The following is a 72,089-nucleotide window of genomic DNA, read 5'->3' as shown; positions in this document are numbered from 1 at the left end:
AATCTCTATTATATGAGCCCCAAGCTAAGCCAATTGTGGGAGGTTAGAGAAGTCTTCTTGACATGTTGGCCTGGGCACAGCATGGTAGCTCTTAATTTGTTTTTATGGTGTGTGCCGTTTCTAATAGGTTTTGTTATCTCCATGCTTTGTGTTGAATTTCTCAGAGGTGTGGAGAAATTGAGGCAAGAGTAAAAATTATATCATGAATTTAATCATGAAAGAGCAGGATCTTGGTAAGAGAGCAAAGGAAGGAGGTGGAACAATAGGTTATCTACAAGCCATTCCCTCCTACTACTCTTTCACTGAAACCATGAAGAATGAGTCCAAGCTTAACACCCTTTCATGTCCTCTATCTTGTATTTGTGCACATGGCATTTGGGGGTTATAAAGGTGTTGTCATTGAGTTCACCATTGTTCCCTTAGAACTCTTAGTGCAATTCTATTAAGTCCTGATTTAACTCATGAAACAGCACCATAGATTAGGAACAATTTGCCTTCCTGGTATTACTGGGGCAGACTTTACTCAGATTAAAAATGGTTAAAGTTCCAAGGGAACCACTAATTCTCTTTTGATGGGAAAAGCCCTCTTAATCTGACATTTCCTCACATTCCACCCATACTTTATGCTGGGGGAACTAGGAGATTTCCGGGTCTATGATATATGACTTAATGATTTGTGGAAGGCAAGAATGTTAACTTAGTTGATTACTCAAAAGTGACTGATAAGGTATCAGACAGGTTAATTTGCTGCTTTTCTAACCTCTCCCAGAGGACTTGAGCCAAAGCCTCCTTCTCCGTAGTTCATCTTTATTGCGCTCCGCATGGAAGGTTATGCACTTAGGAAGGGGACAAGCATTGTGTTCCTTGTGTTTTCATTTGCTCCATCCTTTCATTCTAGGGCGATAAGCCTTTATTGGTGATAACCTAATCCTCTCCTCAGCAACCAATGGTGATGTCACAATTGGAATATTTTTGCTTCATAGAAAAAGAACCCTGTTTACATTGAGCAATAGGGTTTAGCAATAGGAGTAAAGAGTAAGGCATTCTACATTCTAGACTTCATTCCAATACCAACTGTTATCAGGGAGATAAACATCCAGGGATCTGTGATCTAAAGGTTGCTTTTGCCTCATGACCTTTAGCTCTTTACAGCCATTTCCTCTATTGAATTCTAGAACCCCAGACCTAGAAGTATCCCGAAAGGAGCAGCTGGCCATTCCTTTTGCCTGCAGAGGTTTAGAAATATCCTGCTTAGCCTAGTCTGGAAAGCCTGTCTTATATGTATTCTTAAGAAGGTGATAACTCTTTGAAATGAGCCAATGAGGAGTTAATCCTTTATAAACACTTATTTCAAGAAATGATAAGGTTAAAATAAAAAAATTCAAAAGTGAATTATAAATGGAGATGGTCTCAATTGCATCCTCGACTATTTGGCATTTAATATTCCAAAGGATGTTTCTAAATAATAAAATATCCTTTGGGAGGACATATAAAATTCCACAATATGATTCAATCTCATATTGGATTTTTTAAAAATATACCAACAATAAGATATAAATACATCTTATATTTATAGTAGCATATACATTTATAGAAGATATACATTCAAGAGTATTTTAACTTAGACCCTCCATGAATGTTCATACAATTAAAAATGACCTACATTTTCATCTCCTTTGTGCAGGTTTGATTACTATTTATTACTATTAAACCACAAGTCCACCTGCATGCTTTTACTTTTCTATTAGGAACACAGGGTATTTTTTATTTACTTAAATGAGTGAGATACTTATGACAAGTGAATAGAGGCTTCACATGTGGATTGAGTAGGAAGTAAAATTTATTTAAGTGTTATCACCTAAAACATTATGTTATTAATATTACAACAGGTACAACAATGCCTTCACATTGAAGACCAGGGAAAAGTTGGGCAGAGTTTGGAAACAGTGGTGGTCCTAAAAAAAAAAGACATGACAAATATTTAGCATCAAGTTGTGTAGACTTCAGTAAGAATTGTATTGTAATTCTGTACATTAAGCAAATATTATTCAATTTAGCTATAACCTATGGACACAGACAATAGTGTGGTGAAGGCCTCAGGGGAAGGTCGGGGGTGGGGAGGAGGTCAATGGGGGAAATAGTAGGGGGACATCTGTAAATAATAATTTATATTTCAACAATAAAGATAAATTTTAAAAGAAAAAAATTATAATCATCAGATAATTCCTTGATTAAGTCTTTGTAACCTAGTTTCCTTCTAGTTTCAGAGTCTACAAGCAGTCTATACAGACAAGACAGCCTCTGGAGATGTGTGTGCGTTAAGTATACCATCCACATGTCACCAAGTAAAGGAGACTTTCATTCCTCTTGCCTTATACATGCACCGAGGACTTTCCAACAGGGTGACATATGCAGGGCTTCTAACTCACTTAGTAGAATTGCCCTTGGTCCAAGCTGCAGAATTATCCTACAGTACAATTTTGCTATTGACAAAGGTAGAGAAGAAATGGTCAATAAAAGTACATTTCCAACTATCCCAAACTGCATTATCGTGAGAATGACCCACAGAATGCCTTGCTTCTGTAGAGTCCTAATTTTCTAAGGCAAATAGTGTTAAGTATTAGCATTTCACTATTCAATGATTATTAAGAAATGAATTCTCTCAACCCTTGGGCTTCTTGGAAGCAATCACTCTGCAGTGTAGATTAGATAGAGAGCTATAGAACAGAACGCCACTGACATCATAATATTTACGGTGCCCTGACATGGGTGGAGGGAGGAGGGAGCGTGGAGGAGGGTGCTCAAGCTGCAGAGGCAAGTCAGGCTAAGGAAAAACATTGCAGAGGAGTAGGGAAGGAGAGACCAGCAGTAGGAAAGAGCAGCCAGGGGATGGAAGGGCAGTGAATGTGGTACTCAGGGGATGGATTTCTCAGCCAGCCTAGCTAAGGTTCAAAAACTAGCTCTGCAACCTCCTGGTTATGTGACTTCAGTATGTTACTTAACCTTTCTGATTCTCAACTCTCACCTTTAAAAAATTTGATAATAGTATTGCTTTCAGAGTCCTAAAGATTTAATGGCATAATGTGTGAATCATTTAGCATAGCACCTAAGACAAACTCAATAAACAACAGGTGTTATGTCAAAAACTGTATTATTAATATTATTATTATTATTATCTTTAAAAGCTGCCCCTGTGATAAAATGCATATATGCCCCCAAAAGAGTTCTATGAAATGAAGCTATTTTGATCCAAGGTGACATATATGACACTATGTTCATTTTAAGAGTAATTCCTGTTTACTCACTTATTTAACTAGTATCAATTTCTCAACCATATTATTACAGGCACTGTTCCAGTCATTTGGAATATAAAAATAAAGTAAGAATTCTAGTCCTCAAGGAGCACCCAGTCCAAAAGGGAGACAGCCACATAGATAATTACAATAAAATATAGGAAGGCAAGTAAGTTTGCTATGGCAACTCTAAGGTAGGGTTGGCAACTTGAAAGCAATGTGACTAACTTAGACTGTGGGAGTCATGAAAGCCTGCCTGGAGGCAGCACCCAATTTGGGTCTTGTAAGATTAGTGGAAGTTTTCCAGACTGCCAAACAATGAAAGAATATTCCAGTTAACAGGACAGCATCAGCAAAATGACCAAGGTATGACTCTGCCTAGTGTTTCATGAATGTGGGGCAAGAAACTGAGAGATGAGGCTGGAGAATTACATATAACAAGTTGCAGACCTGGGAAAAGGAGGGTGGAGGGAAGCAGAATGTGAAGATGAAGAATAGATGGAAGTAATTGATGTGAGCCTGGAGGAAATTCAATGATGAGCAGAGAAGAACTGATCAGCGCAAAAGTGATTGTGTCTTGCCTTAACAGAAGGAGAAATACCTCATCATGTAAGAATGCGGAGGAAGGAGGAAGTAAAGATGGGTGTGGATGAAGATAAGCTTATAAGATACTGGAAGATAGAAGGAGTTCACCTAGGAGAGCTGCTCTAATTTTAATGTAGTAGTTGCAGATTGTCTATTGAGGTTTAAAATGTGGACTGGATTGAACTGGAGATTTGAGGAGGGGGTAAAAGTCTAGAGTGGCTCAAGGAACTGATCAACTGTAAATGAATGAATTGTTGAATTGTGCAAGGGCCCAGTGGAGGTTAATACAAGGTCTGTGTGGTAGCATCAGTTTGCATGACTGTGTTACTCTCTTTGGTCATGTGCAGCTTTCCAGGTTTAGGAAGAATAAGGGCAAATGATGCAGTAATTTATGGAAAGAAAGAAAAAAAAGGAGCACAAGGGATGTATTTGTAAGAGAAGAGTTGGAATGATCATATAGAAGATCCAGGCTACATACACAAAGACAAGAGGTCAGGAGACAGTGGAGACATCAAGGATGGAGGCATTAAAAGATCAAGGATCGGCACAGATAGAACAGAGAGACTTGGAAGGACAGGAAGTCAGGAAATAGGAGATTAGGACTTAACATCTCTGATATATAGCAGTTCTGGGTAGTGGCCAAGTCTAGGGTGTGGATCTTGGAGTGGTTACCTGTAGTGGAATGGAAGTAAAGTTCATTTTTATTTTTTTTTTAAATAGGTAAGAAAATTGGGAAGGCAGGTATTGGATAGGCTGGCTATATGGATATTATAGACCCATGGTCCGCAAACTGCGGCTCGTGAGCCACATGCGGCTCTTTGGCCCCTTGAGTGTGGCTCTTCCTAAGCCTTAGGAGTACCCTAATTAGGTTAATAACAATGTACCTACCTATATATTTTAAGTTTAAAAAATTTGGCTCTCAAAAGAAATTTCAATCGTTGTACTGTTGATATTTGGCTCTGTTGACTAATGAGTTTGCTGACCACTGTTATAGACTGATCACAAGAGGCAGATTGGTGATGATGGTTATAATTCAAATGCCATCTCTACCAAATGATGGGATAGACTTGATCACAAATGACAATGACAAGGGCAGGGAGATAGAGATAGAGTCAGACTTCAAAGGGATGCGCTATTTTTGGGCAAGGGTGAGAAGTAGTTTTGGAGCCATGAAAAGGCTACCCATCATGATGACATAGCACAAGGCATCTGGAAAATGGGACACAACTCTGGGAAGTTTAAATGGAGAGTGGAGAGAAGAGGAGTACTGGCCAGAGGAGACAGTCTGGATGTGGTGGGGAAGGAAACAGCTGGGGGCTAGAGAGTTGAAGACCAGCAGATCAACATCGCCTGGTGCTTGTTAGAAATGCAGGATCTCAGGCCCCATCCCAGACCCACTGAATCAAAATCAGCATACTAATAAGGTAATCTGTGTACCAATTAAAATTCTAGAAGCACTCCCCTAAAAATAGACATGATGATTACAGATGGGAAAGGGAAGAGTGACTATAAATTGTTTCCAATGATCCCAACTCTCTGTCCATGCTCACATGAGAAATTAAGCTTTTTCAAGGATAAGAAAATGGTCCTCTCAACTCAGGATGTCAAAGTACCATAAATATATCAGTTTTAATTCCCTGTAGGCTTAATGAACCAGTTCCTATCTTATATTCATTTATGCAAGGTGAAAGAGTGTCGGCAACCAATGGATTTCTTACCTTAATTTCAGAGAGAGAAAGAGAGAACAACAAAAAGCAATTGCCTATGGTTACATTGCTTTCAGACATGAAGTTGGTGGAGGAGCCAGGAGACAGAGCCAGGGCTCAGACTTCTCCACCACTGTGTGTTCTAAGCATCGAACCACACTTCCTCCTCAGCGGGTCTCTCCTGGCCAGAAAGCCAAGAAGAAATGATGCCAGGGAACCGGTAATTGTATAGCTTTTCCAGTGGACTGCTCCAGATACACATAACGGACATGTCAAAGCCTGCTCTCCCCTCCGAACATTCAGCAGTGACCAAAGGGGCTGGAGGAAGTGGGAGAAATACCATGAAAAATCCTGGGCTGCACCTCAGAGGCTAATAAATAATTACTAATGGGAAAGAAAACAGAGGAAAGAGAAAAAGCAAAGTAGCAGGCAAGACAAGCAGAGTGGATTCTGGCCCACAAGAGAGGAACAAACTGGAGGTTAAATGCAATCGAAAAAATATCCAACCCACCAAGTGAAGTGACCCAAAGACAGCAAAAGACAGAGAGTAAAGCTCGTCAGGGAAACTTTCTGTTCTCACATTTGATCCCTCTGCTCACAACATTTCAATGACTTATTGAAGCTTAGAATTCGACTGCTAAATCATTCAGCATGTGAGATTTGTCCCAAGTTAAATGGATCGCTTTCCCTTGTAGGTTTTTGGATACTGGCTATTTTTAAGGAGAGACTTGGTGGGTTTTTGTTAAATTATTGATGCGAGGGAGACTTAACCTGGGCCATAGGAATGACCGAATGGAGAAGCATGTGCAGGTGCCATACTGTAATTTGTCCACCTCTTAAATTATGTAGCATATGTATCACAATATATTGAATTTAAAACCTGAAGTATGACATTCAGTAAATAATTCATACTGGCTCTTTCATTAAGTGTGAGCTAAGGCTTAGGATAATGATATCCAATTTACTGAGGCATCATTTAAATACAGATATGAAAAAGGGAATTTCTTTAGCTCTTTTGCAGATGACATGCATGGCTGTGCAAAGAACTGGAACTGAATTACACACACACACACACACACACACACACACACACACGCGCCTTCCTCAGAAATAACTCAAGATAAAAATTAAATGCATTACCTTTTTAAAAAATATGTGTTTGTTCACCCTTCTCCTATCTACCAATTTGTTTAAGATACATAACAGAAAGATGATTATCTCACTAAGAATACTATTTTCTCCTCACAGAAGACTTTGATACTGAGAAACATGCCTGGGATTTTAGGGATAACTCTGATTCATACAGTAAATATATATAAAGCCCCTTCTCTAGGTCCTAATTCTCTAAGTCCTATAGGGAACCCACAGCACAGAGATAAATCTCTGTTCCCAGGCCACTTGTGATCCAGTTTTGGGAGACTTTGCATGCATATTTGAAAGTTGAAACAACCGTGCAAAACAACCATCCATGCAAACGTTTCAGGCAACATGCATCTTGGCTTCCAGTGGCTGGTACTGCCAAAACATGTCTTATGATTTTGCAGAAAAGAAGGAACTTGGGCTAATGTGACTACAAACATTTGAGCTAGAAAACTTGCGCAGAAGTTATTGCCCCTTCTCACTGCTTCTTACATCTACTGTTAAATTGTTTCTTCTAACATTTTTTATTTTATAAGCTGAAAAGCCATTATTTCAAACCCATACTACTTTTAAAATTTTGTGGAACTTATGGAGAGTATGATCAATAGGCGTAATTCCCTCTGCTCCCTAGTCCCTCCCATATCATGTTTGAAATGATAAAGATATAAGCAAGGTCAATTGATGTTACTTTTAATAAGATTGAGTAGGAAAAAGATGACCATTAGTCTGTAAAGCCCCAAGGTAAGCTGGTGTGTGTGTGTGTGTGTGTGTGTGTTAAAATATATGTTTATTTATTTCAAGGAGGAAGGTAGAGGGAGAGAGAGCTAGAAAAATCAATAATGAGAGAGAAACATCAATAATAAACATCATTGATATGCTGCCTCCTGCACGCCTCCCACTGGGAATTGAGCTGCAACGCAGACATGTGCCATGACCAAGAATCAAACCATGACCTCCTGGCTCATAGGTCGAAGCTCAACCACTGAGCCACGCCAGTCAGATAAGGTACACTGTTTTTAAATTTAAAGTACCCATATACATGATTTTTTTACCTTGATCTTTATTAATGTTTTCATTTAATACATGTTTATAGATAGAATATAAAATGGACACAGGAGTGCTCCAGTCTTATAGTAGGAAATGAATCCCTCAGCTAAATACCCATTGTGCATGAGCCTGTGCAAGGTGAGGTGTCAATTGAATGCAATGGTAGGGGCTAAAAGACAAAAAAGACCACTTCTGGTTGGAGTTATTAAGGAAGGTATATGGAAGATAAGTGTTTTAAATAAGATACAGTTTTATTAGTTAGACATTGGGAGAGGGAGATGACATGCACAAAGACACAAAATCTTGAAAGATGTGGAATATCTGGGAACATAAAGGTAGAAGATGGATTTTGTACAAAGCAATGGATATGTAGGTAGAGCTTGGTCTTCTGGAACTTGTAAGTCAGACTGAGGAGGTAAAAGGTATTGGGTGAGCAGTGGGAAACCTAGGAAAGGTGTGAATTGCATAAAGATGTATTCAAGTGAACATTCAGAAGATTACTCTAATGTAGAGTGTAGAATTTGTTGAGTTGGGAGGAACGGTAATTAGGTGAGCCTGTTAGGAGGCTAACATCATGCATTTCAAGTACAAGATAAAAGTACTAACATGGTGATAATGGGAGCTTGCCATCTCTACCTTCTTGCCTCTAAGTCAATTCTCAGCCTACTGATAGCTGGCTTACTATACTCCATATCCCAAACAGAATTTATTGCCTTCCTCACAAACCTGCTTCTACCTTTACAGTCTATATCTCACTTATGACACCACTTACAGTGCCAGCCAAACCAGAAACTTCCAAGTTCTGCCTGACTTCTTCCTCTTCCTCCTTCATCCAATCAACCTCAAGTTCTCCTTATCTAATCACATAAAAACATACTAACTTAAATCCTTGTGACATCCACACTATCCCTACCTAGGTCATCTAATATTTTGCAGTCCCCTTCTAACTGGTCTCTCTATGTCCAGCTATAACGAATAGTGTAGTAGTTCAGCATTTAATTTGATGCCAAATTTTCTGGGCTCACACTTCTTAGCTATATGGCCAGGGACACATTTCTTTATTTCTTTCTGCCTTCCTTACTTCATATGTAAAATGGTAAATCATAGTAGCTCATATCTACTAAGGCTGTTAGAATAATTAAATGTGCTCATGTTTGCATAGCACTTAGAATGGAAGGTAATAGGTGCTCTAGAGTGTTTCCTGTTTTAATTAAAATAAAAAATACTCTATCCTCCTACTGACCACTCCTTTCTTTGGTGGGTTGAACTTTAAGCTTGTGACATGCTGTGCAAACTTTTCCATGGCCTAGACCCTGCTTAATTCTCCCAGCTCATCTCCTACCACCCCTAACCTCACAAATTCAGCCTAGATAACACTGAACCACATGATACTCCTAAAATACACCACACTCAATCATGCTTCCGGGTTATTCTCAAAATAGTCTATCTGATTGCCATGTCCCCATCCCCCTTTCCTCCATACTGCTTACTCATTCCTGAAATGCTAACTCAGGCATCATTTCCCCCAGGCAGCCTTCCGTGATTGCCCAGGTTGGGCTAAGAGCCTCTCCTTTTTACAAACAAGATAATTTTATCACAGCATGAATTGTATAGTGTTGAAGTCATCTTTATGATCCTATTCCCAGACCAGAATAAAGACTTCTTGAGGGCAGGGGCTGTGTCTTATTCATCTTTAAATCCTATAAGTCCTCCAGAGACAAGGACCATGATATATCTGTAGTAGGTTTTCATAAACATTTATTGAAATGAAGGGGGGCGGGGGGGGGGAGATTAACAGGCTTGGTAATTAACTAAATGTGAAAGTAGTGAGAAAGAGAGAGATTAGAAGCTGATTCCAAGGTTTGAAGTCCAAGTTACTATGAAGATCAAGGTCATATTTATAGAAATAGGGAAGTCAGAAGGAGGAACTTTGAGGGGAAAGAAAATAAAAGCAAAACCTGATGAGTTAATTTTTAAGCAAACTAGATTTGAGATGCCAACAAACCATACAATTAGAAATATAGATTGTGTGGTACTACAAAGAAGCCATGGTAGATTTTAGAATGAGTGTGTTTGTCATATTTCACTACATTATGCTGTGTAACAAATATCCCCCCAAATTCAGTGGTTTCTAACTACAAAAGTCTATTGTTGTTCATCTAACATGTCATCTATAAGTCAACTTCAGCTCTGATTCTGCCGTTCTGTTCCAGGTCACATGTGGACCTGGTACATACTGTCCTCATAGTGAAAGGTCAGAGTAAGAGGGGACACAGAACCAAACACACAATCATATTTAAAGCCTATTCTCAAATATGACATACATATAATTCACTCATATTCCACTGGCCAAAGCAAGTCACATGGCCAAACCTGAATTCAATAGTGTCAGGAAGCATGGCAAGGGCATGAGAGAAAATAAGATATAAACAAGTAATGCACTCTACCACAGTGGGAATAGTTGGGATTAGGTATGTGTATCAGAAAATGCCCTCAATTTCCAATTGGAGGGGAAAGAGAAAAGAAAAGGAAAAAAAAGAAATGAAGTAGCTTGAAAAGACTCAGAGAGGTAAAGAGGAGAACCAGAATGGTCAGTTATAATGCAAGTCAAAGGAGAAGACAGCCCAAGGGGAGGTGGACACATTGTCCAATACTGCAGTTGTCAACAAACATGAGAATGCCACATGACTATAAGGAGGAAAATGGAGATGTTTGAGAGAATAGATGTATTACCTATGCCAAGCACATTTATGCACAGATTTCTGGCCAGGTTATACTTGCCTGATCTAGGTGAATGGTGACATTCATAGGCTGTTGCTTAAAATGGTTTCGAACTCTAAGTCCCATAGCAGCTGAGTTGCATGGACAAGATGTTAAGAAACTGGGAGCACATAACACAGTACTCCTAATCCTCACCAAATATTAGGGATATTGTCATGAGGTGGTGGGGTGAGACCTCCAGGCCCAGGGTTAGTTTAGAGAGCAAGATTTCTCATGGTTGTTATGTGATTCTAGGAGGTAGGATTTTGTTCAATTAAGAAAATAATCTTCTACAGCCTAGAAAATTCAACAACGGGATGGTAGCCTTCATGAAACACCAATTGTCAGCACCATTGAAGTTTCCAAGCAGAATCTAAATGACCATATAGCAAATATGCTGTGGAAAAGTATATGCACTGGATCATGATCATCATATGTATTATGTCCACCATTTACTTTTTTAGCTCTACAACTCCTTGCGAAAATGCTCAGCTTTCTTTTTCCTATTTAATAGGTGTTTTCAGGTATCTAAACACTATGGTTTGAATTGTGTGCTTCACAATGTTATGTTGAAACCCTAATCCCCAATACCTCAGAATTTGACCTTATTTGGAAATAAGGTTTTTGCAGAGGTAGTTAAGATGAGGTCATATGGAAATAACATTGGTAGTTTGGAATTACCACACCGAGTGACCAATATGACTTCTGTTCTTACAAGAAGAGAAGGGACACACAAAGAGAATGCAACGGGATGATGTGTCAGGATGGCCGAGTGGTCTAAGGAGCCAGACTCAAGAATGCAACGGGATGATGGAGGCAGAGCTTAAAATGCTGCAGGTATAAACCAAGGATTGTGGGCAGCTCCCAGAAGCTAGGGGAGAAACAAAGAATTCTGCCCTACAGGTTTCAGAGAGACCACAGCCTTGCCAACATCTTGATTTTGGACTTGTAGCTCCAGAACTGTGAGAGAATACATTTCTGTTGTTTTAAAGATTTGAGCTCCAATTTGAGGTCAATATTTCTAGAAATTCTCTGGAAACTTCCTTGAGATGTTCAGTGGTTGTAACTACTTGAAGGAAAGAGGGAAAATACAGATTATCATTTAACTAAATAAAATACTTCTGCCCGTTGTGTTAATTGCAGGTGCAGTGAAAACTTTATACAGCAATTCTGCCTTATCTGAGGTTTCACTTTCCATGGTTTCAGTTACCCACCATCAACTGTGATCAAAAATATTAGATGGAAAATTCCAGAAATAAATAATTTATATGTTTTAAATTGTGTGCTGTTCTGAGCAGCATGATGAAATCTTGCACTGTCCTCCTTCATCCTTCCTAGGATATGAATCATCCCTTTGTCTAGCATATCCACACTGTATTTGCTACCCACCCATTGGTCATTTAGTAGCTGACTTGGTTATCAGATCAACTGTTATACTATCTCAGTGCTTGTGTTAAAATAACCTTTATTTTACTTAGAAATGATCCCCAAAGTGCAAGAGTAGTGATACTGGTAATTCAGATATGCTAAAGAGAAGCTGTAAACTTTATTATAGGAGTGTATGTATAGCAAAAAACAAGTATATGTGAGGTTCAGGATTACCTGAGGTTTTAGGCATCTGCTGGGGGGGTCTTGGAACTTATCCCCCATGGATAAGGGGGAGAGGGGCTACTGTATTCCATTATTTGCATTTTTCTGCAAAGTGCTTGGCTTCTGGAGGTTACAAAACAAAGGACATTGGGCTTTCAATCTAAATGAAAGGGCATGTCTTCAAGAAAGGTGATCTGTGCTACAGAAAGTGTACTTGACTCTGTGGTGGAAGGCTCATCCAAGTATATGTGTGGGCACAGACACAAAGACCGTGGTACAGACGTCTCTGGAAACAAAGGAACGTTTGCAGCCATTGATGCCCAGTACCTGTATTTTACAGGAAAGGCCCAGAGCTGTGCCCAAAGCCAGCCCAACCAAGCATGGACTAGATCTAAATTCTACTAAACTTGGCAAGTGCTTTCTAAACATCCACTATGTGCATCTCTTGGCCACAGTATCCTGGAGGCTACGCATGATGGTATATTTCATAGTATTTGAGTCCATAGGTTTTTTTCTCACTAATTTCTAGATAAGACAAGCAATTCCAAGACAGGCACTGTTACCTTTCCAGTGTCTTGTAACAAATCAATAGCAGAAGGGGCTCTGAGGCTCAAGTCTCTTCCTTCCTAATTACTTACACTTATCCTATAATAAAAAATATAAACACCATGGTTTATTTTCATATATGTTTATGTAAAAGACACATCAATTTGCACAACTTATACCCCCTCACTCTCAACAGGAATAATCTTCAATCCTAACTCTAGTGTGCTGGAAATGTGTCATCAACAGTTTTATTTTCTTTTAAGCCAGGACTTTTCTTCAACTTTGAAATGCCACCACTAAACTATATGATTAAAAGGAAAATCCATTCCAGTTCAACTGTTGTTATAAAACCTTAATCACCTTGGCAAGTGGCCATTTCCAAACTGCCTACATCTTGCATCAATACTTCCTTTAGGAATATACCAAGACCTGTATATCGATAGAGAATACAGAAATTTGCAAACATTTTGAGAGTTTGGAGGTAAATCAATGTAGAGTCATAAGAAAGTGTTATTTGCTAGCGTGGTGCCAAGGATTCTGCCTATATTATTATTGCTATATCTTGGTACTGTGGCTGGAAGATTTGGTTGGTGGGATTCCTCCATTGCTAGTGGGAGTGAGGTTCTTATGATATCTTTAAAAAGTGAATTTTCTAAGATTCACACAGGAGAAAGAGTGATTTTTATTGGCGTGGAATTATATTTCTCAGTTTTCAAAGTCCCATGTCCCTTAAATCAGTTCTTGAAGATGTGTGGCTGGTGCTCCAGCAGAGCCAAAAGTAGGGCCAGTGTCCAGTTTCCATTCCATGGAGGAGTGAGGTCCATGTAGCATCAAGCTAGATTTGACCCATCAGTGTATTGTGTGGGTTTCACATGGTCATGAGCCACATGGGTGAATGCGGAACGTGCAAACTTTGAAAGCCAGGAGTCAGGCTGGAATAACAAGAGAGAGAGAGGGGGAACTTCCTTTGTTCAGGAGTTTAAATATCAAATCTCCCCTCGTTGGCTGTGGCCACACCTATTCTGGCCACTGACTTGTTCCCAGGTGTAACTGATAGGTAACCATCTTCCCGTATCTCCCAGACCTTATTGGACATGTATCTATTGTCTAGTCTCTTCCCCCAGAGATCTGCAGGGTACATACTTGGAGATCGTTAATGCAGCTTCCTAGCAGAGTTGTATAAATGGCATGCCTATATTATTCGTCTCTCCTTTTCTCCTTTCCTGTTATTTAATAGCCAGGTTAGTATAATGGTATCAGTACCATGAAGATCCGTGACTTCCCTTGAATCTTTAGTTCTGCTCAGGAACCCAGTTCAAGAACCAAGAACCCACATGGGTTTATGGTCGGTCATGAGAGTACCCTAAAGGGAAGTTTTTGTCTGGGAAGAGGCCAAGATTAGAACTAACTGGCTAAAGATACAATAAAAAGAATAAATATAAAAGTTACTGGATGTCGCCGAAACTGGTTTGGCTCAGTGGATAGAGCGTCGGCCTGCGGACTGAGGGGTCCCAGGTTCGATTCCGGTCAAGGGCATGTACTTGGTTGCGGGCACATCCCCGGTGGGGGATGTGCAAGAGGCAGCTGATCGATGTTTCTCTCTCATCGATGTTTCTAACTCTCTATCCCTCTCTCTTCCTCTCTGTAAAAAATCAATAAAATATATATATATTAAAAAAAAAAAAGTTACTGGATGTGGACACCCATTATATGCCAGGAACATTCTATACTTTATTGTTGCAATACCACACAAATTAGTGATGCTTATCAACATTTTCCATAAATTGATGTTGTGAGTTTTATAACTTCCTCAAAGTCACCCAGCTAGAAAGTGAAAAAGCTGAGACTGACAGAGAGGAATGCCCAATTCTAAAATTCTATGCTTCATTTTTTAATACTATGTTGCTGCTTTGTAAAAGCCTGCTTCCATGTATTGAGATTTAACATAAGAGAAAGTGTTCAACACTGTCCTTGTAGCACCGGGCTCACAGCCTTCCTGCTCACAGGCAGGCATCATCATTTTGCAAATGGAGACCCAGGCTGAAGAGGTTGTTTTCATGGTAGTGAGGATGCTAGCATTCAGAGCCAAGTCTCCAGGCCACAAATCCTGGCCTTCCTCCCCTTTTAGCCAGGCCATTTCTCAGTGGAACCATGGAAGGGGTGCTACCGGCACTAAGGACTGAAATTTCAGTAGCTAGGGTTCAGCTAGTGGCCTGGAATAATGATATGCCCTTATAAGATGCAGATTCCCTTTAAACATGCCCTCTTTCCACTCTGACTTCCCTGAGCCCCACAAGAATGGGTGTTGACGTCCACAACTCGGCTCTGTCAGTGGATTTCCTACAAAGCCATGGAGACCAGTGCCCTGAGAAATCATTCACATCCGAGACAGTTCTTCTGGATATACAACTAGTAAATATTAATAAAGTGATACACATTTCATGCTTGGCATATGAAGGCTAATAATTATTCATCCTCCAACTCACAGCACCATTTCTGCATAGAATTGCCTACTGCCGTGTCAAATAGTATTGTTTTCTCTCACCTCTTTTTTTAAGAGTGCTAGCTGGTCAGTGCTTAAAGTTAACACCAGTAATAAGGCATCATCATAATGTACTCTCTGACGTGATGCCTTGAGGAGGGCCCAACATCATATTTTTGGTTTTCTTGACAAATGTTCATAACTTCAATCTAATTATGAGAAAAAAAAATCAGACAAACCCAAATGGAGAGACATTGTACAAAATAACTGAGTGGTACTCTTCAAAAGTTAAAATATTATGAAAGACAAGGTAAGACTGAAGAAGTATCACAAATTGGGGGAAAGTAAGGAGACATAACAATTAAATGCAATGTGGAAACCTATATTAGACCCTGGAAGATAAAGGGGGATTATTGTAAAAATGAGTGAAATTCAAAAACATCTGTAGTTGAGTTAATATTGTACCATGTTAATTCCCTTGTTTTTGTCATTGTATCATGGTCAAGTTTGGTGTCATTGGAATAAGGTGTGGGAATGTTGGCTGGTTATAACTGGTGATTCTTTTTAAAAATGAGTCACATTTTTATAAATGAAAAGCCTTAACCGAAATGAATCGATCTATAATAGTGCTATTCCAGACAGTATTGGGGAAGATATTTTAAGGAATGAATACTTTGTATTATACTTCATATTGCTCCATTTGGCTTTCAAACATGACTGCAAACTCTTCGTTAGCTCTCCTGACCCCCTCAATTAACTTTCTGGAAAACCAAGACTAATGACCAACAGGTATGAGGAATTAGTGGAGACCATGAGCTGATGGGTACAATTTGCCAGATCTCCTTTTTCATGATGCTAAAATGAGGCGCAGAACCCTCATGGATACTTCTGAAGATTTATCTGATTTTATGATACGTGATTATTCAGTTATCATTGGTATCTCCACTCACAAATAGGTCTGATGCCTTTCCTAGCACACCTCAATTTGTGGCACAATTATTTTGGCCTCCCTGACAGGGACTTGGACTGCTAGGCACCTGCTCTTGCCCCATGGCCCCATTTTATGAATCACAATTGGCAGCATGCTTGACCAACAATTTCTCAGTTCTGTGATTTGTACGCTCGTGTGTGTGTGTGTGTGTGTGTGTGTGTGTGAAAGAGTAAATGGCAGTGGAAGTTTGGGAACATAAAAGTTTTCCTGCTCTTTGTTGAATAACACACAGAAAAAGTGCACAAATTATTAATTGCATATGTCAATGAATTTTTACAAACTGAACATACCTGAGTTCAGTTATTGAGTCAATAAACAAAACTGTCAGTGCTATGGAAGCTGCTGGTGTACTTTCTTGTTGTCACTACTCCACCAAGGGCAACCACCATCCTAACTTAACACAATAGAAGAGTTTTTGCAATGTATATGAATGGATTGTATGGTATATACTCTTTTTCATATGGCTTCTTATGCTCAACATAATGTTTATGAAATACCCATATTTTAATGTATGTGTTATTATATGCATAATGTTCACTCTCATTGCTCTGTAGTAGTCTATGATGTAAACATACTACAATTTATTTATCCATCCTACTACCAATGGATATTTAGATGACTTCCTGTTTGGGGTTATTATGAATAGCATTGCTATGAGCATTTTAGGACATGTTCCTTGGTGCACATATGTATGTGTTTCTATTGTGCATGAACCTAGGAATGGAATTAGCAGATCACAGGTTTGTATTATGTTTTGGTTCAGAGTGCCAAGCAGTTTTCAAAAATGACGGTATCAATTTATAATATGCTAAGCACAGCATGAAAATTTTGTTTGCACTACATCCTTGCCAACACTAGGTATTATCAGTGTTTTTCATTTCAGTCCTTCTGGTGAGGATGTGAACGTAACTCATTTTAGCTTCAATTTGCAGATGTCAGATTTTTGTATGTTGTCTTTGTGACGTGCAAATTTGTCTTTTGCCCATATTTCTATAACTGTTTTACCCTCCCTTTCTGACTTCTCTACCCTCTTCATTCCTTGTAAGACTGTATCTTATTTCCATTAAAAATAAACAAATATCCAACAGCATATAAATGGATAAATACACTGTGGCATACTTCATACACTGGAGCACTGCCCAGAAATAAAAATAAATTATATCCGGATACCCATAACATCAATGAAATTCAACAACATTGTCCTAAGCAAGAGAAGCCTAATGCTGAAGAGAAGCCTAAAGAGCACATACTGCTATGATTCCGTTTGTATGACATTCAACAAGAGACAAACTCATCTATAGTGACAGAAAGCAGATCGGCGGGTTCCTGGGGTTGGAAGGCAGTATTACAAGGTGCATGAGGGAAGATTTTAGGGTGATGAAAATGTCCTATCGTGATTTCAGTAGTGGTTCCATGGATGCGTACATTTTTCAAAACTCTTTGAACTGCACACACAAAATAGGTGAGTTCATGCCATTAAATTATACTTCAATAAGAATGATTAGAAGTAAAACTTGTACTGAGCCCTACCATGTGTAGCCCATGGAATATGATCAAATTAGGGCTTTTCTTCAACTCTGGTCCAGTGATCAGTCCAGATGCCCAAAGATCCACGTGTGCTCCACTGGAGGGAAGGAAATGCAGGGCCGCCAACCTCTTTTGAAATAACTGTTTTGATTGAAGACATCACAAAAGCCTGGTTCTGGCTACTTTGGCCACCTCGTACCCCACAAATGGTTTAGTTTCCGCTCACTGACGGCTCTCTGCCAGTCACTCAACTAGCCAGCCAGCACACTTCACAGGCTGGCTCATCACCACGTTCAAAATATACAAGGAGAACGCAGGCATGTCCAACCCTGGGCCGGGAGAGAAACCTCCCCGTTAGTTTTCCCAACACTTAACCTTACAGGAGCCAAACTGCAGTCGTGTTTTTTTTTTCCCCTTTGACTCTCAAGGGCAACCTGACGGGGACCATGTTTCAGAAAGCTCCTCTCCCATTCGGCACCAGAGCTGTGGTATTTTAACAGCCTCTCTCAGACCCTCCCCTGGGAACATATTATTATGCCATCATTAGTGATGGGCAAACCTCACTGGGTTTCCAGGTTTGAGTCTGTGCCAGAGTGGAGAGTTTCCCTTTTCTAACAACTCCAAATCTCCCCCATTTCCCCTTATTTGTTGTTTGTTTTTGTCTTCTTGACTTGGTTCCTTCTTATTGACCTGGGCATGTTCTCCAACTCTTTACCTACTACTAACCCTAGAAAGAAGAAAGGGAAGAAGGTGGGACAGGAAGCATGAATTGCCATCTCTCTATGTTGATGTGCCCTGTGCCAACAGAAGTGTAATCAGGCCCCAATTATTGATGTAGCCAGGAAAGAATGACTGGACATTCACTGTGTGCCCACGACACTTCCAGGAGCGCCCAGTGAATTTGTGGGTGAGTAGAGATGAGGCCTTTCGGAAGGGCAATAGGTGTAATTCACAGGCATGCGAACATCACTGACAATAGTGCCCTTAGGACTAAGTATTCAAGGCTATCGGAAAGCTTTAAGAAGCTGTGAAACATGTATGCACATTCATCATTTGAGGCAACAATTTCTGTTTCTAGAATATAAGAATAATCCATTAAATTCACTATATCTCTGCTCAAGTGCTTCTATCAAAGATTCCTCTCTATGTTTTTCTTCTTTAGGAGGCAGGAGTGTTAATATTTATTCCATGAACTACTTTGTCAGTTAAGAAGCTGAGTGGCGTACTGAATTTATAAATTAGGGATACTATTTCATTCAAAACCATACAGCCTTCATTTCAGGGCTGGAAGTCAAAGCCTGCATTTGTAAACTGGATCCACCAGCCAGGGACTCATGGGGTCATGAGGTCAGTGGGGACATGTGGTTTCAAGCCCTTCCCATCTTCCATTAGAAGAATCCCAGAATACAGCATGTCCTGTGACCTTGTAGAAGGCTGGGAATGTCCAGGTCAGAGGCAGCAGCTGGCCTAGGAGGGCTGCCAGAATTTCCAGGACACTGATGCATTCAGAATAAGAGAAAAGGGAACATTGGAGGGGGTGCCTGGCAGGGGGGAGAGGGGAAGGAAAGCATAGGGAGCCCTGAACTGATAAATTCAGATTTGTGTATTTCAGTATGAAAACACTGATGAGTCACTTATGCTAAAATGTGTTTTCTCTTTAACACATTTTCTCCAGTTGGTCTGAAACTATACTGTCTACTATGAGTAATCTCACAGTCACAACACAAAATTTGGTTTTCTGCCCAAAGAACAGTCACTTTTTTTTGGACCAGATCCCCCCAATGAGTAGCTAAATCTGGGAGAGCATTTCTGCCATAGTTTAAACCTTTCCACTGCTTTCTGTGAAACTTCAGTAAAAGTACCTGCTTGTTTAGGAATTTTTCTAACAGACTGAGGAGATCTGTTCCCTATTATTTTCTTTTTTAAAAAAATATATATTTTATTGATTTTTTACAGAGAGGAAGGGAGAGAGATAGATAGTTAGAAACATCGATGGGAGAGAAACATCGATCAGCTGCCTCCTGCACATCTCCCACTGGGGATGTGCCCGCAACTCAGGTACATGCCCTTGATGGGAATCGAACCTGGGACCTTTCAGTCCACAGGCCGACGCTCTATCCACTGAGCCAAACCGGTTTCGGCCCCTATTATTTTCTTGATTCTCTTTAAGCAGTAGTTTTGATTCTCCCTGAGCCTTTGTTTATCATGTTGTATTACCATCTTTAGACAATAGCAGGTCAAAATAATGGAATGTGTATTCAGAGCATTATCTGTTTTCCAGTTTGTCCATTTATGATTGCATGGATTTTTAAAGTGGCTTTATAAGTTCTCAGAAGGTAGAATGAAGATAGAACAAACGATGTCAGAAACGCACAAACTCTCTAGGTAAAGCAAAGTAACTAGTTGCCATCTCAGGTGCTGACTTCATTGAATAGGGGCTACTGCTAGCAGTGTTGTCCTAAGAAGGAACTGAGGCCACTTCCTGGCTGAGCAGGAAAGGGGGCCTGGTGTTGATTAGTAATGTCTGTTATGGCAGTGTCTTCATAGTAAGTTGGGAAGGGAATGAGCGGTGAGTGTCAGCATAGACATTATGTATTTGCCTTTTCTGGTCTTAGTGAACTATTCATTCAAGCAACTCACATGTCAAGTGGAGTGCTATAGTAACTGATTAAATTCAATAGAGACTTGAGCATTTCAATTTAAGTGTGTAGCTGTATCAAAATATAACCCAGGGCACTTCTAACCCAAAGATTCCTTATTTATGTAACTCTACTTTTATTCCAACAAAGAAAAAAAAGGACTTGAAGACTGTCTTATAGTTTTAGGCATACAGAGTGGAAGCACATTTATAATTAGTTTCAGGAATTGCAAGTCCCTTTAGCATAAACACATCCAACATACTACCTACCCTCCCGCACCGTTCAGCATTCTTTCTAGTTCCATGTTTCTTGCATGTTCCATACTGAAGTTGTATGGCTGGTGTGCAGGGAAAAAAGGGCTTTTAAATGAGAAAATGATGGTGTCTTGTTGATTTGTGCCTCTTTTTTTTTACCTAGAAACCTGATAGAAAATTGAGCAAAGAGATCTTTGGTGTTAGGCAGCACTGAGAAACCAAGTCTAGTTAATGAGTCAAAAGAGGAACAGTGGCCCTTCTTTGCAGCATATAATCCATAAGTGCATGACTTTATGAAAAGTCCTTGGACAAGTTTTAAATATTTAAATTTTAATAAATGTGGTTGTTGGTCTTTGAAAAAGAATTATAGTGTTTTTACTGTTAAACAGTACCCCTTTTCCCTCACATGTGATAAGAACCTCAATTTCACTAGTCATAGAGGATGTAAATTACATTTTGGGCTAAAGGGGGAATTATGTACTTACATGAGATCAAAATAATATGCTGTGTTAAACGTTCATAATAGTTGCTCAAAAAGTGCAGATGTATACAATTGTGCTAAATAGCAAAACACTTGCCTTTCAGCGCTGTATTAATCAGCTCTTGCTACAATAAAGCTACATAGCAAACCACTCTGAATCTCAGGGGCTTACAACAACAGCATTTATGTTTCTCACTCATGGGTCTACAGACCAGCTGGGCCTGTTCAGGCAGAGGGTCCTAAGCTTGGCTTGGGCTTTGGGTTGGGTTCATATCTATCCCATGTGTCACAGTTTGGGGCTCAGGATGATAAGGCTGTTGCTTTGTAGGTAGTGTTTTTCTCATTGTGATCTCAGGAGTAGAAGAGTGTGAGTGGATCAACCTTTTCTTAGAACTGGCACACAATCATTTCGAACCCACATTTCATTGATTGAACATAGTCATATGGCCAATTCCATTATGGATTGATAGAGAAATTGACTAATGAAATGCAAAGTTACATGGCAAAGGGTGTGAGTATATAATTCTAAAGCAGGAAGCACATGGGAGTTGAGAACAATGAACCGATTTACCAAAAATACTATTAAGTTCTATTTAACACAGTGAATAGGAAAGGAATATAACAAGGTTTCTAAAAATTCAGGCTTTAGAGCCAGGGAGATCAGAGTTTTCAATGTGGCACCATTCTTTTCTGACCATGTGATTTCAATGACGACAGGTCTTATAAATGCTAGATCTGGAAAAGTGTTCATTAGTTGGACTTTGTGGATATCCCTCCCTGTGCTCTGCCATGAATGGGACTCCATTTCATTTTGCTTGTCCGTTTCTCCACCTGACTGCCTGCTTCCCATATCTGGCAGTTTAAATTCCTCAAATGTGGCATGCTTTTGAATCAGCTAAAAGTCATTGTGCCAGTTGGGGCATAGATTTTTACTATAGGCCACAGGTGGTACCAGGGACCAGTTTCTGGTAAGGGTAGGTGATACTCGTGGTTCAATTAGCCATGGCTGAGGGGAAGTCGTATGAAACATAACTTCTTCTGGGAAGTATGGCTAGTTGTCCACCAGAAAGTCATGCTTTTAAAGCAAAACTGCTACTATGTTGGTAAGTCTCTTTCTAGAGAGGGGCCACAATTCCCAGTCCCTCTTGAGTCTAGGCTGGGCTATGTGACTAAATCTGCCTAGTGGATTACTAGCAGAGATTATGTATAACACTTCTAAATAGAGGGGTTAAGAATCTGGTGACTTTCCACTGTCTATTTTCCCACTTGGTACTTAAACGGTGAAGACACCACGACCCCTAAGAAGGACAGAGCCACAAGATGGAAAGAGCCTGGGTTAATGACTGCTCAGTGGAAGGCTTCCTGGGAGTGAGAAATAAGCAATTAAGGATTAACATTTAGGAGGTTGTTTTTATATCGGTTAACAAAGACTGTCCATTCTGCAGGATTGGGAGAGAACATTTGTCCCTAAAAGGGGTTGATGGCATGATAATCAGTGGGATTGGGATGTGAAATGTACCGAAGCGGAAAAGGCTAATCAATGGCAAAGACTTCAGCTGGAGAGGTCCCAATAAGCCTCCCTGGGAAGGCATGATACTATGCTCAGCTGATACTATTGGCAGGAAGAGTGGCCTTTGTGAAGAATGAGCCCCAAATCCAAACAGTTGTTCACATTTCAGCTCTCACTTATCAAGGACAACTTTCATTCAATACAGGAAAGGGTTTCCTTTGTGGGCACGTTACTCCCTTGGACATGGTTTCTGAAATATCTTTCTTAAGGTCTAAGCTTTTCTCTCTTTTCTGAAGGGGCTTTGCCCACCCAAATCAACCAGTTTTAACAAAAATTGAAAATTCATTATCTTTCAGGAAGAGGCACACTGCCCTCTTGCTCTCCATTAGTAACTAGCCATGGCACCAAATATACTTAAGCTCACTGATGAGAAGGAGGAACAGGGGCTGTTCCCTCACGACTAACCTTGAACCCAGCCTCAAGATTGGGACTTTGGTGGGGAAGGGGGGAGGGTGGGAGCCTGGGCCAGAGGACTTTGCTAACGGAAGTGCATCTTGATTGCAGCAGGGTGTTGCAAGGCCAAATAGGAGTGGTGAAGAAGAAAACTCAAACCCTTGCAGTTCTCCTTTCTCTCTCTCTCTCTCCCTTCCACCCTCTCCTGCTCCCCAACCCACCCCTTCTCTCTCTTTCCTGACACAAATCCACTTATCCAGTTGCTGCCCGCCTCCAGCTGGCACATCAGCCACAGGAGTTGAATTTACTCTACGCTCCAACACTTTCTCTGTGAGCTGCACTACAATTGCTTCTGCTTTCCTGGTTAAATAAGGTTCCTGTCTTCCCTTGCTGGATCTGTGTTGCTCAGTAATAGAGCCCAACCTCAGCCTGTGTGTTTCCTCCACCTACTCACCCAGCTCCCCTCCTTTCCTCTGTCGGGTATGTCTTTATTCTGTGGGACTGACTTCCTTTTGGACCCCAAGGGTCTGCTAGCTTGGTAGTTCCCAATCATAAGAACAAAAGCAGAGACCACCCTCCCCCCCCTTTGGATCTCCATGGCATAGTCATGAACAAGAACCCACAACCTCAGTCGTGGAATAGGAGCCATTCAGCTGTTCAAAACAAAGGCTTTAATCTGAATCTTCCTTTCCCAAGTGATAACCAGGCTGTCACTGTAAATGGGAAGGCTGAGGGTGGCAAGGCATTGAAGAGAGGGGAGCAGCAAGCTTATTAACTTTTCCAGGAGGCTTGTGATTCAAGCTTCTGGAGCTTAACATTTTTTTTCTCTTCCAATTATTTTAATGATGCTGCAGAAAGTCCTAACTTCTGTGCTGAGACTGTGTTGCTGCCACAATTTGGGCTGATCACATGGTAACATTCCGACCCAGGCTGGGTCACCCGTTAGAAAAATCAGCTTGGGAAAACCACTCCTCCTGCTGCGTGCGTCTCACCCTCTCTCTTAAGGGGGGAAAAAGCCTCCGTTTTAAAGGCTTTAGAGCTTAAGTCTGAGATGTGAACTTTGCTTCAGAGTTTGTTGTTTTTTTATCCCCATTCACCATCCTCCCTCAACAAAAGTGTATGTTCACTCAGAATGGCAATTGTTTGATTCTAATTCAAACCACTTTTGTGTCATTTAGATCCAGGCACATGGCTTGATCTCAATAATAAGGGAACCAAATATTTTTGTTGCTAAAGGAACTGTAGTCATATAAGCCAGTTCATCAATCATTTCTTTTCCTTTCACAGTCTTAATGTATTCCTCATTTCATTTTGAGCAAGAAAATTAAGCCTATAACATAAACTTAAAAGCCAACTACTGTAGTCTGTACTTTGAACCCAGATACAAAAGTAAACATTCCTTCCTATTAGGTTTAGATCAAGATGTATTGATTTAGGAGGTTAACTAATACTTAGCTGGAGGCTGATTGGGCGTTGGAAATGTGGGAGCAAGAAGGCGGGGGAGTAGAAGAGGAAGTGACTTCTCTTATATAAGCACATGCAACTTAACTGGAAGCATTGCTAGGTTTTCAGTAACCCGCCATGAACATTGTCATGGCTGAGGGGATCGAAAAGATGGAGAACATCTTTTTGCAAAGCCATCCTCCCTTCCCATATAACAAGAGCAACTAGACACTGTTGAGGATTAGAGAGAAGTCAATTTTAATCCAAATTGTCACCACACATATGTTAATTTTTTTTAAAAATATTTTTTAATTGATTTCAGACAGGAAGGGAGAGGGAGAGAGAAATAGAAACAACAATGATGAGAGAGAATAATTGATCAGCTGCCTCCTTGCATGCCCCACCCTGTGGATCGAGCCTGCAACATGGGCATATGCCCTGACCTGGAATTGAACTGTGACCTCCTGGTTCATAGGTCGATGCTTAACCACTGATCCATGCTGGCTGGACCATATATTAATTTTTTAACCTTTTATTGACATATCATCTACATAGAAAGAATTGCACTTACTATGAGTGTACAATTTGGAAGATTTTCAAAAACTGAACACACTTTTGTACCAAGCATCCAGATTATGAAATAAAACATCACTTATACCCTAGAAGACCCAGTCTTAACCCCACCCAGTCATTATTTCCCTAAGAGTAACCACTATTTTAAATTCTAATATGGATAGTTTAATCTGTTTTGAAATTTCTATAAATGGGATCATATATAATGTATTCTTTTGTGTATGGCCTATTTCACTAAATATTATGTTTGATATTCAACCTGTGTTTGTGTGTATTGTAAACTGTGCACTCTCTGCTATTACTATGCCATTGTGTCAGTACACCAAAAATTATATATCAACTCTACTGTCACTGGGTACTCAGGCAATTTCCAATTGGGCTATTCTAAGTAGTGACGTTAGAAACATTCTAGTACATTTCTTTTGGTGAACATTTGCCCATATCTTTGCTGGGTTTATTTCTAGGAGAGGAATTGCTGTATATAGGGTGTGCGTATGATTAGTTTTAGTAGAAACTGAACAGTGTTCCAAAGTGGCTGTGACTGATTGATACTCCCACCAGCAATGTATAAGAGTTCCTGTTGCTCTACATCCTTGTTAGTATTTGATATTTCCAGTGTTTATTTCAGTTCATCTGGAGGGCATGCAGTGATATTACATTGTAATTTTACTTTGCATATCTCACACTCATTAATTTCCATTTCTGTGTTTTCATTTTCAATCATCCATTAACCTAATAAGAGCCATCCATGTCTTCCCTCTCAAAGATGATCATTTCAAGTCTTCCCTCTGCAAAGATATCCTCATATCACCTCCTCCACCCATCACATGTACTTTTTCTTTTGGTGAGCACTTACACATGGAGCCACCCTATTTGTGCTTGATTAGCCACTGGGTAGTGTTATGCTCTAAGTGTTTCTCCTGTGTTATTCTGACTTCCCAACTGGAGGCAGAATCCCTGAGGGCAGAGTCCAGCTCAGCAGGCCTTGTTAACCCACACAAACCCACTGGGCTGAGTTCAGACGAACATAGGCTATATCCTGATTGGACTGGACTTTACACTTTTTGCCCAATCATTATGATGCCCAAGAGCTTTAGCCAGATGCCTGATATTGATTAAAATCACTCAAGTGTGGTGCAGTGGTTTGACCCATGTACCAGGTGGTCCTGGTTTGATTCTGGGTCAGGGCACATGCCCACGTTGGGGGCTTAATTCCTCATAGGGGCATGCAGGAGGCAGCCAACCGATCATTCTCTCTCATCATTGATGTTTCTATCTTTTCTCCCTCTCCCTTCCTCTCTCTGAAATCAATAAAGATACATTTTAGAAAAATCACTCAAGACTCAAGAAGTTAAATAGAGCAGGAAGCTGAGTAATGTGGTTTAGAAAAAGGAAAGCTTCTTGTAGTTAGAGCTGGAACTGAATCCCACACCTACCAGTTTGGTTCTTTGTAATTTTAAAAAGTTATTTGATGATTTTGAGCCTTAATTTCCACATATACAGAAAGAGAAGAATAGAGTTTTGGTGGGGCTTCAACAAGAAAACCTAGCAAAGTGTTTGGCACTTCGTAGATGCTGAAAAACCCCATTTCTTTCTCCATGCCCTTCTTGTTCGGAAAGGACTCCATCTCTCAGTCCTATAAGAGGATGAAATGCAAACAGCTTTGTAGATATTTAGTTTGGTCTGTAATTAGCCAATCTGCTTTTGCCAGCCTCTCTGAAATCAAGCTTTACCCTAACTTAGGTGGTGATTTTTGAAATAAATTTAATAATTAAAAAAAATAACTCTTTTGAGATAAAATTGAGGTCTTTGCCAACATCTGACTAGATCCCTTGACAGCAAAATCTTCCTTGTGTGGCAAGGCGGGTTAATAGCTTTCTGTGTAATCTCTCTCGTCTGTGTGCTCAGCCCACTACGACGAAAGGGAGGCGCCTTAAGTGCAAATGATGCAGGTGGCATTCATCTCTGCTCTTACGTATGTGACTAAAGTTCAGACAGCTTTACTTCCAGAAGGGCTAAGTGAGTAAGAAAGGGATTTGTCTTAGGGCTTGTGGCTCTTCTCTGGAGGTTTCCGGCAGCCTTTTTCAATGAGCTGGCAAGCTCTAGGGTCACACACTGATTTTTGCCCCTTAAAGTGACTCAGGACTTGGAATGGTGGCCTCTATTTTCCTTCTTCTTGAACACTTGACTGTGCCGTGCCAGGGTGGGTTGGTGTGTCCAAAACCAAGTTGGCAGGTCATTCGTTTGTTTCCTCTGATAATGCTACACTGGAGGCAGGGTTACAAAACACATTCCAGCTGGCTGGACTTCTGATATGAGTATCGCAAGAAGGTTCCACGGCCTTTAGTTAGGTTTAGTGGTCAAGATTCCAGTAGGCTTTGCCTTCTCTTTACTTTTTAATTTCCAGCCAATTTCTGAAGAACCAGATTATAGTAAAACTGAATGTTTTATATATATATATATATATATATATATATATATATATATATATATCATATAGTAGCAATTGTGGATGTTAATTCTTTAACCAAATTTGCTTACAAAGTAATTCCTGTATAGGTATTTCCTTCTTGCACCTAGTAGGAGAGGAATGAGTGGGAATGTTAGGAGGAGAGACTTGGAAAATGCATTTAATCATGTACCAATGGAAGAGGTGAGAAAAGAAAGGATGAGAAAGCAAAGGGTCAGAGTGGTATAACATCTTGTTTTCAAGGTCACATAGCCCTTTGAAGTTGGGATGGGAATCTTGGGTTCATTTAGTTCCATAGCCTGAACTCTTTTTTTCTCTCCTCTCCCATCTAGAATCCACATAACCCTGACGCAAATCTTTGAATATCAGAGCTAGACATGATCTAGGAGAACAACTTAGGTCCTATTACGTACAGAATTCCCTCTATGACAGTGGTTCTCAACCTTCCTAATGTCGCGACCCTTTAATACAGTTCCTCAGGTTGTGGTGACCCCCAACCATAAAATTATTTTCGTTGCTACTTCATAGCTGTAATGTTGCTACTGTTATGAATCATAATGTAAATATCTGATATGCAGGATGTATTTAGGCGACCCCTGTGAAAGGGTCATTTGACCTCCAAAGGGGTCGCAACGCACAGGTTGAGAACCGCTGCTCTATGAGATCCACAACAGTTCATGGAACTTCTGGTGACCTACAGAAATAAATACTTCACTCCTTCACAGGCAGCTGCTGGCCATTTTGGATATCTCTTTCTCTTATTTAGACAAAATTCACTTCTTGAGACTTCTACTCAGTGATGGACTGGAGAGGGTCCATGCCTACTCACACCAACTCGAGAGCTGACTGTGCCTAACTCCACACTTCGTGACCTCAAGTTGACACCTTCAAATCAAGATGGTGGGTGTGTTTACGGCACAGAAATTGCCAAAAGCTACAAATCAGGGCTTCTTTCCCACCCCCCACACTGAGAGCCCATTGTTAGACATTTATCAGCACTGGCTGCCTTAATCCTTCAGGACTGGTTTTGCCCTTGTGCTTACATAGAAAAAGGTCAAATCTTCTTCTGCAGCAGCCCCTCGGAGGTTGCAGACAGCTCTGTTGTTCACTCTGTCTTTCCATAACAGCTTCAGAGAGAGCAGAGTTTGAGTCTCAGGTCTGTCCCTAAGTTGCTGTGGAACCACGAATAATTATTTAATCTCCCTAGATTCAGTTGCTCTGTATACAAAATAGTAATGATAAAAACAGTCAGACCCCTGGGTTGAATGTGAGGCTTAAATGAAACGTTGCATATAGAACATACTGCCTGACCTATGGAAAGCTCTCGATTTTTATTATCAGAATGATCACTATTATTGATCATAGTTCCACACACACATTGAGAATTACCCAGGACCTCTAGCAAATGAAATTATACCTGTCAGGGTTTCAGCAGGAGCAGCCAGCCCATATAAAGGGTTTGATTTCAGAGAGTATAATGCCCAGATCAGGTGCAGAAGAGTAAAGATAGTTGAATAGTTAAGGGAAGTAACACAGATTGAGATGCCAAGATGTACCAATAGCAAATAACTGTTACCACCCCAATTTTGAAACTACAAGAGAAAGGAGCAATATTGCCCAGAGGGGCAGTCACACAGGAGTGTAGCAAAGGTATAGCGACATACCCATCCTCAAACATGAGGCCCAGCAGAAAGAGAGAGGGGGAATAAGTACTGTGACTTTTCTATCTCTCTCCTTCCCTCCAACCTCTTGCCAGTACCTGCCAGAAGCCAGAAGCCAGAAGACACAAGGACTGAGGATTCCATCCATAGTTGGCACCATATGAGACACAAAGCAAGATAGAGCAGAGGAATGTGGTTGGGAGATGGGGTGGGGTTGAGTGGGTATGGAAACAAACGGAAGTGAGCAGCCAGCATTTGAATTTCCAGTCTTATATACAATTTATTGAATTGACTTCTGGCCTCTTTTTTGCTGTAGAAGATCCAGACTAAAAAATTGTACAAAAATTTAATTGTCAGAAGTGGGGGGAAAGGTCTCAGTGTGAGGAAGTGTGTTTGGTTCTTGGGCTTAATTATGCTTTAAATTTGATGTAATACATTGAAAAAAAAATATCCAGACCTGGGATTGTCAGGATGCCTATTATCCTGTGATTTTAAAGTTCCCCTAACCCAGCCAGAGAGAACATTCCCATGTTACCTGATTGATTTATATTATCCCGTCCACTGGTCTTATCCAGTGTTTGCCTTTGCCCTTATTTTGTTTTTCTTTGAAAATGTGTCTCTTGGTAGATGTCATTGCTGTTTTCTATGCATACATGTGTTTCATATTTTAGGATTCTTTAATTGTTCCATTCTAATAACATTTTCCTTCCCTTTGAACTATCTCTGTAGTTTATTTAAAAAGAAATTGCAGGACCTAAAATGTCAGTTCCCCAGTATAACATTTCTATCTGTATTTTTTTTAAAGAGTCATTTTATAGCTCCGTGAGAGCCGCTTAAAAATCTCATCTACTGCCCTAGCCGGTTTGGCTTAGTGGATAGAGCATTGGCCTATGGACTGAAGGGCCCCGAGTTCGATTCTGGGCAAGGGCACATGCCTGGGTTGTGGGCTCAATCCCCACTAGGGGGTGTGCAGGAGGCAGCCAATCAATGATTCCCTCTCATCATTGATGTTTCTATCTCTCTCCCTTCCTCTCTGAAATCAATAAGAATATATTTTTAAAAATCCCCTCTACTGCCAAAACCGGTTTGGCTCAGTGGATAGAGCGTCGGCCTGTGGACTGAAAGGTCCCAGGTTCCATTCCGTCAAGGGCATGTACCTGGGTTGCGGGCACATCCCCAGTAGGAGATGTGCAGGAGGCAGCTGATCGATGTTTCTCTCTCATCGATGTTTCTAACTCTCTATCTCTCTCCCTTCCTCTCTGTAAAAAAATCAATAAAATATATTAAAAAAATAAATAAAATAAATAAATAAATAAAAATCTCCTCTACTGAGGCAGCACATGCTGAGAAGTCTTGATTGATAGGAACAGCTTCCCCTCTCACCTGGGTCCCTCTAAGCCTGTCACATTCTAAGAGAATGATTCTTTCTTTGAATCATTGTTTATACAAAATTCTGTGGTCTTCACACAGTTCATTAATGATCATATCATTTAGCCTTTAAAAACTATTTCTAGGAATCATTTCTTACAAAAAAGGTAAGGGATGGTTTATTGGTCTAAATAAATTCTAATCATCTGAGCAGATAGATTCTTAGGACTGGTCTTCTCAGATTTTTTTATGTTTATATCCACATGACTATCTACAGAATAAGGAGAGAAATCATTATAGTCTCCTAAGCGATCATTTTTGTACCACAGGTTGACCACTCTCAAACTCACAGTCATTTGCACCCTTCTATGATAAATAAGTCTAAGTCAGGCTCTCAAACTTACCAGTTAGTGCACCTAGTGAAGTAAAAGAGCTGTAAGAAAACATTCCTTGGTGTACATAGATGCTCTAAGTCTATCTCTGTTTCCTACATTTGACAGAGATATTCATATAAGATACATTTTACTTAGTCTATCAAGAAAAACTTTACTGTAAGTGTAATGATAAATGGCAACAGAGGCCAAAGAGACAATAGGGAGTAGTGGGGTCTGTGGAAAACTAGAGCGTACATATACCACCTGGAAGGATACCCCACTTCTTTGGCCCCACACACTGATGCTATGTGGCAATGAAGACACCTAGTATTGTCAAATCTCTCTCTTTCAAAAAGTAAGAATTCTTTTAAGAGAAAATTTCCAAATTTTAGATATCCATAACAAATTTTAAAAAGTTAAAAAGCATTTTATAAGCCGAATCTAATATGTTGTAAGCTAGAAATCGCCAACTAGCCACCAGTTAGCAGCTGCTGGACTCAATGTGTCCTTGAATGAAAGTGCACTGGGCAGAGTTTTTATGGAGTGAGAAGAAGATAAAGATTGCTCCAATTTCCTTCTACATTGATAAAAGTAAAGAAACTGTAGCCTGTTCTAGATGCCATGCCACTAAGAAGGCAAGAAGGTACTCAACTACTTGGGGCAGCAAGTTTGGCTCCTGATTACTTTCTTCTTGCCTTAAAGAATCACCTCTTCTTCATCACCCTCATGCACAGACACTCCCACTCTTACAGTATCTCTCTCTCCTTCTCTCTCTCTCTCTCTCTCTCTCTCTCTCTCTCCATGGTAATCTAAAAATTCCCATCCTTGATATCCACTCTGTGTTTAGATGATTTAGCTCCCTTCTTGTGCATTTTACTATTGAATATGAAAATATCTCCATAACTATATTGCAATTTCACCAAACTCTAATTTATCCTTGATTTAATGTCATCTAGGCCCTGCCATGAAAAATCCCTGGCTCATATGATCTTTATAAGCATTTTCCAGGTGCTTATTTAGCAGCAGTTTAAGCTGATTACTGATTCATAAGCACTTACCTGGATCTCATTGAGAACAGCATAATGTGTGCTAAACGCTAAGGAGAAATGTTAGGATTGCAAATTCATTGATCTGATGAGAAAATCTGCCTAAATTATTGCTCACCACTGTGTGAATAAAGGCTCCACAAACAAGGGATCAACATAAAGATCTGAATATGCCACAGACATCCTTCTGTGCTTTAAGGCATTTCAGAGCAACTCTGTGGCTCTTGCTCCTAGGAGGGGTACTGCACAACCTTATGATATTCGAGTGCCTTATGGAAACGATAACTCTGAAGTTAGGCCAGGGTACACAGAAGAAGGACATTCCCTCTCAGAGGCAGCCTTCCTATGAACTTAGCTCCCTCTTGGCTGAGCCCACCTATAACCCATGAGCCAGTCTGCTGCCTCTCTCTGTCTTCCCTCTATCTCTGCACTGTCTGATTGGGGCTGTCATGGTTCTGATGTTGACCTGCTGGCTGGACTCACATCCTCTGGCTTCTGAGATGGTCTGTCTCCTGTTTGCTGCATCTTCTTTCCTCGGGTTCTGCTGTCAGTGTTTCCAACTTAAGTTCACTAACATTGAACCCTTGACTCCTTTGCTGAAAGGATGCTGTCCTTGACAGCATGGGGCCAATTTCCCTCCCCCTCCAAGAGTATCTACCTCATGGAAGGATCCACAACCTCCTTGCCCTGACAACAGCCCTTCTTGGCAGGTGTTGTGCCTTGGAAACCTTCCTTATGTAAACGTGAACATTGCCCATCATTTGCACTAAGTTATGTTGGCTGGCTACTTGTGCCCAGGGCATACCCGAGTCACAGCATTGGAATTATTTTCTGTCGTTCCCTCTAGTTTAAAAAAAATTTTTTTAATGGTTTAATAATGAACAGAAAGCATGACGTTATTGACCTGAAAATAAAAAAGCAAATGCTTATTAAGGCGTGTTGGTCACTATGTGTTAGAGGACAGGAATTCCTGGTGATGCAATCTGCCTCATCCAGAAACTGAGCACAGAAAACCTTTTCATATGTGCTAAGCCTGCAGCTGCAATGAAACCTCTGTGCAAACAGTCAGCTCTGACTGCAGATCCTGGCTTCTCTACTGGGGTTCGCATCCCCAGGGCTGCACTGACAGTTCCTGATGGAGCCGGGTTCCCAAATTCTCTATCCAGGCCCTAAAATTGACAAAGTGAAAGCAAATAAAATGGTTGATAGGGAAGGATATCTACCATGTCTTGGTGGTCCTGAGGTCAATACAAATGATAATTGAGGAAAAGAGTCATCAGTGTTAAAGACTAATTATCTGTTGCACAGCCAGCATAGCTCAGTGGTTGAGCATCAACCTATGAACCAGGATGTCATGGTTCAATTCCCGGTCAGAATACTTGCCAAGTTGTGGGCTCAATCCCCAGTGAGGGGCGTGCAGGAGGCAGCTGACCAATGATTATCTCCCATCATTGATGTTTCTATCTCTCTCCCGCTCCCTTCTTTTCTGAAATCAATAAAAATATATTTTAAAAAGATTAACTATCTGTTAACTCATGGCAGTGTGAGGAGCTTTTTCTAATGAGAGACAAGTTTTTATGCATCATGCTTTTGACATATGGCAAGTTGATGTGACAAGAACAGAGAATGTACGGTAAGGAGCTCATAGGAGGGTGAATTAGAGAGAATTTTATTGCATCTGAGTAGATAATTCATTCTCTTGAGCAACTCAACTCTCATGTCTGCTAAATCAGCAACTGGAATTACTCCCATGTATATCACACACATAGCTCAGGAGAAAATACCAGTCAGAATGTGTGTCATAATATCATTAATACAGGTAACTGGTACAGTTTGTGCACAAAATGTCAGGTTAATGAAACAACACTACTTCTGTATATTTTAGATGAGAAATACGTTTTAAAAACTTCTCATGGGTATCACACAAGGTATTTCAAACAGAAGAAACTTAGTAGAGAGGTTTGAGGAGGAGGAAATAGAAAGCCCTACAGGAGATAATGAGGCAATCCAGAGATTAGTAACAGCGAGAAGCAGATACCACCCCTAAGCTTAGCAGAAGGAAATGTGGTTCCCGGGACCAGAATCTGGGGGCATCTCTTAGAAGCGACAACAATGGGGAGTCTTCCCAGTGAAAGGTTGAAATCATTGAGAAGCTAATGTAGTCTGAAGCAGAAAGACTAGAGGAGAAATCCAGGCTTCTCCATTTCTTCCTTCTCCAGTCTTCCATCAGAGCCTCGCTTTGGCTGAATCTACCAGGAAGTCGGGGTGCAAGAGAGCCTGGGAAATGGAGTTCCCACAGCAGAATGTGGGAAGTATTGCAAACTGGCTAATGAGGAGCACATTTGGCATCTCTGAAGACATGGATATTTGTATATTTGCATTAGCTAATTGACCTATATCTTAAGTGGGCTTTGAGCAGAAACTTTTAGCTCCCTTTTTCACTTACTTTCATTTAAAAAATGAATGAAGAAAACCCACAAATAATCAGGCTGTGATGTATTTGCCAATAATTTACTCTGCGAGATATCTAGTGAGGTCTCTCTGTGTCCATATATCATCATTTCTTCTTAAGTGTTCTTTGCTGTGTCCCCTGCTCCTCTTTTAATTTTAGCTTTGGGATTATCCAGTAAACAGGAATGATGATTTCATTCATTTTTATAACCTAATCCCTCACCGGGCGAGGCAAGCTGCAGAGTGGGGGCGTCCACTGGTAACTATTTTAGACTTGTAAATTTTATAAGTTCAAATATCCAAATCGATGCTAGAACACGAGCAGGGAAATGCCTGGTTCGATGATGTAAACACAGCAAACATCAGCCTAGAATGTAGGAAGGGAAATTCAAGCAGAAGCGCTTTTTCAGAAGCAGCCCTGCGTTTTGGACAGGAGCGTTTTCTTTGGGCTGAATTGCTCCAGTTCCTCAGAGCTTTAAACAACCTTCCCCTTGCTGCCATGGGGATCTGTCCTCTGAAATCCCCAATGCAGAATGGTTTGCTCTGGAACTGCCTGGAGTGCAATCTGCTTCTAAACCCGTAAGGCACATCGGAAAGCACATGCATGTTTTATTTAACTAAGATTTCCATTTCTGTCTGTTACTTGCTGGCACTCTTCTAAGCTATTAACACGTTTGATTCTTTTTTTAAAATATATTTTTATTGATTTTTTACAGACAGGAAAGGAGAGGGATAGAGAGTTAGAAACATCGATGAGAGAGAAACATCCATCAGCTGCCTCCTGCACACCTCCTACTAGGGATGTGCCCGCAACCAAGGTACATGCCCTTGACCGGAATCGAACCTGGGACCCTTCAGTCCACAGGCCGAGGCTCTATCCACCGAGCCAAACCGGTTTTGGCATCACATTTGATTCTTTAAACAGCTGTGTAAGGTACAGGACAGAGGACAGGTGGTGTACAGCATTCTATTATCTCTCCCCATTTTATAAACGAAAAACTGCGTCACAGAAAGGTTAAGGGTAACTGTTCTGAGGTTAAACAACTCATCGTTGGTGGAACCAGGATTCGAACCCAAGCATTCTTAACTTGTAAACTAGTGCCTGCATTCTTAACTAGTAAGCTCAGCCATCCTCTTCAGTGTGACAGTGTCAGGATAGGCAATCCAGGGCTCTGGGAGTGAGCATTTCAGTGAACAAGGTGGGAGCTTCCTGGCCTTTTATGATTTGGCCTCAGAAGTGTAACTTCCTCTGTAATCTCTTGTCGGAAGCAGTGGCAAGCACGCTTGAATCCAGGAATGCAGGAGGAGTATCCAAAGTGTCAAAGTATTTGCAATCATGCTTTGAAGCCATCACAGTGAACAAAATACCAGCAGCAATAACCGCAATATATGATATCCAGAATGGTGGGTTGGTTTTTATTTGCTGGAATGGCCTTATGGTTTCCTATATTTGGTCCTCATTTATCTACAGCAGGAAATGGAAGGAAATAGAGTCTTTCCTTAAGGCAGTTCTCTGTTCCAACTGGTATTCTTCTAACGCCTCCCTTAGCTCTGACAACCTTCTAAATGGCTTCAGACAGGACTTCCACTGACTCAGGTTTCATTGATGTAGTTGTACCCAAATAGAAAATGTTCTGTTGACTATATTCAAAACACATTGCTAAGCCAATTTTCTTTAAATTCTCCTGAATTTCCTCCCCTGGGAGGATTATACAACTGCCAAGTTTGAATTTTAAACTTTCAGATACTTTTGAGTAATAGGCAGTGGAGAGAAACAAGAGTATTTTGGTAAGGTGGTGTTGGTGTGTGTGTGGGTGTATGTGGTAGGGGTGGTGGGGTGTGTGTGTGTGTGTTGTCCTCAGAAAAGTGTAGGTTTTCTATTTTAACTTAGCTGTAAATGCTGAACTAATTTAGCTCAAATCATTTGAAAGCAGGTTCAATTTATGGGGCCAGCGCCTATCAAAAATTTTAAGCTGAAAAATATTGGAAAAGCCACTCAACTCACCAGAATTCTGTTTTTGATTAAAATCTGAGCTTGTGACCAATGTTGCTTTTAAAAAAAATAGCTCTGGTGAATGCCACAATTAGAGCAGTCAATGATATCTTTTTATGATGTGTCCTAAGGGAACAATTTGATTGGTATACAGAGAAAATTTTCAAAAGAGGAACATTTCCTTCTGTATCATGGTCTACAACAGGAATTCCACTTGCCGACAAGCAAATATTGGAGTGATCGGGCTGGTTCATCTGTCACACCTTCATGGCCAAGGTTAATTCTAATGACATGGCTGGTTGCCAAATGTGTTCTTTCCTCTTTCCACACGGTATAAGCAGTAAAATGACAGCCTACTACAATATAACAGTTCACTGTTGCATTTTCTGTGACAACCTCTAAATGTGCAGACAAAAAATGTTAAAGAGGTATCAATGAAATTATTTTTATTGATTAAGGTTGAGCCAATATGAAATCAAATCATCCAACCAATTCAAGATGAACTTGAATAAACCCAGTCATCAGGAATATTGTATATGTAGTATCTGAATAAATGGGTAGTTGATAGCACTGACTTAATTAGCAAGCTATCGTAGCATTCCTAGGACAACCAAACTTCTTTTCATGTCCACATGTGCAATACAGAAAGCTTAATGTAACTGAGACTGTTGTTTAGCCAGTATAAGGTAAGGGTTAATTTTAAGAATACCACTTCTGGGATTGGACCTCCAATATTTGAATCTTATTTTTACTCCTTGGAGCTGGGTGGCTTTGTACATATTCCTTTATCATCCTCTGCTTTTTATTTTCCCTCTATAAAATGGGGATAATTACTTCATGATGTTGTTGTGAGGATCAAATGAGTTAATTTATGTTCAGTGTTTCAAAGAGTGCCTGGCGCATTATAAGTGCTCAATAAACATGACTATCGTGTACCAGTCAGTATGTTATTGTTTGTTTCTAATATTCTTGCCAATTTAGCAACATAATTTCTCTAGTCATCACAACTGAGCAAGTGAGATAAGTCCTAGCTTCAACATTATCATCTGGGGAAGTCATTCAGTGCCAATGGACCTTGTAGAATTGATTATAGGCTATTCTTGCATGGTGGCATCTGCTTAAACCAAGCTAAGTAAAACACATGAAATAGCACACAGCAAATAAATAGTTGATACGTATTGTCCAAAGTAAAATGAAAGAGTGAAACAGAACAATACATACTAGTAAGTTGTTGTTTTTTTAAAGAAAAAAATAAGAAAAAAGAGGGAAAGAAATAAATATACTTCTAGGGATCAAATAAAGGAAAGAGCACACCACTCAACACCTTTGAAATATGACAGAGAGAAACTAGAGACTCCAACATCCCTTCTTCTCACCCTGCTTCCCAAATGCAACCCTCACTTCCATTCTACCATGAACAGATGGAGAAAAGACTGTGGGTGAACATCTATCTCCAATTTGAAGACATGTGAATTCCAAGGGTGTGGGAAAACGTGAAGAAAATTTCTCATAAAGGAGTCATGGGAATATAATGTAGAACATGGTGACTATAGTTAATAGTACTGTGTTGCATATTTGAAAGTCGCTAAGGGAGTAGCTTTTTAAGGTCCTTATCACAAGAAAAAAAATTTATAACTCTATGGTGACAGATGTTAACTGGAGTTATTGTGGTGACCATTTAGCAATCTATATAAATATTGAATCATTATATAGTATAGCTGAAACTATATTATGTTATCTGTTATATCAATTCTACCTCAATAATTTTTTAATTTAAAAAAGGGATCCTGCCCTAACCGGTTTGGCTCAGTGGATAGAGCGTCAGCCTGCGGACTCAAGGCTCCCAGGTTTGATTCTGGTCAAGGGCATGTACCTTGGTTGCAGGCACATCCCCAGGAGGGAGTGTGCAGGAGGCAGCTGATTGATGTTTCTCTCTCTATCCCTCTCCCTTCCTCTCTGTAAAAAATCAATAAAATATATTTTTTTAAAAAGGATCCTGACAAGTAATCTTAAATGAAAGGAAAGGGGGATTAAATATATAATACAAGAACATGTTACCTGAATGAAAGGATTTAAATAAACAAATCAAGTGTGCTATTTAATGTGTTCTAAGATAAACTAATAAATAATTACACGCACAGATACATCCTGCTAAAATTTCAACTTCGAAGGTCAAGGTGTTTTTCAGGAATACAGGTAGAAGAAGCAAGTTGCGAATAAGAGTAAAAATCAAGCTGGCCTCCAACTTCTCCACAGCAATATCCATCGTCTGAGGCAGTGGAGCGATGTCAAGTTATTTGGGATAGAGGCTGTATAAAGGGAGGTTGACATAAAAATCCTAAACTAAGCTAAGAGGGCATATAACTTTAATGCAATTGAATCATCTGCAAAGACTCAAGAACTAGAATTTTTAAATAAATTACTTAATATTTGTAAAGCACTTAGAATAGTGCCTGACATACAGGAAGCAGTATGTAACTGTTAGTTCTTTCATTTAATGAGTAAAGTGAATCTCATGAAACCTACCTTAGGAAAAGCCCTGATAAGACTACAGGGAGAGGCACTGAACTCATTTACATGTAAAACTAAAATTAAAGAAATGTGCAAAATGTGATTCCAGAAAGTTTATATTCTAATCATTGAACACTTATAAATGATAATAAAGCAATAGGAAAACAGGAGGTGAAGGACAGAGCTGAAAAATGTGTCCCTGTACTGATTTCCCTATTTTTATATGGAGAATCAATAGGTGATATCTAAAGTTGATGAATCAAGAAATAGAGCTTTCTATTATCCATGTGTTCAATTAGTTTATTTGAGGCCTTTGATGTTCAGGCACTGTTTTAAATAGTGCAAGTTTAACTACAAACAAGGTATATAAGATCCTTGCTCCTTCATACTTTATATTCCATCAGGAGACTAGCTCATGCAATTAGATAAAAAAAGAAATGGATCAATAAAATAGTCCCACATATAAATGGAAAATTACATTTGAAACCAGTAATAATAAATGGATAATTTAATATATATGATGGGAAACTGGCAAGCCAAAATAAATTCCAGCTGAGTCAAAGATTTAAAAATGAATAATGGAATCCATTAAAATATTATAAGAAAGCATCGGTGAATATATGATATGGAGTATTAAAAGTCCTTTTGAAGTAAAACATATAGCATGGAAGTTACAAAATTAAAGATAAATGCATTTAATCTAAATTTTTAAAATATCTATACCAAAAAAGTGCATCATAAAGTCATAATCCAGCCAAAGATGTAGAAATATATATAACACATTTCTGACAGAAGACTAATTTCTTTCACATGTAAAGAGGCTGGAAAAATGAAAAAGAAAATATTTAGGTTTGGTAATAGTATTGTAATGTTTGTATTGTTTCCTTTTTATGTCAGTAAGAAAAAGGCAAGTAATCTAGAAAGATGGGTAAAGGATCTGATCAAAAACTGAAATAAAGTAGCTAGTCAGTAAAAGCTAAAATATTTCTATCTCATGCATAATAAAAAGCAGTGAAAATTAAAATGAGATAGGCATTTTATCTTGCCATTTTACCAACATTTGATGGCACACAAGTTTAACGAAGATGCTGTTCATGCTAGAATAAATTAGTACATACTTTTTTGAAGGACAGTTCAGCTATATACTTTCAAAATCTTTTTTAAATACACGCATTGTGATCCAGAAAAATCTATTGTTAGAAATGTGCCTCTGGACATGCTTGCAAACCTTTATATAAATTTATTATTAAAACATTCTTTTAAGATAATAACAACAACAAAAACACTCTGAAAATATATGTTCATCAGGAGGGTGAAATTAAAGAAATCATGGCAATAATATTACCCTTAAAGACAATAAGTCAGATCTGTGTAAAAAGATCTCCAAAGTATATGTATTTAATTTAAAAAATGTAGGAAGTGGACATCAGTGTGTGAGATATTAGTTCTTTGTGCAAAATATTTGCACACAAATGCACACACATGCATATGTGTGTATGCTAACACACATGTAATGTTTTAATTTTCATAAGGTTACATGTTCACTTACCCCTAGTTACCTTTAGAAAAAGTCATTTTGGGGAGAAAAGAAGGAAGGAGACCTTTACTTTCATTTTACATGTTTTGGTGCTGTTTAAATTTTTTAACATACGTGTGAATTATTCTTTTTTAACTTAACAGGTTATTTGGGTTATGAAATTGTGAATCATAATTTTTTCTTTACTTTATTGAAATACTTTGAGGTATTATTTAAAAGAAAATGTGATTTCATCATTATCAATTTCTTAATAGTTTATAAACTTCTCTTATGTTAAAAGGAAAGTGAATTTCCTAAGTATTCAGATATTTTATAAACTGGGAGCAATACTTTTGATTGACTAAGTGAGAACTGTTCTGGGGCTATGGACTTGCCCTTTGCATTCTTTCTCCCCTGATGGCAGCAGGTCCTTGAGACAAGACAGTAATAGCCTCTTCCCCAGTCCTTCCCCAGCTCCCAGCTCCAAACCTGCTTTCTCCAAAATGAGATCTTTACATTCTATTAAAAATAGATTTCCTTGGAGGCTTTCCTATTAAGTGGACTTGGAGGAGAGACCACAGAGCTCAAAAACACTATGAAACACAAGAGGAAAATAACTTAGAATATAATTCTGAAAAGTGTTCAATTTTAAGGTCAGTCCACCTCACTCAAGTTATTTTAAAAAATAAACAGACAACTGGAGAAGAGCTGTTATCATTCCATTTCTTTTGTGTCTTCATTGAAGGTAGGAGCCAAATTAACCACATGGAGGAAGCACCGACTAATCAATATTAGTTTTAATTACTGATGTAGGACATGAAGCAAAAGACAACTGATCTGAAAGTTACTTCCTATGTAAGAATGCTTTTTCGGGTTTTGCTGAAAATGAAGGAGGACATGTGGGAATGCAATTCGGACATCTCTTTGTAGTTCCATAATGAAAATCACTTAGAATGTATAAATGAGAATGTTTAGCAAATGCACTTAGACTGAAAAATAGTCAAATGGTTCTGGTTGTGTCTGATTCTATGTTTGGCACTTTGGGACACTGTAGTAATCTTTAGCTAAAGTAAAGCAAAGTAGAACTTACTCTGAATTCAAATAATAAGAACACTTAAATAATTATAGATCTTCACTCCTTATAATACTTTTATGGCAAATGAACAAATAACAAGTGGAATTAATTTCTTTCCTTCCTTCCTTCCTCCCTTCCTTTTTCCTTCCTTCCTTCCTTCCTTCCTTCCTTCCTTCCTTCCTTCCTTCCTTCCGTTCTTCCTTCTTTCCTTCCTTCCTTCCATGAACAAATAACAAGTGGAATTAATTTCCTTCCTTCCTTCCTTCCTTCCCTCCTTCCCTCCCTCCCTCCCTCCCTCCCTCCCTCCCTTCCTTCCTTCCTTCCTTCCTTCCTTCCTTCCTTCCTTCCTTCCTTCCTTCCTTCCTTCCTTTCTTCCTTCCTTCCTTCCTTTCCTCTTTCCTTCATTGCAACAACCACTCCTTAGTATCCCAAATTGTCAAAATAAATGTGATAAATTTCCCTCTCTATATTTGTTTATTTTTTATCAACAGCTGGTACAAAGATAATACTTGGTCATTAACATATCCTGCAATTTTCATTATAGGAATCTCAGCAAACGTAAAATAATCAAAAATTAATAAATTTTGTTTAGTGCCATTTTTCTTATAATTTTATGTAGTGTATCTATAATAATAAAAGTGTAATATGCTAATTAGACCCAATGTCCTTCCTTCCAGGCAAAGCTGCAGGTGGGGGGTGGGGGGGTCGGGGTGGGGGGTGGGTGGGGGCTGGGGCCAAGGCCCTTGCACAAATTTCATGCCTCAGGCCTCTAGTAAATAAGTAAAATTGCAGCTTTTATTTCACTTCTGAAATGTTATATATAATAATTCTATTCATCAGCATATTAAAATAACTAACACCCCTAAATCCCCATCTTTTCTGTACATAGTAGTTTACTGGTCTAATAAGATGCTGAAAGAGTAGTTTGCTGAGTCAGTACCAAGTTAGCAAAAATTAATTGTTAGAAATGCAGGAGGTCTGCTCTTAACATTAATTTTCAAGGCATTTAATGTAATAGCTGTTTTCCTTATTTGTCTTATAAATTTTTTCTACTCTGGGATTAGGCCAAATATTGCCCATCTGTTAGCTACATTATGCATGCAAATTGGTCTTTTATTAATTGTTCAAACACAAAATAACACCCTAAGAGCTTAAAATGATTAGTTTCTCATTGTAAATAGACTTCACTTACTCCTGGATATATGCTTACTGACATGAATGACCTTGGGGGAATAATTTTAAGGCTGTAATCACTGATAGTTGGGAACTGAAATTTTGGATTCTGGAAGCCACACGAATCTTTTAAAGAATTTTCTAAATCTCTACATACTTATAAATTGAGCATGTTCCTTTTTCTGCACTTTCTATGCTGGTTAATGTCATTCCAACTTCTTTTTCATTCCCCATGGGCTACGTGCCATCACATCTTATCTTTTTAGTCTTCTATAGCCTTCTCCTTCACCCCATGCTTTTGCCGAGTTCAAGGACTCCTCATCTCTTGCTTAAATAATTACAACACCCTTTTAATTTGTCCTTCTGCCTCCGATCTGGCACTCCTCCAAGCCATCATGCTCACTTCTACCAAAACAGATTTTTCTCAAAGTAGATCCTATGGGGGAAAGTCCAAATTCCTTTTGCCCAGCAAAATGCTGGCACCCCTTTCACCTCTTCTGTCCAGTCACACTAAATTGCCGGCCATTTCTTTAATGCATCTTGATGTTTCATGCTTTCCTGCCTTTACCCCTGCTGTTCCTCCTGCCTGTAATTCCCTTCCCCCTTGCCTATCTTTCCAACACCTGCTCAGTTTTCATGATTCAACTCAAGTATTCCTTCTCTGCCCCCCATTGCCCCCCGCCCCGAGGAAACATGTGATCTGCAAGGGAAGGTGGTCACTCTATTCTTGGTTCCATTTCTGTACCTTGTGTAAACTTCTATTTGATCGGTTTGTATAACTCACCCTATTCATCTTTGTAGTCCCAGAAACGTAGCAGAGCCTGGAAAAGTAAAAGTCATTGAATGAATAAATGAACAAAGTGAAGGAAATAGGTTTCCAAAGCCAACAATTTTATTTCAATCTTGGCAGAGTGTGATTTGAATTTGAGGCACTTCAGATAGGGCTATCTCAAGTCAGTAGAATATCCAGTGTTTATTTTGAGTTGCCCCAGAAGCTGACTTTAAGACAGGGATTTGAGTACAAGTCAGTTCCAGGGAAGTGGAGGAGAAAATACCATGGGGGAGTGGAGAATTGAGTCAGGGAAGGGAAGGCCTCCAATAAAGGAGGCATTATCAAGCCAATCATCACTGTGGGTGACTGGAAGTTTGGGAGTCAGTTTCAAGCATACACCTCAGAGTACCCCACCTCAGAGTACCCCACCCAGAGGTCTGAGGGAGGTGATTAGTTGAGCGCTGTTCCTGGGGGTAATAATTCCCTAGCTCTTCTGGTCAGCCACACACGTGGGCAGAGCACACTCTCCACATGGGGAAGGGCCTTAGTTGGCAACCAGGTGTGCACTGGAGAGGTCTCGGCTGGGGAGCTGTGTGGCCATTGACATATGGGCTACATTGGGTCTTCATTGCCCGTGAGTGGTCATTGTAGAGTAAATACTAGAGGATGAAATATTTTCTCGAAATCTCTCCAGTCACACATATCTTGAATTATTTGCTCAGTCAGCCAGTTCTACATTAATTAGGGCAGAAAGCAAAACGTTTTTGTCTCCCATTAAGACAATTTGTGTAATATTCCCACCACCAATATATCCATTAAGAATCATTGGTCAACGTGATTCTCTTGAGTTGCTATTGTTCAATCTAAGCATTTTTATCATAATTCTAACCTCACTGCCCTCAAAGCCCTTTTACCTTTGCAAAATTCTCTTACTAATTAGTAGGTAACGGAGATGAAAAGAATTTGCCATTGGTCCCATGTGGGCTCTATGGAGCCATGAGGATGACTCACAGTCTAGAAGTAACTATGTCAGACTTACTGAACTGCATGTGGCCCAACAAATTGTGACAGGTGCAGAAACATGCAAATAAAGTTATAAGTAGTAGATGAAGAATCCCTGAGTATTAATTAGAACTCAGAAATATACTATTCTCCTGGGAGATTTCTTCTTGTAAAAAGGAAATAACCACACAGAAATTTTCCAACAAAGCCAACACGCAAACCCTGTGTTGGTTTTGCTAAAGGCCTCCAGATAGCGTCAACTATTTCATGACTATTTGGAGATACTTTTCAAATACTGATATTTCCTTCTCATTATGTTCTTTCACTTGTTTACTCAACTACCTCACCTCACTCCTCCTTCAGTCCCATGTAGTCGCCTTCCCACTTCATTTTTCTTCTATACTGTGATCTAGAAACAACATCAAAGAGCTGCTGTAAACTCTTAGTTTATCTGTTGTTGCCCAAGTTTCACCGGCACTGAAGACTGTGGACCGGCCTCTTCTTCTGAAAAAACCCCTCCTATGAATTCTAGGACAAGTTACCATTGTCTGTTTTGCACTTCTCTAAAACGTTTCTGCAACGCCTTCTGTACCTTCCTTGGCAGTTTTTCCTCTTCGTATGGTTAAGCCTTAGCTCAGAAATCTGCAACCCAATCCCCTAAGCTTTTTCCTGTACCCCAGACCAGTGTTCTATACTTCCATGAGGATATTTAACAGACTCTCATAAGTACTTTCACAAAGAACTACCCCTGAATTTCCCATTGGTTCCTGTTCACACTCCTCACTCTTATCAGCACTTCTAGTTGTCTCTCACCCAAGCTCCAAACCTACAGATACTCCTCCGCCTACCCATCTCCATGCCACACCTGCCCATCTCATCTCCTTTGTAGTTTTCACATAGGCTTATGTTTCATGTGGACTTTAGGCCCCCATTACCACTTGTATGAATAATTACAAAAGCTACTATCTGGTCCCTTGACCTCCAGTTTCTCTATACTCCCTTTTCCCTACCACTATACTCTACCACACATGAAATTTTTTTTCCTAACATGCATCTCCAGCCATGACATTCCTCTAGTAAAATTATTTCACAAGGATCCATTTATTCAGAATACAGTCCAAACTCCTCAGACTACCAGTCAAAAATCTTGAGGTATGCCCTGGCCAGTGTGGTTCAGTTGGTTGGGCATTGTCCCCTGCACTGAAAGGTTGCCGGTTTGATTCTATGTCAGGGAACATGCCCAGGTTGTGGGTTTATTCTCTGTTTGGGGCGTGTGCAGGAGGCAGCCAATCAATATTTCACTCTCACATCAATGTTTCTCTCTCCCTCTCCTTCTCTCTCTAAAAATCAATACAATTTTTTAAATTTAAAATAAAAAGCAAACAATCTCAAGGCCTTGAAGTCTGCTTATCTTTCAAAACTGACCATGTTGGGTATTCTCTTTTTGCACACCCAGATCCACCCTTTACCTTGCTCTGTGACTGAGAGGTTAATCTCCGTGGGTTGCATAGACTGAAATTTCCAGCTTCGACAGAATCTCCTCCCCTTGAGAATGATCTGGATGTATGTATATGATGGGCTATGACTCCTCTTATTAGGTTATGTTATATGGCAATGGGTGATGAGATTTTGTAGATATAATTAAGGTTCCTTATCAATTTGAGTTCATCAAAAGGGAGGTTATCCAGGTCAGGCTAATATAATCAGGCGAGTCTTTTAGAAGAAGGTCTAGTAAAGACGTTCTTCGACTGGACAAAAGAAGTGATCATGAGTGAATTCTAAGCTGTAAGGAAATGAATTAGGCCAAGAACCTCGTGAATTTGGAAATGTACACCAAGCCTTAAATGAGGCTGCTGCCCTGACCAACACCTTGACTGCAGCCTTGTGAGACCCCGGGTAGATTCCTGACCCATAGAAATGGTGAGGTAAAGGGGCATCAAGCCATTACACTGTGGTAGCTTGTTACAGGGCACTAGATGACTGAAGTACTTGTTCTGGTCCAATTAGGCAAGCGGAGATATCAACAGATATTCAAAGATTAGGAGAGAAGAAAGGTTGAGCCATTTGTTCTCACTTCCAGCTCTTTCTCAGGTGCCCCTCAATCAGAGGGCCCCCACTCTGCCAATGGCTCTCTCTTATGGCTACAGCTTCTGTTAGGCTATCCCTGTTCACCCTGTGCCCCTGTAGACTTAAGGGTTGAAGAGCTTCCTTAAAGCAGGGCAGGGTACTTCACCGTGCCTTGTCATTTTCCCTCAACTCTACCCACACTTTTGTACCATTTCCTTTTGGTAAACTTTGTTAAATTCTTTGTTAAAGAATGTGCCATCGTTTTCCTGCTGGGTCCTGGCCTGAAGAATAAGGATAATTCTTAACTTAGTATGTATTGCCTTGTCCTTATCCAAACCCAACTCCAAATATGAGCTACCAACCTTGGTCTTCAAAACACAACACTACATTTTACTTTCTTTAAAAAGAAACATTTTTATTGATTTTTAGAGAGAGAGAAAGAGAGAGAAAGAAACATTCATGTGAGAGTAGGATATCGATCAGCTGACTTCTGCATGACCCCAACCAGGGATCAAGCTCCCAACCAGGGTTCAAGCTCACAACCCACATGTGATCTTACTAGGACTCTAACTAGCAACCTTTTGGTGCACAGGACGATGCCCAACCAACTGTGCCACACAAGCCAGGGCAATCCTACATTTTCTTATCTGATGTCATGGCTTTGGGTTGCTCCTACTAAATGAAATAAAGACTCCTACTGTATGGAATCATTGACTCTTCACAATCGAATTAACACAAGATCAAAACATTTAAATATCATTGACAAGTTAGACAAATATGTTGATAGTTGGTAATAAAATAATTTTAATGGATATCTAAAATAGTTTATTGGAAGACCATAATGATTTTTCTGATGCATGTGTTTATTTAACATTCATTTTTGGTGTCTCCCAAGTGCAAAAGAAAAATAAGAAAACATTCATTCTTCTAAGAATCAATTATCTTAATTTGCATGTGTATAGTAATTCCAATTTTGCAACTTTTTTTGTCTTGACACATATCTTCACATTTATTTTTAACAACAACTCTGTGAGGAGATCAGCTATTAATCTCTACATATTATTCATGAAGGAACAGAGACTGAGAATTTGTTATTGCCTTAGATTGACCCAAGTGATGACCTTTCTGACAAAATACCCACTCTTTAGTAATATGATAAAAAGAGTTAGAAACAAGGAAAAAGGTATATAAAGTCCTATCTCTATTTAGGCAGAAAGCCGAAAATGCATTTAAAGATACATAGAGTGCATAGCAATCAGGATCTTTTATGTAGGACATTGTTAAATTTTCCAAGTCCACACATGTTATCTGAGACAGGCAGACCATGTATTTATTTATCCCGATCAACAGATGAGGTGAAGAGATGATTATTTTAAATTCAGCTATCCATCGCTGAACCACAGAATTAGAAGCTAAGTCACCCAACCATGTCTTATTTGTAGACCGCCTATTGTGTGCATCCTAAAATGCAATCTAGTCAAGTCACAAAATGCATTCTCTCTTAATTTTTAAGATGAAATCAATAACCCTGACTTGACCTACTAGGCCTGGTTTTGCAAATAAATTACTCCACTCCACCTATCCTTCCTACCATATCTAAATACACATCAAATAGGTAAAAGTTTGACTAAGTGCTGCCCTTTTGAGGTGCCTCCTGGTTCCTGTGAAAGAAACTCATCCAGGTAGAATTGGTGTTGGGTGTCACACTAGTAACAAAGCAAGAGATATGTTAAAAAGCCTGGAGGTTTCTCTGGGGAGTTGCCACAGGTTTCAATGGAATGACAATTATAAGGAACATGGATCATTGAATGCCTTCTATAGCCCTTACAATAGTGAGGATCATTATTTTAAGGTTCATTTGCATAATGGTTGGCCTAGCAAGAACAATGGTGAATGCTAATAGCTTCAGGATGCAATAAAACATTATCTGGGCTGAACTTCTAAAGGAGAAGTTGCCAAAGTATGACTCTTTAAGTACTTAATTTCATCCCAGGTCAAGTCCGCACAGAATCAAATGCGGATTTCTGGTATCTCTTCAAAAACTGGCAAGAAATGACTGGAAGAGAAGAGCAGCAACCTCCTCTATACAGAATCCTTACCTGGTAGGCTTTGCTTTTTTTTTTTCTACATAACTTGCTGCCCCCTCTGAAGTTTTCAGGCTGAATTTGAAACTACCATCTTCCATCCCCCAAACAATTTCCCACTCCCACTCTTCCCATGCCCCACATCTGGCAAATACACCAAATTTGCTACACCAAGAAAGAATAAATCTCACCTTATGGGATGAAAAACTTTCACTGAACCTTTGGAAGAGATGGAATTGGCCCTAGCTAGCAATTGGTGGTATTTTAAAGGCAAACAGATAGGGTTGCCTCAAACTAATAACCCTGCATTCTGAGATGAAGGTTGAAGGTGGCTATTAACAAAGAGAATAAAAAGAGATAGCTCATCTCCATTTCGATTTATCATTTTTAACTATTCCTATTGCGTAGAAATTGAATAGGTATGGTCATCCTGTACTTTGTATCCCAATGCAGTCTTTAGAGATTATCCATTTTATTGACTTTTTTCTCCAAGGCGTTTGAACTCATTTTTACCACAAGAGGGCAGCCATCTCTAAAAAACAACCAAAGAGACTGGATCTTAAGTCGGAAAGAGCCAAAATTTAGGAAGTTGTGCTTGCGAAAGGCGTTCATTCAGCAGTCCCTCAGAAATCGCACAATCACCCATAGAGCGATCCTGTGATGGGCAATACTGAAATGGAATAGAGTGTCCAGAAATGCCAGGTTTCCCTCAGACTCGTGACTATCGAAGATTATTTCATAAACTAACAAGGTTCCCATTTCGCAAGTTATGAAGGCCTAAAGCTGGGAGACATCCTTGATGTCATCACCAGAGATTTATTTTTCATCTTTACTTGAAGAGCTTCCAACAGCTATCAACTTTCTCCTTCTCTTTAAAAGCTACGTACTGCTTTAGTTCTCATAAGTTTTGTTTTGTTTTTTAGATCTCACTGATGACAGAAACAATTGTTAACTTCTCAATTAAACTTTAGGAAAGGAAATAGTTTCGAGAGCACAATAAACACTTTACACTTGTGTCTATGAGTAGAATATGTTCTATTGCCAAGTTGTTCGGTGGCCAGTGATTCAGAATAACAGTCAACTTTCATAGCCCTTTATTTTCAGGGGGGAAAGAAGTTCTTGAATATTTTGCTGAACCCCAGCTCCCCATTTATTTTCCTAGTAGGTAGGCTTCCTCTGAAATACCTTATTTGACCTTTATACTTTCAGAAACAGCCAGTGCCTAATTCCCCTCTGTGGGTTGCTAATCCGATTTATGTGAGCAGAACCTGGAATTGTTTTAGCTTCCCCACTGAAAAAATAATACACATGGGTAGTAGATTGTTATGAGCTCCCGAATCAGATTTTTCCCTTTCTGCTTCGCAGACTTCAAGGTGCTGTGCAGGCAAGCCCGGTTTTGCCATCTGGCCTTTTTCAAAATTTTTTTCGCCCTTGGCTTCTGGGATCATTTGGGTGACTCCACTGAACTTTGTGTGGAGGACCCTGGAATTCCGAGAGGGAGGGGAAGCCTGGAAACTCAGAGTGCAGTGGACTGGGGGAATATTTCATTGGAGGAGCTAGACCATATGGCACAGTCTGCTGCTGGGGCCTGGTGGAAGGGGTTGGAACAGAAGGTTCTAAGGTCTCAAACCAGAATTGTCTTGTAGGCTTGGCTCACACTGTGCATTATTTTACCTTCCTCTGAACTACTAATCACCTGCCTCAGAGCTGGGCGAGATAAATATCACAAGGCATGAAGTGATTGCTACCATAAAAAGAAATAAAATCCCTCTCATCCTCTCTTCACACTGACACACACACACACACACACACAGTCCATTGCACGTGTCATATATAGCAGGATGACACCCATTTCACATATACAGGCATAGTTATAAACATATGTGCTTCATTAGCATATATTTACATGTATAGGTATATTTATAGAGACATACACACGTTTATATGTACATTACATTTATCCGAATAAAATATGTGCACATTTACATAAATATAAATGTACACATGTATTTACATATATACAAACATATATCTGTGTGTTAAAGTTTAAATAACACCCAGTTTTCAAACTCTAGTTTTCTTTTACAGAATTGTCTACCCCACGCCTATGCCAAGATGCCTTGTAACTTGGTTGAGTTTTGTTTTGTTTTGTTTTGAATGGTCTATTACCGAAAAACTTCAAACTGAAAGTTAAATAACGGGCCAGTTAGGGAAATAAGGGCTTAACCCCCGCATCTGTCCCGGATGGCGCCCCAGGAGCGAGAGCCAGGGTCAGGCGCCCCAGGAGATCTCCCGGGTGAGGACAGGGGCTGGAGGCGCGAGCGCCCCCGTCAGCGGCCGCGCGTCCCCGCCCTCCGCCCCACCCCGCCGCGGCTGCCCCGGCGCGCCGTCCACACCCCTGCGCGCAGCTCCCGCCCGCTCGGGGATCCCCGGCGAGCCGCGCCACCGAGGGGGAGGTGTTCGCCGCGGCCGGGAGGGAGACGGCAGGCGGCGTCCCCTTTAAAAGCCGCGAGCGCCGCGCCACGGCGCCGCCGCCGCCGCCGCCGGAGTCTTCGCCCCGCCGCGCTGCGCTGAGCCCGGCTCGCGCTGCGCCCGCCGCTCCGCTTCCCACACCCCGCCGGGGACTGTCAGCCGCCGCCGGACGCCAGCCTCCACGGGCTCCGCCGCCGACCCGCACGACTTCGGGGCGAACGCCTCCGGGATTACTGGGGTCTCCGAGGCATCCGCGCGCCGCAGACCCGCTCGGGCTAGAGCGCCCGGCCGTGCGCGCCCCTGCGCCGTGGCCTCAGCTGCCCGGGCCGCGCCGGAGCGAAGGACCGGCGCGCAGAGCGCCCGGGAGCCGAGCCTGAGCGCCGCGATGCCGATCGCCTCCTGCGGGAGCTCGGAGGCTAGGGACGCACCGGCCGAAGTGTGATTGGACCCCTGACTGGCCGCCAACGCGACCGCAGCTTGGCCCGGGGGCCAGGAGAGCGCGACCACCCGCCTCGGCGGCCGGGACTCTGTTGGACTCGCCGGAGAATGCGCCCGAGGACGACGGAGCGCCGGAGCCGCGGGGGTTTCAGCTGGCGAGCGCGGATGGGGGTGCGCTGGAGTCAGGCAGAGTGATGCGGGGGGGCAACTCGCCTGGCACCGAGATCGCCGCTGCGCCCTTCCCCGGACCCCCCGTCGCCCAGGATGGCTGCTCCGAACCATGGGCCGCGGCGGAGCTAGCGCGGAGCGCCCTACCTTCGCCCCCGGAGTCCCGGAGCCGGTCCCGCGCGGGGCCACGCGTCCCGCGGGCGCGGGTTCCTAAGGACGACAACAGCACCAACTTTTCCTTTTTCCCTTCCCTTCCCTGCCCCGCACTCCTCCCCCTGCTCGCTGTGGTTGTGTGTCAGCACTTGGCTGGAGACTTCTTGAACTTGCAGGGGGAATAACTTGTGCTCCCCACTGCGTGCCGGTGCCTTGGCCCCGGTGGACCGAGCCGCACCGCCTCCGAACCCCGTCGGCCCGCCACTCTTCTGGGCCCGACCCCGAGACGCCGCTCCCTGCCGGAGGAGAGGAACTGCCCGGCCGGCACCCGGGAGGAGAAGGAGGAGGCAAAGGAAGGGAACTCGCTCCCCGCGCCAGGTCCTTCGGCCAGAGCTTTTTCCATGTGGAGGCTCTTTCAATGGACGTGTCCCCGCGTGCTTCTTAGACGGTCTGCGGTCTCCTAAAGGTAGAGGACGTGGGCCCGGGGCTCAGACTCGGGGGGTGGGCGCGGTGCCCGGGCGGCCGCTATAGCTGAGTCCTTCCCCATCCCGGGTCCCGCCAGGCCGGACGTAAACAGACCCCCCTCCAAGTCCACGTGCAGCCGAGCCCCTGCTGGAATGCCCCCATACAATTGCCCCCCCCAACCCCCCCCCCCCTTCTCCCCTGCGACAGCCTCGCCCTTTTGGCTCAAACTCTTCCGCCCCTCCTCCTCCTCCTCTTAGGTATTTTATTAGGGCTGTTAACACTTAGATGATTAAAGAAAGTCAGAGATCCCCTGGAGAGGATGCCCCTGGCTTCCACCCGTTAGCTGCCAACCTGTATGTCCTGCCGTGGGACATCCCGTCTCCCTTCGTCAAGTTTCTCCAGGAGACTTGCTGTCCCTGCTCAGAGCCGCGTCCCGTTTGGGACTGGGCTGAAAGTTGGGGTTTCTCCCTGTTTGTTTCCAGGAATTCGAGGGACACCTTGTACTGACATGTGAATTCATAGATATTAGCCATTAACGCAATCCCAGGAAGATAGCTTTGTATCTTGACTGCATCAGGGGGAAGGGTCCGGGATTGGAGTGGCCTGTCCTGGCATCCCTGAGGTTAGAGGCGTGGGCCACAGTTGTAAGTGGCTTCGGAAGTGGTGGCCTTGAGTTTACTAGGTCTGGAATTCATAGACTTTGTGTGTGTATCAGGAAGTTCTATACAGTGCCTCTGAGGAAGTCACATGCACCATTTGTGCGTGTTTTTATTGCAAGCGAGCGCTGAGCAGTGTGTGTTTGAGTTTGTTTAAAGGACAAACAAGGGGTGTCAGACCCAGTAGTGGTTTTCCCAGGTTCCCCGCAGTTTCGGCGCGAGTCTCATAGAAAATAAAGGTGACAGTCATTGACGCTGGGGGGAATGTCAGAGGAATTAAGAGTGGAATGGGAGGGAGAAAGCCTGAAGGCTCAGGAACTAGGGCCCTTCCATTCTCCGAAACGTCCTAGCTTCCGCTGCTCTGAAGTATCTCCGCAAATGGTGCAAGCCAGGTGGGCACCCTGGTGGAGGAGGCGGGCGGACCGAGCGGGAGCCGAGGCCGCGGGGGCGGAATGGGGGAGGGCTGGGCGGGGAACTCGGTGACTCATGTCGGCCCTGTCTGCAGGTCGACCATGGTGGCCGGGACCCGCTGTCTTCTAGCGTTGCTGCTTCCCCAGGTCCTCCTGGGCGGCGCGGCCAGCCTCATTCCCGAGCTGGGCCGGAGGAAGTTCGCGGCGTCAGCTGGCCGCTCCTCGTCCCAGCCCTCGGACGACGTCCTGAGCGAGTTCGAGTTGCGGCTGCTCAGCATGTTCGGCCTGAAGCAGAGACCCACCCCCAGCAGGGACGCTGTGGTGCCCCCCTACATGCTGGACCTGTACCGCCGGCACTCGGGCCAGCCGGGCGCGCCCGCCCCGGACCACCGGCTGGAGAGGGCAGCTAGCCTCGCCAACACCGTGCGCAGCTTCCACCATGAAGGTGAGGCGTGGAGCAGGGGAGTGAGGGCGGGGACGGGGGCGGGGAGTCATCCCGCAAAGCGCCCCACCCTGGGCAGACTGCGGGCATCCCTGGAAGGGCAGCTTGGCCAGGGCACGGAAGCCTTTTCCAGTCTAGTCTCTTTAAGAGCCTTTCTGAACCTGGCTGTAACTCACTGGCTGCCTGTGTGGTGGGGGAGCCAGGGATTCCCCATTGGTAAATCCGCACCCTTTTCCTGGCCTGCAGCCAGCAGAGCGACTCCTCCTCCTGGAACTGGAGAGAAATCAAGTGATGGGAAAGATGAGGGCAAAAGGCATGCCCCTAGTCAGCTAAACGTGCAAGAATTCCATAGGGGAAGATGAGAAGGAGGAGGGCAGATTGGGATCACTTTCCGTCTGTTTGGAAACCCTCACTCTATAAATCTGCCTCTCCTGCTTAAGCGGGGGTTTCAGGCTAGACAGAGCCAAGGGCAGAATTTTCAGAGATTGTATTGAAAAATCAAAGCCCAGGGCCCAAAGTCTTTCTAATTTACAGTTGATCTGGGCCTGGTTTGGAAAATTTCGAATCCCTATCTAATCCCCGTGGGAGATCAATTCCACAATCAATCTTATTGTTTCCACAATGACTTTCTTGTCTTGTGCTTAAATCTGAGATGAACTCCCAGTAGAGACTAGGGGAAGCCTCAGATGAAGCTTTTGCAGCAGCTGCCTGTTTTCCTTCATGTGCATTGAAATGTGGATTTTTCTTTTATGATACTGCATGCGGTTTTTCTAAGGTAGGGTATTCTGCTGGTTTCATCAGAAAGGCATTCAGTGGATATGAAATGTCTTAGAGCAGCTCTTGAGATCTGTGTTGTACCTAGATTTTTTGAGCAATTGGTCAAAACTATGTTCCACTTCAATTCTTTTTCTACACTTTTAAATTGCCCCTTTGGCTTAATACATTCTAAATAGAGCACAGGTTCCTTCAAGTTCTAGAGAAGGGTACAAAGTTGCATGTCACCGGGCAACCACTTGTTGGCTATTGGAGAGCTGGGAGCGTGAAGTTCCGTTTTTCTTGCCTAGCCCTGCTGAGGTGGTAAATTTCAAGTGGAATCTACAATCTGATATGTAGAAATGTTTTCATCATAACCTTGCGATGATTAGAGAGCCAGCTCATCATTTTCAGCTGATGCTGGTTAGAATAGTTTTTCTGGGGGGTAGAAAAATAAGAACGGCTGCTTGAGCCACCTCTCCTGGAAGTTTAGCATGGAAACCATTCTTTACTGTTCAGGCCAAGTATGTGTCTCTTATAACATAAAAGGAAGATCATTTAAATCATTTGGCACCTAAAACACTCAGGTGCATGAAGAGTCCATCAGTGACGTCTACATATTTCTTTCTCTAGAAGTGGCTTAATCAAAACTGAACTGGCTGCAAACTATTTGAATGTGTTATTTTAACTTAAATAGCATGTTTAGTTAATACGTCAGAATCTGTATCTTTAAAAAAATGTAAATGTTATGTGTGAAATAGTACAGAAGTTACCAACTTGCTTAAAATCAACTTTTAATAACCTCAGATCTTAATGCAGTTAGATGATGGAGGAAAGCTATGTAATTTTTGCCCCAAATTTCAGCAAATCCATTTCTTGTTACAACTAGTATATCAACATTAGGCTACATATTGCACTATTTGAAGACCATTTTATATCTGTATAAGCAGGATTTGGTTTTTATAAACATCCTTGTGGCATGGATAGCACTAAAAATCTTTTAATAAACCATATGATTAAGGCTGCTGGCTTAAGAGCAGAATTTGGTTCATATAGAATTAATAGGCATTTATCTGTAAAGGACCAAAGGGTCGGATTCCAAGAGTTACTTGTTGGTTTTATTTGTGGGTGGGATCTGGGAGATTTGGTGAAATTACAAGACAAGAGATATGATGGCATTCTTCCAACCAATGTGTGAAGATAAAGGGACCACATGGAAGGTGATCTGAGACAAAATTATCAGTTGTCATTTCTCCTCTTAAACTTTGTCTTGTCCTTTCTGCAATGGCTTTTATCCGGGAAAGCCCAAGTGCTGAAAAAGTTTTCTTTTTTCAGTCATTAAGAAGTGCTTCAGCCACATAAGCCTTGCAAACTGCCACTGAGTATAGAAAAATTACTTCTCTAACTGGAAAGAGTGTTTTGTGCTTTGCTGTAGTGAGAAACACATTGAAATGGGTTGACTTCATTGGCTGTGCAAACGGTCTTTACAGTTTCCTGTCAGATTGGAATATACAAGGACCACATGCTTGCTCTCCAGACTCTGAAAGACAGTCTTTTTGCATGAAATAACTGAATTATTTGCCTCTGTGACAAAAGTTTTGACATAAAGATTAACCGCATTCCCACCGATATAATTATTGTGATAATATCTGTACAACAGGAACGTTCCCCGTGAAGGAGAACTTGGGTCACATTCCCAGGGCAACCAAAGGATTTGGACATTAGATACCCCCGAAAGCAACACTTTCCTGGTGTGCTTCCCTAGTGTCCCCAGGTATTTCAGTGTGATTATGAAAGACCCCTATGAGTAGGAGAGACATTCTATTTGGAAGTGCTCAGAGAGATTGAGGCTGTGGTGCCCAGTGGTAGTTCTTGCACTGTTTTCTGTTCTCTTGTGTGTGTGTGTGAGAGATTCCTCTATAACAGCGGTTCTCAACCTGTGGGTCGAGACCCCTTTGGGGGTCAAATGACCCTTTCACAGGGGTCGCCTAAGACCATCGGAAAACACATATATAATTACATATTGTTTTTGTGATTAATCACTATGCTTTAATTATGTTCAATTTGTAACTAAAAATACATCCTGCATATCAGATATTTACATTACGATTCATAACAGTAGCAAAATTACAGTTATGAAGTAGCAACGAAAATAATTTTATGGTTGGGGGGTCACCACAACATGAGGAACTGTATTAAAGGGTCGCGGCATTAGGAAGGTTGAGAACCACTGCTCTATAATCTCGCTCCTTTCTCTTTGAGCTATTTTGTCTTTGTTTTTTAGACTTGCCCTTTGTGTATTTCACTAAGTAGTCAGAGGACAATAAGAGGGCACTACATCATTCCAAAAGTGTTGGAGCTAAGTGTGGGTAGAAGCCAAATCAGGGTTAGTGATTATACTTGCCCTCTCCTTTGTTGTCTTTTTAAAAAATTGAGTCAGTGTAATCTTTGTGTTTTATCTTTTCTCCTTGATATAGCAATTCTATCACCATTATTTTATATTCTAGAAGGTATCATTTATTATTCTCAACCACTTTGATTCAGGACAGTAATTTCCAAACTTACTGATTTTCTAGAATATCCCCGGGTTTTTGTTATTGTTATCTTAATGGACCTTTTTATTTGGGGGGGGGGGTCCAGATTGTGTTGCAAATTCTCAAAACATTATGATCACTCACTTTTTTTGCTAAAACTCACCATACTATAGGACAAAAAGGCAGCCACAAAATATCAGTGGTTCCAAACAAGATCTGTATGTCCCAGTAGGCCCTGCCACTGTACTCTTGTGCTCATTTAGTTCTTTGTGCTCCCTCCACCACACTTGGGTAGTGTGTTTCTATCCCTTTAGCTGGGAAATAACTCACCGTATGGTTATCATTATATTAATTATTAGAGTACTCCTAATAGTTCTGACTTTTGCTTGAGTTTTTGACTCATCTCTATGTTATGTAGTGCCGTCTAGTGGCCGGAATCTTGGGAAATGCAGTAGACTGAAGTCCATAGCTCTGCTCTTCATTTACTAGCTCTGTGACCTTAGGAAAGTCACATAACCTCTCTGAGTCCAACTACTTCATTCACAAAAGGGAGATAGTAGTTTCTCTGGAATCAATTTGACATGAGATAATTCATATAAAGCTCTCAGTCCCAAGCCAGCGCAAAGAAGCATTCATCACCCTAGCTATCATTAGCATTATTACTTTTTTTCTTTTAGGTCATATTCTCCCCTTATCTAGGAAAGAGCAGGCCACAGTAGACCTAGGCTGGCTGGGAGAATTCATCCTTATCTTTGGATTATTTTGATGTAGATGAAGAATTGACAGAGTGTAGATGGTTCTTCGCTTTTGAAGGAGGGTTTAAATGCCCTTGCCTTGTTTTTCTTTCCCCTACGTATTTGCCGTCATAGCTTCCTTTATTTGGTTAAGAACTTTTAAATAAATGTGAAGAACATTTATTTGGTTAAGAACTGGGTTCAGGAACCCAGGTCTGAGATAGGCTGGAATCCTCAAATCCCTTGGCAAGTTCAGATTATTCCACAAGAGTCATTTCCAGAGAATTAACAACTGTATAAACCTCCCAAAAAGCATACATTACCTACTTAGGTAAATGCTCTCTATTTTCAGACTCCCCAGGCTTGCTGTGATCATTTGCAGAAGTTTTTTTTTCCTCCTTTAATTTACTTTATTTCACATCAGTTTTGATTTTTCAACCCTGAAGAAAAACTTGATGTTGGGGGTTTCAGAGAACTTCTCACTTACTTCTCTGACCTGAGTCTGTAGCCAGGGGTGTGTTGTCTTGCAGGCTTTTGTATTAAGGAGAAAGAGGGCTCCTTCAAGGAATAAGTTGACTGAGATGAAGCTGAAAGTCAGAGAAAGGTCTTCACATTAAGTGATGTTATTCAACAGTGCTCCCCACCCCACCCCTTTGTTAAGGTAACTAAGTGATTATCCTTTTTGCCACTTATCCCCAGTGAGATTTTGAAGCACATGAAATTGCCATTTTTATAGGTCAAATCTGGTCAAAAGGTGGCAGTTTTATCTGATTCAATTTTATATTTATCTTTGGAGGGTTACTGTTCTATTTTCTGCCTCCTTTATACTCATCTTCTTTACTTCAATTACCTGTCTCTCATGCTTGCCTTGGAGAAGGTCCCTTCCTTGTCCTCCTCTGGCTATGTGTGTGTATCCATGTGTCTGTGTTTATAATTTTTTGAAAATTTATGGATTTAGATTCAGAGTTTCTGATGCAATTGGGATTTCTCTAGGCACCTTCATTAATACAGCTGGTCAGCCAATGCCCTGGATAACTTGTCTTTCCTTCCTCTTAAAAGAAAAAATGTTCTTAGGGGTGCTGGCATCCGGAGAAGTCAGGCTGAGGCCTGGCTGTGGGGCATTGCGTCTGGGGAACATGGCTGCTGATTTTTACTTCATTCCTTTTTTCCCTCTGGTATCCTGTTTCCTCTGATACCCCTTGGCTTCTCTACTTAAAAATGCACTCAGGGAAAATATCAGAGGGCTCCTGAATTTCAAGGAGGAGAGGAAAAGGAGCTAACTACAGCTCTTGATGCTTTCTGGGAACCGCTGAGGAGAGCCCAGTTCCACTGGTGGGAAGGTTATTTTAAAAATAGTGCTTGGTCTGCAGAATTGCTCACTTACAGTGGGGTTTAGAATGTGGGTGGCTCTCAAAAGGTATCCCCAGTTGGTGTGGGTTAGAGGGCTCACTTCTTGGCCTGATAGTCTCTGTGTCCAAGTAGATGAGTTTTAGGAAGTCTTTCTACTTCATTGGGCCTCAACTCATTCCTTGGCCAGCACTAGTGGTTCTGGGCATTTTCATATTATTCAACAAAAAGGCACTTAAAAATGTGCTCCCAGCAATTTGTACTTGAATTTGAAAAGCATCCCTTAAAACTTTTACCCTCCAAGGGCAGTCCACGAGCTCACAGTATCACCTCACCTAGAAAAGCAGAATCTCAGGCCCAACCCCAGACCCACTGAATCAGAACCTACATTTAAAGATGTAAGGTGTCCTAGGTGTTTTTGTGTGAAGGTTAGAGTTGGAGAAGCTTCACATTGAAGCATTGCTCCATAATTTGGCATAAACTGCCCCTATTGAACTCAATGCTTCCACTTAGCTTGCATTGATCACGGCTGCTTTGATGATGAAGGTTTACACAGGTTTCCTAGCTCTTTGAGTTAGGAAAAATACAACAATAAAATTAATGAAAATATGGTATCCTCTTAAGGTGATGACCTGGAACTGTGGCCAAAGAGATTTTGTTAGCATTTACGTTGGATCCTGAATAAAGCAGATATGTTTTTTGAAAGTCAACTGACAGGATGTGGTAAAGCTAGAAGAAAATGAACGTAAATATTTCAAATTTTGGTGTTGTGTACTATCCATTTAATAACACTGTGTACCTATGATGACATGTAGACTACATCATTCAAGGTGCTATGCTATTTTTTATTGTTTGCTTAAAAAACAGTACTCCTTATTATTGAAATTCAGGAATATTAAATCAGAAAGAGCATTTATGCATAACCCACTTAAATGTCTATTTTGAAATAATGACAGTAGATATATAAAGATTATTCTGTAATAGGATGAGATTATCTTTCTGTGTTATATCTGTCATAATGGCCTTTTTATAGATTTTTATCAGTTGTTTTGTTTTGTGTCTATTCTTGGTTAGGTGTTTGTTTTTTAAGATGATTTATTTTTTTGAAAAGATAAAGGAATTACAAACAGAGGAGAGTCATTATGTTTCTTTTAAAAGCATCTAAAATGAGATTTTGATGTTGAGGTCATAAGGAGGTGAGAGGACAGACAACACTTGGGAAGATATTTCTCTTGAAATTGTCTGGCCTTAATTACTACAGTGTCCCAGTACCACCCTTACGTTTGCAAAGAAGTAGATTCCTGTTCATGCCTTTGTTTCTGGATTTTTGAGTAAAATAGTAGGGTGTGCTTTGCAAAATGTCATCGTTGATGTTGAGTTTCAGAGTCTTTAATTAGGAAACTGAAATCTGTATATCGAGATTTGTAAATCATCTAAATTGCAGAGCAATGTTTTAGAATACCGCTTAAGGGATTGACATTAAAGCCTTTTTCTTTTTACGAAATGCAATAATTTCCTCAAATCCTCACTCATTAGACCTCTACTAACTATAGTGCTGACTTTTTTTTTTTTGGCCCTAAAGTCTGTGAATTCCAAAGAAATGCTTCACCATTTCCCCCATTATTATAGCCACCTGGAAGCAGTATTCATGTATTACATTAAAAACATAACAATGAATGATGACCTTGTGTTTCATGACATGCATATTAACATAAATGTATAGAAAAGGGAGACTATTTTTAGCTGAAAGGGGGAATTTTTTATCTTCTGGCTGCCAACTTATATATGGGTGAAATCAATTATACATGGGTGAAGGGAGATTTACAAATTCTTACATACCATCATCAGATTGTCATTACTTACCTTACCCAAGTATTTTTCTTCTTTCCTTCCCCATCTTTTTATATCAAATTAGAATCTTTGGAAGAACTGCCTGAAATGAGTGGAAAAACAACCCGGCGATTCTTCTTCAACTTAACTTCCATTCCCACCGAGGAGTTTATCACCTCAGCCGAACTTCAGGTTTTTCGGGAACAGATGCAGGAAACTTTGGAAAACAATAGCAGTTTCCATCACCGAATAAACATTTATGAAATCATAAAACCTGCAGCAGGCAACTCGAAGTTCCCCGTGACCAGACTTTTGGACACCAGGTTGGTTCATCAGAACGCCAGCAGATGGGAGAGTTTCGACGTCACCCCTGCGGTGATGAGGTGGACCGCGCAGAGACTCGCCAACCACGGATTTGTGGTGGAAGTGGCCCACTTAGAGGAGAACCCGGGTGTCTCCAAGAGACACGTTAGGATTAGCAGGTCTTTGCACCAAGACGAGCACAGCTGGTCCCAAATAAGACCGCTGTTAGTAACTTTTGGCCACGATGGAAAAGGACATCCTCTGCACAAAAGAGAAAAGCGTCAAGCGAAACACAAACAGCGCAAACGCCTCAAGTCCAGCTGTAAGCGACACCCTTTGTATGTGGACTTTAGCGACGTGGGGTGGAATGACTGGATCGTAGCCCCCCCAGGGTATCATGCCTTTTACTGCCATGGGGAGTGCCCCTTTCCCCTGGCCGATCACCTCAACTCCACTAATCACGCCATTGTTCAGACGTTGGTCAACTCCGTTAACTCTAAGATTCCTAAGGCGTGCTGTGTCCCCACGGAACTGAGCGCTATCTCCATGCTGTACCTTGACGAAAATGAAAAGGTCGTATTAAAGAACTATCAGGACATGGTTGTGGAGGGTTGCGGGTGTCGTTAGCACAGCAAAATAAAATAAATATATATATATATATATATATATATATTTTAGGAAAAAAAAAAAACCCAAGTTGACACTTTAATATTTCCCAATGAAGACTTTATTTATGGAATGGAATGGAGAGAAAAAAAAACAAACACAGCTATTTTGAAAAATATATTTATATCTACGAAAAGAAGTTGGGAAAACAAATATTTTAATCAGAGAATTATTCCTTAAAGATTTTAAAATGTATTTAGTTGTACATTTTATATGGGTTCAACCCCAGCACATGAAGTATAATGGTCAGATTTATTTTGTATTTATTTACTATTATAACCACTTTTTAGGAAAAATAGCTAATTTGTATTTATATGTAATCAAAAGAAGTATTGGGTTTGTACATAATTTTCCAAAAATTGTAGTTGTTTTCAGTTGTGTGTATTTAAGATGAAAAGTCTACATGGAAGGTTACTCTGGCAAAGTGCTTAGCACATTTGCTTTTTTGCAGTGCTACTGTTAAGGTCACAAGTTCAAGTCCAGAAAAAAAAAAAGTGGATAATCTACTCTGCTGACTTTCAAGATTATTATATTATTCAATTCTCAGGAATGTTGCAGAGTGGTTGTCCAGTCCATGAGAACTTAATGTCCTTATTAGGTGGAATATTTGGATAAGAACCAGACAATGCTGATCTAATATAGAAACCCTTCCCCCACCCCTTAATTTGCAGAAAGACTAAAGCAGGACCAATAGACATAATTAGGAAAATGATAAACCTGCAGGAAAGTGAATGATGGTTTGTTGTTCTTCTTTCCTAAACTAGTGGTCCCTTCAAAGGGGCTGGTCTGGCCAAAGGATGAAATAAAACATAAGATTTCTTCGTTATTGATATTGTGGTCATGTATAATTAAAATTCATTTCCAGTGGCCCTCATGAAGACTTGGAAATTGATTTGCATTTAACTTTTACCTCATCTGGGAGCTCAGAAGGACCCAATTCTCGAACTTCGCCCAACACACAGCAAAATTGCACTCATCATGTTTTCTGCCCACCCCATTCTCTGTTCGATCAGCCTGCTTTTCTTTCCAAGGTTACGTGTTTGAACACATTTCTCCAAATGTTAAACTTATTTCAGATAATAAATTTCAAAGCTCTGGCATTTCATTTTATAAAGTCCAACCTGTAAGGAGAGAAAATGATGTGTTTGTACAGTGTTCATAGTGATTACCTTGGGTTTCCATTTTTTTGCTTCTGAAGTTACCCCTTTTGGAGGGAGGTAGGGAAAAGGCAAGGAATGGTAGGAAATTTGCAAGCAAGTCACTTGATAATTCGTATTTGCACTAAAGGAATTACCAGTGATTTAGTATTTCACATGAACCTCTTTGGGGCAGAAAGATTTAAGAGAAAACCAAAGCTACAAAACAGGCAAAACCTGGGGAATCCAAGATAAAGTTTCAGAGATGATATCCCATGCAACAGAGGCAACGGTGCCAATAAATTAGAAAGGGAAAGTGTCTGAGATCAGCTTCTACAAGGCCATCTGCCAATTGGACTGAAGCCCAAGCAGAATGAAGTCAAATTAGGCTGCTCAGAATGAACACTTAACAGTGGCAGGGCTTCTGTGCTCCGGGCTGAAATCAGACCCAAGGAAGGGTTCTGTGGGTGGGTATGTCAGTACAGCCAGCAAACCCACAACTCCCCATTATTTTACTGGAAGTATTTTAGGTCAGTTTCTAGGAATTTGTGTCACCTCTGGTCCTGCTAAGACTAGTGAGGCCTAGTTCTAATATCCTTGCCTTGGAGTTGGCTGAAAGAAAAAAAAAAAAAAAAAAGGTGTGTTAGCAATGGAATAGACTCTTACAACCAGATTCTTCCCAGAAATGAACTTGCGATGACCGTGAACGGAGTTACATTTTGGGTGTGATAGGTTTAATCCTTGCCTCGCTCGAGATTATGTAGATCATATTTTTTAAATTAACGAGCTGTCTTTTATTCCTTCTGTTATAATCTTTTAGTTTCTTTTTATCTTGTATCCCTATTGCTCTCATGTAGGTGAGGATCATGAGGATTAGATCCAACTTGACAGGAAAGGGTAGGCTCTGTCCTCCAGCCATTCTCCACCCTTTCTTGCCATGGGAATGAGGGGCAGACTGCACAGTCTTAACAGCTTAAATACTCTAGAGAGTGAGAGTATAGCACAAGCATTTACATCCATTTGGTAGTTGCAGCCACTCTTGATTTGTTTCATTGGTTCTGATTTACTTGGTTAAAGTGGTTTTCATTGGTATCAACTCAAATGTTTTCTCTTGCATGTATGTGTATATATATATATATATATATATATATATAAAATATGTGTAAATATATACACATATATGGTATATAATATGTATAAATATACATATGCAGAATTATGTAATAGATATTTTATATGTATACATGATGGCATTTTCGGTTTAGTTACAGAGATTTTGTAATAGTTGAGGACTCTGACCCTCTTGGCAGCTCATTTGAGAAACAGAATATTCTTACATTTTATGTCGTTACACACATTTTGGCTTAAGTTCCTCATTCTGAGAAAAAAAAAGTGTGTCACAACTAAGCCCATGACATTGACTCTCTTGAATCTTCAGTCATTATTCTGTAGGAACCTTTGAGTCCTTTTAGAGTTGGTGCTTTAAGAAGTGTAGTAGTTTCTGAATTTGGGGGATCACCTTTCAAAGTATATTAAATTGTGTCATCTGTTTTTGTGCTTGTCTGGGCTGCGTCATGTGCCTCCTTGGCCTGATTTTAACCTGCATGGCGGGTCCAGAATGCTCTGTTCATTTTTTTTTTCTTTTACTTCAAAATTGGGGAGGGGGAGGATGAATGGTTTACACATTTATCTGTGCTTCCATCTTTTCATAATTTCTCCTGCAATTGCTACTTTACATTGCATCTCAAGAGGCCAAGAGTGGAGAGATCTGTAAATCTGATCTAGCAAGCTACATAAGCACTAGATAATCTAAGTTCTATATTTTCCCCTCAGTTTTTTATTGGAGGTGGAAAAATCATTTGTGCAATTCACAGCACTTTTTAAAATAGCATATGTCTATTCTATAGTCATATTAATATTAAGATATTGACTCACTGAATGTTAGATGCCACAGCCCCCCTCCTCAGCCCAATCTGTTATAAGGCCCAAGAAGCATAGCCTTACATAAAGATAAGTGTGACACAACTGGGCAATTATAAAGAGGTAAGAATGCCTGGCACTATTCCTTCTCTGTTTTATTTATTTTTTGCAAGGGTCGGGTAGGATGAGATGGGGGAAAAAATGCAAGTCCACTGCACGGGGGTAGGTAGATTGCTCTCCTCTTCCCTCCACCCTGCTGACATAAATTACAGCCTTATGCTATTCTCCAGGGCAGAGTTTCTGACCATCTCCCTACCCTGCAAACTTCAAAGTGAACTTCTACCTGACTTGCTCTAAGTAAGACTTCTTAGGTTTTAATGTGCGCATGAGTCACCAGCACTGCCTCGGGGGAGAATGCCGCATTAATGTGTATACAGACCCGCTGGGATCGGGTTATAGGTTCTGTTTCAGTAAGTCTGGGGTGGGGCCTGAGATTCTGCATTTCTAATGTGCTCCCAGGTGAAGCTCTTCTCGCTGTCCCCAAGGAAGACTCATAATTATCTTCTTAATCACAACAGCAGAAAGTTGGACCAAGTCGAGGCTCCTCTAACAAGTAGCACTTACACGGGAAAACAAACAAACAAAAAAACCTGTGTACAGGATGGCATTGGAGTACATTTCACCATACCTGAAACGAAGCCCTACATAGTTTTTTCAAAGGCATTCTTTTCCCCCACAAGATGACTGGCAATTTTGTGTTCTAGCCACCCTCAGACATGAAAACACTTGGTTGCTTATCTTGTAAAATCTGCCTTGCTTGCTTGCTTGGGCATGTACGCAGTCAGTTTAGTCAAATACGTGTCAGTACATCTATGTGGATGGGGGAGCAGGTGCAAGCCCTTAACGTACTTTAAAAAAGTTTAACACTTAAGTCAGTCCACTGAGTTGATCCCGTGTGATCTTAGTGCCAAGCGTCTGAGTTAAAAGTTTTCCCTTTGAAGGCAGCAACTAGATGTCATACATTTGAAGCATTTGTTTATTCTAAAAGATGATGCTTGACTTTTTTTAAGTTCTAAGACAGTTTGCTGTACAACACCACTGAGCCTAGAGGGTGATATAAAGCTGCCCAACCTGGTATTTGAGGTTTGATTTCATGGAGATTGGAATTTATGATGCCGAGGAGGCTAGCTTCACATAAGGTGCTGAAGTGAATGGGCTCAGGCTAGGAAAAGCAAAGGGAAACGATTTCCCACTGCAAAGGGGATCAGCAAAGAAAGAACTTTGTGTTTGCACCTTCTTTTCAGCCAATGTCCCATGAGGGTCACCTGGCAGCCTCATTTTACTGTTAGGGGAGCATTTTTGAATATTTCTTACAAGCAACACAGATTTGAATATTTGTTGAATAAATCCTGGGCTGAAAGAATTCCTTATCTCAAATGTATCTTTTATATATAATACCTATGTTATATGTAGATATTATATTTGCATATATTATATACATACATAAAGATATATTTTTCCTTCGAATATATATATATGTATGTACATATATACATCTATATTATATATGTATGTGTATATATACCTAAGGGAAATTTTTGATTTCTTCCTTTCTAAAGTCAAAATGCTGAGTGTAAGGTGCCTACGTTTTTATTCATTGGGTTTATCATTTCATTGGGGTTTCTATGTTTTGGATTGAGTGCCCCTGAGGTGCTGAAGCAGCATGCCAGGCACTGACTGGAACACCACTTCCAGCCTGAGTTTGCCCGCGCCCCGGGGCCCCGTCCAAGGCAGTGCCAGGAGTGCATTATTGTTGCCGTCCGCTCTGATGAGATCTCTCTGCAGACCAGCGATTTGCTTAAAGCTTCCCTCGTAAGGAGCATGATCTCATCTGGACTGCATTTACACTGGAACCACTTGGCCACAACACTATGAGAGAATAATTATTGAACTATTTTACTGTACAACTATTTCCAAATTGTTGATTTTTTATTGATTTCAGGAGGCAAGCTAATTGCCCCATGGCAACTTGATGTGAACGTTTAATGAAGATCAGGAAACAGAGTTTATGAAAAGCTTTTGTATAGTAACTGCAAAGTTTCAAGAACTGTTTTATACTTCCTGACAGTGCTGGGCCCAGCTTAATGGTTTGTTTTTATTACTTAAGAGTGTAAACCTTGCTTTAGCCCAGTGTGTGGAAACTATACCCTCATCCCGCATTACGCATTTGCAAGTTGCTTTTTACTCACTCCCAACTTCCTTTCCTGCCATCTACACTCAGGGACCTTTTCTGTTTTAATTGTCTGAAAGCGAGTTTCTCTCTTTGCACGCTGAGAATCTTAACACACGCACACGCACTCATGAAGTTAAGTGTCTGTATTGTTTCACTTTGTTTTGGGTGGAGTTTCTTTTCAGCACTCGGTTGCTAGACAACCACCCTGACAAAAGTTAAAGATTGAAAAGGCATTTTTAAAGATGTTGAAGCCTGGCAGCTGACTATTTTATCTTTGTCTTTATATGGAAGGCTTAGTTTTCTTACCAGGTTGCCCTGGCCTTTTGTTGGGTAGATGGCTGGTAGGAGATTATTTTGATGTTGAGCTCTGAAGGCATTATCTGTTTGAGAACTTTCTGAAGTGTTGTTCCCATTTGCTGGAACACGCTTCCCACCTGGATGAACAAAAAAAAAAAAAGCCAGCTTAGTTTCCAAGGGTGTGTTTTAAATCACTAATAAAGTTGAGCTCCAGCTCACAGCTGCTTCGATTGTTGCAAGGCAAAGAAGGAGGGAAGAGATTGCTTTTTGAGGCAACATTCAGAAACACAAGGCTTTGGTTTGTGGAGAACACAGTCTCCAGGAAGCTGCATTTGCTTTTTTGGTAGATAGTATTGGAAATGTTTTTTTCTTTTCTTTTAATTCTTAAAAGCCTAATTTTAAATCAAAGTCAGTTAAATCGCTCATTTCAGGGAGATGTTTCAGAAGCGTGTTATAAATACACGATCTTTATACGTCTGCCAAGTTGGACGTGTGTGCACAAGTCCATTTTGCATGTGTACACAATTTGCATCTGATGTGCTTTCCTCACTCCAGGTCTGCCCTTTCCCTCATTCATCCTCTGAGATGCTGCCTCTCCGTCTCTCCTCTTCGCAGGGTTCCCTACGCTGGAATCCAGTCAAATCCATGGAAAACTTTACCAACTCCACTGATTCATTTACAGGCAGGATTTCCTGGCATGGGGATCAAACGGGGAGCCCTGAAGTTTGTTCATCATAGAATGTCTTGGAAATTAGGATCTTCTGAAGCCCATCTGGCCTGTGCATATAAATTTGACAAAATTTACTCTTATAAGGAAACCTTACCATTGAGTTAAAAATCGCTCAGTCACTGGGTGTCACTAGTAAGCCTTCCTTCCTCATTAGCATGTTAGTATTATCACTACAATAAACCATGACAAGAATGGTGCTTAAACACCAGGGCCCTGCAAAACGTATGACAATCAATAGGTGAGCTAAATACAAATAGAAAAATAGGCCCAGGAAAAATGCAAATATTTCTAGTCTCATAGGATTTGGTGTGTGTTTGCTGCCTGAAGATAGCTTGGCTGAGTAAAAGAAAATCAATCAATCAATCTATCTACCTACACACATACACACATATGAGATCAATTCAGCTTTCATGAGAAGAGAGGTAATTTTTAAAAACTATCTCAGCACAATAACTCCTTCCTTGGTGATGCTACAGAGCATTTTACCCATGTAGAGAAGGGCTCAGAAGTTACTTTTGATGGCTCCCTTTTTATTGAACTGTGGAGAAAGAACAGTCTCAGCTGAAAAGAGAGCTGAAGGCTAAGAATTCTAGAATCCTTACCAACAACAGCAGCCCTAAGGAAAACCTATCCCTGCCTTGAGGAAATACATCTCTGAAGTTTGTCATCTCTATATATAAAAGCCTAAGCGACCGTTCTGCCGTCCTATCTTTGGACTGGTAGCTATGACCACACTCACCACCAGGGGGAAGATGCTCAATGCACAGGCATGGAAACATGGAACAGACTGATGAATCTCAGAGGGAAGCGGGGAGTGGAGAGGGTGGGAAGAGATTAACCAAAGATCTTATATGCATACTAGAGGCCCAGTGCACAGTTGGGGTCCCTTGGCCTGGCCTGCAGGGATCGGGCCAAAACTGGCAGTCAGACATCCCCCGAGGGGTCCTGGATTGTGAGAGGGCACAGACCATGTTGAGGGAGCCCACCAAACCCGTGCACCAGGCCTCTAGTATTAGATAATACATAAGTGAGCTCCAGCTCCTCTCTCTTGTGAATGCCTTTCACTGAAGATCACTTTTACTGATGAAGCTGGGTTGAGGTCCAAGGTCTGAAGGATACTTCCTTGTGCCTTGTTATAACTTCACCCTTTGGTGTACTCACGAGTTCACTGAGGTACTTTTAAGGACATGGCATGAAGGAGCAGAGAGGGTATTGCTAGACGTTTGAGAAAATGATCAGGTGCATTTCTATAGAATGGCAGGCAATGCCTCTGAGAGACCCTAGTCCCAGACAGGACATGAGACTGGCACTGCTGCTAACCTCAGGGAGACTATTTAAAGGAGCGTCTCTGGATGGGTGTAAGTCTGTGTACTATGTACCATTTCTAGGAGATTTAGGGGGATGATGGCGTATGAGCCCCAGTGGAGTAAAAATAAGCTTCCTTCATGGCAGCTGTTGCGCTACTCTCTGGAAGGCACCTGAGTTGGGACTCAAGGCTGTCCAGGGATGAGGCAAGTTCAGTGGTGATCCTTCTTTGCCAGGAGTAGAAATTGGTGCCTGGAATCTTGTCCCCATCACTCACCCCATCCTGAAAGAACGAATTAGAATTTTCCTATACTGCTATTTTATATTCAGCTCTCTTCCTCTCCTGTTTCTCTTTCCCTTCCTCTGGATACCAGGTCTCTCTGTGGGGATAAGGAAAGATGAGAGGGAAAGAGGAGCTGGAAAAGCCAACTTGGACTGATACAAAGGGAGAGGGATTGGGTTTTATGTTGACACAAAACTGAGAGAGTTTGCTGAACCAACTGAATCTGTGCTGGGGGTCTCTTCTGAGAGGCCAGCTTGGAGAAGGAGCAAAGTCCCATTGTGTTTTTCTTTTCCATGGTGATGGAGCTGAGTTTGGGGAGAGGAGTAACTCCACAGACTTCCCTCTTGGAAAATGCTCTTGTTGGGGGAGAAGTTGCTCTCCTCCCCTCTGTGATGAGCCTCTGGGATGCTGGGAAGAAGGGCTGCTCCAGCAGGTAGGGGTGTGGTGGGGTGGGAGGGAGCTGGCAGCCACTTGGCCTTCAGCAGAGTGTAAGCACAGAGCAAAATGCTTCTGCATTGCAGCCAGAAACAGTGATTCATTTGATTTTAATTTTGACGTTAGCATTTTTCTCATGACTCATTGATAATTTCATATGGAATTTAAAAGGCTGAAACAGTTATTTACTTTTTAGGAACTTAAAACACTCATGGGGTGGAATTCACTTTTCCCTCTGAAACAGAAGATGCTTCATTTAAAAACACACACACACACACACACACAAAAAAAACCCTGAAGATGCATTTCTTCCCCTCTTCCCCTCCTAGTTCCCACCTGTTCCTCTGTCCCATCTGATTTCTCACTAATGATGACCACTGTCAGACAGTCTGGGTCATCTTAATGTCCCTCCTATCTTTAATTCCTTTCACCACTATATCTAAAAATAGCTATAGGTATTTTCTAAAGATGTGTTTATTTATCAGGAAATTCCTCTCTATTCCTGTGTTTTGAGAATTTTTAACATATATGAAAAATGCATTTAATACTTTAATTTCTGTGGTCAGATAATTGTTCTTCTTTAGTTTATTAATGTGGTAGATGACATGAATTGATTTTCAAATATTCAGCAAGCCTTGCATGACTGGAAGAATCCCTACTTGGTTAATTTATTTTTTTTCCCCATGACAAGTGGAGTTCATTTCAGCAATAGAAGGATTATTCAACATTCAAAAATCAATCAGTGTAATTCACCATATTCACAGAATAGAGAAGAAAGGCTCTATGTTTATCTCAATAGATTTATAAAAAGGCTTTTACAAAATTCAACATCGATTCATGTTATTAAGAAAGTAAAGAAAGGAAAATAAATTCTCTGCAATCTAGGAATAAAGTGTTTTAACCTGAAAAATGACACTTAAGCAAAATAATACAACTACAGCTAACATCATATTTAATGTTGACTATTTCTTTCCTTTAAGATTGAGAACAATAAAATGAAATAATGTCCACTATCACACTCCTGTTCAACACAGTACTGGAAGTCCTTGCCAGTGCAATAATCTAAGAAAAAGAAATTAAAGGCTTAAGACTGGAGCAGAAAATAATGGAACTGTTTGTCTTTTTACACTTGGGTTGCGGGTGAATTTCCCGCCAAAATATAAGATGGCGCGTTAAAATGCCTATATCTTTTGAAGTATGGGTTCGATTGAAATGAAATATTTGGTAATAAGCAGTTACAATCGGCCCGAGTTTACACGTTTCCCGCACTCCACCGCAAATCTATATGAACCGAGTTTAAGACGGCTCCCGCGGAGTACGCGCAATTCACGCGAGCCGACTTAACTCGTTTCCCGCAACCCAAGTGTTTAGATGACATGATTTTCTTCTTAGAAAACTCAAAGGACTCTAAGGAATTAATTTTTATGGGTGTATTTATTTCTTAGGGCTTATCACACTTTACACTTGACATATGTACAGTTATATAAATTATACCTAAATGAATTTTAAAATATAAATGCCAGCCCCGATCACATGGCCCAATTGGTTGGAGTGTCATCCCATGCACCAAAAAGGTGATAGGTTTGATTACTATTCAGGGCACATACTCAGGTTGTGGGTTCGGTTCCTAGTTGGGGAGTGTGCAGGAGGCAACCAAGTGGTCTTTCTCTTTCACATCAATGTTTCTCTCTCTTCCTTCCTCTATCTCTAAAATCAGTAAACATCCTCAGGTGACAACAAGTTAAAATAACAGAAACATCGCCAAGGAGATTGACATACAGTCCTCAATAAAACAA

The 72,089-nt window shown here is 40.9% G+C and overlaps 1 protein-coding gene across 1 annotated transcript; it reads left to right on the top strand.

Moving 5' to 3' along the window:
* The first annotated feature begins 51,113 nt into the window (after window positions 1-51,113).
* Window positions 51,114-63,054, top strand: BMP2 (bone morphogenetic protein 2). The gene is made up of 3 exons (XM_070419931.1): window positions 51,114-52,280; window positions 53,441-53,790; window positions 61,071-63,054. The coding sequence occupies exons 2-3, from the start codon at window positions 53,448-53,450 to the stop codon at window positions 61,913-61,915; spliced, it is 1,188 nt and encodes a 395-aa protein (XP_070276032.1). The 5' UTR covers window positions 51,114-52,280; window positions 53,441-53,447; the 3' UTR covers window positions 61,916-63,054.
* Window positions 63,055-72,089: the final 9,035 nt, after the last annotated feature.

This window comes from Myotis yumanensis, unplaced genomic scaffold (genome assembly GCF_028538775.1).
Source record: "Myotis yumanensis isolate MYYU_CA2020_CCGP unplaced genomic scaffold, mMyoYum1.0.hap1 SCAF_7, whole genome shotgun sequence".
Taxonomy (NCBI): Eukaryota; Metazoa; Chordata; class Mammalia; order Chiroptera; family Vespertilionidae; genus Myotis; species Myotis yumanensis.
This window is presented reverse-complemented; position numbering and strand designations above follow the sequence as displayed.

Excerpts from the sequence above, each read along its gene's own strand:
- BMP2 (XM_070419931.1), top strand. The coding sequence starts at position 53,448 with ATGGTGGCCGGGACCCGCTGTCTTCTAGCGTTGCTGCTTCCCCAGGTC. Across the intron at positions 53,791-61,070 it reads GCGCAGCTTCCACCATGAAG|AATCTTTGGAAGAACTGCCT; the intron begins GTGAGGCGTGGA and ends ATATCAAATTAG.